Source organism: Chlorocebus sabaeus, chromosome 16, assembly GCF_047675955.1.
Source record: "Chlorocebus sabaeus isolate Y175 chromosome 16, mChlSab1.0.hap1, whole genome shotgun sequence".
Classification (NCBI taxonomy): domain Eukaryota; kingdom Metazoa; phylum Chordata; class Mammalia; order Primates; family Cercopithecidae; genus Chlorocebus; species Chlorocebus sabaeus.
In genome coordinates, this window is record NC_132919.1 from 23,975,685 (window position 1) to 24,047,773 (window position 72,089).

The following is a 72,089-nucleotide window of genomic DNA, read 5'->3' on the forward strand; positions in this document are numbered from 1 at the left end:
TGGTCAGCCCCAAACATGCACTCATGAAGTTCTGAGTAGTCGTAGTCTTCGCCCAGCCCAACCTGGCCAAGGTAATACAGGAAAGTCCTCAGCCTGGGCCAGTCTGGCAGACCCTGACCCAGCCAGACCAGGCCAGGACCTTAGCTGGTGGGGTGGCAAGTCTCCAGAAGGGAACCACGTGCTCAAAGTGGGCCCCAGCAAAGGGTGCTGTGGAGACTCCTGGGACACATCTGCAACGTGAAGTGTGAGACTGGCTGGACCCCCGCCTGCCCTGCAGCCACCAGGCACTGAGCGAGGAACTGCAGGTGTGCCCATAGATGGGAGCTGCACAGTCCAAGCTGCAGCCCCACTTTCTCCCTGATGACTCATGGCAGCTGCCTCAGGTCACAGTGAGCCAGGTCACTGCTGTTGTGTTCATCCTGACTGGGTTGGACTTTGGTTTCTGTCACTCCTCCTGGTGTTTGCCACCCGCAAACACTGCTGGAGGCTCTGTGAGCCACCAACTACCCCACCCACCCTCTCAACTACCCCACCCACCCTCCCAATGTCAGCCACCTACTGCATGGGAAACGCTATGAGCCAGAGCCTCAGGAGAACACCCCTGAGTCATGGCTCCCCAGATGCCTCAGGGGCAACCCAGAAGTTTGCAGGCAGCAGCCAGGTACTCTGTGCCCCCAGAAGTGGGCAGCAGGTTCATCTCCGGCCTTCCGGGTGAGCAGCTGTTCCTGGAGCCAGAGCTTGTCACCTCTCCACCACCAGCACTGACTCTTCACGGCCCCCACGTTCACCAGCAGTTTCCTGTCACTGTGGCTGCCAGAGGTCACGTCTACAGCCTGGAGGACCAGGACTGTAAGCACTCTCTGATGTTTGTGCCAGAGGCCCACATCCTGTTGAGTGGTCACCAGTGACCATCCTCAGGAACCCTGGAGTCATGGGGCTGAACAGCCCACCGCCCCCCCCCCCCCCCAAAAGAGTGCTCTGTTTTGGTGGGAAAGGCCAAGGTTGGGCTTAGAGTTCAGGCTATGTCTCCTTTCCCGCTTTCAGTAAAGTCTGATTTTTCCTGATAACAAAGGCAGTGGTGTTTGGAAAATTTAACATTCAGAAGATCATCCTTTAGTCTTTAAAAGTCCCCTGGCAGAAGCCGCTCCTCCTGGCACTCAGCGGTCTGGCTGCACATTTGTCTTGGGGCACCCAGCCGGCCTGCCTGGGTGGCAGCACAGGCCAGTCTGTCAGTGACCTGCCTGCACCTCCCTCACAGGCCCTGCGCCTTGCTCAGTATATCATGCAGGCCAAGCACATGGTCAAGTCCATCTTGGACCAGTGTGGAGCGCACCCTACAGCTGCTCCTTCCTGTCGTGACTGGGCTTTGGCCCCATAAACCCCAACGGCTCTTATCCAGCCAACGACCTAGACGAGATAGGCCAGGATGGTGTCCAGCAGACAGACATGAGTACCTGCAGGCAGCCCTGGAGTACCTGCAACAGGTATTTCCAGTACAAACTATGGGGACTGCTCCACCCATAGCCATCAGTGTCCCCTTCCTCAAAGGATTCGCTCCCCCTCAGCCTGTTGTCAGCCAAGTGCCAGTCCCAGGCCCCACTCAGAGGGAGCCAGTGCCACACCCCCATCACCTTGTTGGCACTGTTACAGGCCTGTGGGGTGAACACCGCTCCCCTCCCTTCACCTTGATGCTCAGGGCAGAGCCGCTTCTCTCTGGCAACTCAGTGAAGTGCAGCCCACACACTTCACTTGCCTCGGGCACCACCCAGGATGAGAATGAAAAGCAGTAGCTCCTCGACTGCATCACAAGTGGGGATGAACTCATTCTCCCAGACCTGTGTCAGTAGCAGCTGAGAGGTCCCTGTCCCAGAGGTGTATGGGCTGGGCCCTGACCTGTCCCCAGCTCCCTCCTCCTCCGTAGCAGAGACAGCTCCGCTCCTCTCAGTTGTGTGTGAGCTGTTTTCTCTGACCTGTCCCTGTAGCCTGGGTTTCTAGATCGTCAATGTGCTGCCAAGGTTTGAAATTTTAGTACCAGGGGAACCCAGAGCTGCAGTCCATCTTAGGCTACCAGACTGCCAGCTTGGTCTGTGTGCTCTTCTGGTGGTTATCTGCCGTCAACTGCAATGACTGGGCAGAACGAGCCTGGCTTCTTCAGAGGATTCTGGATGCTCCTGCCCAGGGTGCAGTCCCAGGGTGGCCTGTTGGGGTGGGGTGCTGTTGTCCTGAGGCCTGAGGTGCATCAGTTTGCAGACCAGATGTTGGGTGACTGCATTCCTAGGACGACTTCCTCAGCAAGTTTGTCTACCATCTCACGAGCCTGCGCTGGCCAGCAGGCACCTGGTAAGCCCCATGGTTACAGATTGGCTGCCAGCCACTCCCATGACTCCAGATTCAGCCTGCACCTCCTGGGTAGCTACTGGATGATGCTCTGGCTGCTGCTGGCCTTCTTTGAGGCCTGTTTTGAATTGGGCCCTCCTTGGCACTGCTCCTTGCCCTGGGCTATGTTCTCTATGTCTCAGACATGAGGCTGCTAAGTGAGGAAGCTGCAGCAGCCCTGATGGTATTGGCCACTGTGTTCAGAGCAGGCTGGGGGTACTTGCCACACAGCCCGACCCTTGGGCTTGGGAGGTGACAGGAGCACACCCTCCAGCGACGCTGCACCCGCACCTATGAAAGGCCACCACACTTCAGCAGTGTGAAGTTCTCATCTGCCAGCTGTGGAATGTCAACATCCAGCAGGCCCAAGAGGTGAGGCCCTGGGTGGTGGGGGTGGCTGTGCCGGCTGGCGCTGCTGCGGGCCCCATCATGCTGATGTCCCCGTCTTTCAGCTGCAGTACCTCAAGTCTGAGTAATATTAGTACCAGGGGACCCAAAGCTGCAGCCCAAGGGAAAAGGGCCAGAGGCCCCGGGCGGCCCCAAAAGAGGCTGGATCTAGCTCTTCCAGGTGAGGGCCCAGTCACCCCTTCTCCATCCCTGGGGCCTGTTTTGGGCTCATTGCTGACTCTTCCTTCATCCAGGGACCAAAAAGCCATTCAGTTCCCCAAGGTCTCCACCAAGAGCCTCTCCAAGAAATGGTAAGTCCCACGGGTGTGGGAAGAGCAGGGCAACCCTGCTACCTGGGTCGCAGACAGGGAGTGGTGGAGAGGTGGCAGCACAGAAGCAGAGGCGTCCATGGCCTCACTGGGTCCCAGTGAGAGTCATGCAGGCCCTACTCCCAGCACGCTCCACTCCTGTGGACACTCAAGGTGACAGTCTCTCTACCCACCCCCAGCCTGCTTCTGAGCCCCATGCCTGTGGCAGCACGTGCCATCCTGCCCGCGCTGAAGCAGACCCTGAAGAACAACTTTGCCAAGCGGCAGAAGAGGCTGCAGGCTCTGCAGAACTGGCACCTGTACCGCTTGGTGCTTTGAGACGCCTGCATCTGTGCCCGCAGCTGGTCAGTGCCAGGCACACCTACCTGCAGCTGGAGACTGGCTCTCTCTAGAATTTCCTGATAATTCCACTACTTTTAAACCCAGCTAAATTCCAAGACAGATGACACTCAAGACGAAAAAAGTACTTGATCTCCAAACTGTCAAAACTGTTTACGTTCTTGTATTTTGCTATTTGCTATTCACACAAAAGAATATGATGAAGTTAAGTATCACTCTAACTGTTGAAAACTGAAAATAAAGCTTGTTTCTTTCCAAGTCACATGTGTGCGCATTGTTCCTCACCAGCTATCAGGCATTTCTTCCCAGTCCCTCGCCCCTAGCCCAGCCCCTGCTGCTTCAGGGACCTTCCTGGGCAGTCAAGGACTCTTGCTCATCCTGGGACCTGGTAACTGTCCTGGAAGAGAGGCATTGGCAGAGCCGCACACACCTCCCTGGAGGCGGGAGAGCCTCCTGGTCCCCTAGCTGCGCTGCAGTTGCCTTCCACACACACGATCACTCTGGGTCTCCTGCCCAGACTGCCTGCTCCTGGGGGCAAGACACTGTCCTCTTGCCCTGACATAGCAACCTTGACAGGGGGTCCGGCCAGGCTCACCTTTCTCCTCAGAGGGCAATCTTTAGAGAGCCATGGCTACACCCACACCAACCCTCCCACCACAACACAGCTGTATTCATGGTCTCGGAGTAGCCAGCTCAGTGCCACCCTCACCCGGCAGCACAGTCCTCCCAGGCCCACGGCCCCATTTCCTTGGCATTAATCTCAGCCTCTTCCTGCTTCAGGGAGCAGGAACTTTGCCAGGAAGCTGGAGAATGAACCAGGACAGTATGTGAGACAAGGATTACTGAGGTCTGGGCTGACCAGGGCCAGACTGGACAGTGCCAGCTCCAAGGCTGACAGCATTCAGACGACAGCAGGCCCAAGTTCAAGGAGAAGTGTACAACAGTGACAGCTACTGATGAACACACAAACAATTTTAACAATCGATGGCATAGTGCACAGAAAGGGGGGACCTCTCATCACCAGAGGGCTGCAGTACCTCAAGTACCTCTGGTTCCCAGAGTGGCAGGCAGCACAGGGAGGCACTCACTGCCTGGCCCTGCCAGCCACCAGGCCCACTCTCATGGGTGGTGCAGTGCAAGGTATTTTGAGGACACAGGTCCTGAGGACCTTGCTCTTCATCCTTTACAGCGGGGACATGGTTCCCATGTGAGTAGCACAGGTGTGCCTGCAGCAGGATCCCTGATGCCACTGCCCCCTGGGTGCCCTGTAGTGCTCAACAGGAATGCCACGAGGGCTGAGGCCCAGCTGGTGGTGGGAAGCCAGCAGCACCCACAAGCCAGCCCTTCCTCTGAGGGGCAGCCTTTGTGTTATGGACTTGGGCTTCCCTGGAGGGGATGCCCCACTTGCCCAAAGCAGCTCTGCCTGGACTCAGAACTGTGACGAGAAAATCACATGCATGTTTCAAGAGTTTCCTATGCCCTGTGTTCTCCTACAAAAATGAGGAGTGTGTTGAGCACACACAAGATGCTCTAACACCACCGAGTGCACCCTCACACAGCTGAGATGAACCTGGACTGTGGATAGCCCAAGTGGCCCAAGGATCTGGCTCCCTGGAGGAAGTTACACGGAGAGCCTTTTCTAAGAACATGGCCAATGCCCCCCAGACAGCCTGCTCCACTGCCTCTGTTCCAGTTCTGTCCAAGTGTGGGATTTCGTTAAGCAGGAACTGGGCAGCCCCAGCAGTGTCCTCTACCCAAGAAAATCATGCTGTCCTGACCTGGCCATCAGACAGACAGACCTGTCATCCATCACCTTCACTGGTTCCATTAAAATATGTATTAGTAAGTTGGCTGATACACAATTCACCAACTTAAAGCATGCCATTCATTGGTTTTTGGTACTACATTCAGAATTGTGCAGCACTATCAAAATTTTAAAACTTTTTTTTTTTCCCTTTTTCTTTTTTTTTTTTTTTTTTTGAGATGGAGTCTCGCTCTGTAGCCCAGGCTGGAGTGCAGTGGCATGATCTCAGCTCACTGCAACTTCAACCTCCCAGGTTCAAGTGATTCTCCTGCCTCAGCCTCCTGAGTAGCTGGGACTACAGATGTGCACCACGACTCCTAAGTTTTGAATTTTTAGTACAAGCAGGGTTTCACTATATTGGCCAGGCTGGTCTCAAACTCCTGACCTCAAGGGATCCACCCGCCCAGGCCTCCTAAAATGCAGGGATTACAGACGTGAGCCACTATGTACAGTCTCATTTTAGAACATTTTCATCACTCCAAATGAAAACTCCATTTCCCCCACAGCATCTTTGGCCCTTGACAATCACTCGTCAACTTTCTACCTGAAGTAGGCTAAATAACAGTACTGAGAGAGATCAGGTCCTATTCCTTGAAACCTGTAAATGTTACCTCATTTGGGAAAAGGGTCTTTGCAGGTGTGGTGAAGTTAAAGATCTTGAGACAGAGTGTTACACAGGTGGACCCTAAGTGCAACTACCACATAAGAGGGAGGCAGAAATTCACACACACACAGGAGAAGGCGATGTGAAGATGGAATATAGAAAGAATCTACTCTGTGATACTGGCCTTGAAAGACTGGAGTGACACAGCCACAAGGCAAGGAGTACCAGCAGTGACCAGAAGCTGAGAGATGTGAGAAATAGGTTCCTTTACTATAGCCTCCCTGCTGCCACTGTGATTTTTGCCCATGGTACTGACTTTGAGAACTTCTGGTCTTCAGAATTGTGAGAGATTACATTTCTGTTCTTTTAAGCCATCAAGTCTGTAGGAACTTGTTAGAGCAGTCACAGGAAACACATGCATTTTTTTCCTACCAGGAGTGGGGTACTTAAAAATGTGGCAGTGGCTTTGAAATTGGGTAATAAAGCGGCGATGATAGAATTGTGAGAAACCATGATAGAAAAGGCCTAGGTTGCCTTGAAGAGGCTGTTGGTAGACATGTGGATGTTAAAGACTCTGTCACCCATACTCTGCCTTAAAGGAAATGAGGAACTTGATAGAAAGTCTGTGTTATTTTCAAGAATACATGTACTGTCATAAACAGAATGTTGGTAAACACATGAACATTAAAGGTGATTCTAAGGGCACAGAGGAAACAAGGAATATGTTACAGGAAACTAGAGCAAAGATGTTCTTTGCTATAGAATAGCAAAAATTTAGTTGGATTGTGTCCTACAGCTGTGTGGAAGGCAGAATCACAAGCAATGAGCTTGCACATTTAGCTGAGCAGACTTGCAATCAAAGCACTCAAGACTCAGCTTTGTTTCTTTTTCCCACTTATAGTAAATGCAAGAGGCAAGAGATAAATTGAGGTACTGTAAAGAACTTAAAGGTACAACAAAATAGATAAACTGAGGGAAGAACTGTTATGCCAAAAAGAACCTAGACTTGATGATTTGGGAAATTCTCAGGTTATTCATATTGGAAAAAACCAAAATGCTAAAACTAGGATATCCAGTCAGGAAAGCGTGTTCTGTAGAGAATGCCAACGTGACATGCCTTGCAAATTTTCCTAGTGCCAAACATATTAAACATGGGACTCATGAATCCCCTCAATCATCTCACAGAAGTGAGGCAAAGAGACTAAATTATCTAGGAAAGATCTGTGGAGAAACCTCATCTAACGCCATGAATTCCATCATATACGCAGAAATTCTGCAAGGATTTTAGAATGTTCTATGAGAAGAAACACTGCTATATTGGACTAGAAAGTTTACAGACTAGACAAAATCATAGAATGTTGAGAGACTAGACAAAACCAAAGAACTCCCAAAATTTAGAGGCAGAAAATAGGCTGATAAAACTACTCAGCCTCAAACATGTGCTACTCTTTAAGGAAAGATGACCATGAGAGTAGAGTCATGGGGCTCAGAGGCCAAAGCCATGGACCCAGAGATAGGAGCCTCCAACTTTATGGTATCTTGTTATGGCAGCCATGGGAAACTGAAACACTCTATTATGGAGAGTATCCACCTTTGGCTTTTTTTTTTTTTTTGATGGAGTCTTGCTCTATTGCCCAGGCTGGAGTACAGTGGTGCAATCTCAGCTCACTGCAACCTTCGCCTTCTGAGTTCCAGTGGTTCTTTTGCCTCAACCTCCTGAGTAGCTGGGACGACAACTGTGCGCCACTATGCCCGGCTAATTTTTGTATTTTTAGTAGAGATGGGGTTTCACCATAATGGCCAATCTGGTCTCAAACTCCTGACCTCGTCATCTGCCTGCCTTGGCCTCCCAAAGTGCTGGGATTAAGGTGTGAACCACTGTGCCTGGCCTCTTTGGAAATTTTATAAAAACGCAATGTGGTCTTTTGTGACTGCTTCATTTATGTAACACTTTAAAGCTTCATCCATGTTGCAGAGCATGTATCAGTTATACATCCCTTTGTGTGGCCATATGATATTCCATTGTGTGGAAATTCCACACACTGTTCATCCATTCAACAGCTAGTAGACATTTGGATTTTTTCCACTTTGTGCTATTAGGAATGATGTTACGATGCTACAACAGTCTGTGTATGTTTTTGTGAGGACATGGTTTCTTTCCTCTTGAGTATATACCTAAGAGTAGAAAACGTCTGGGTCATACGGTAACTCTACATTTAATTTCTTGAAGAATTGTCACATTGTCTTCCACGGTAGCTGTTCCATTTCACATTCTCTCCAGCAATGTATGAGAATTCCAGTTTCTCTGCTAGGTGTGGTGGTTCACACCTGTACCCCCAACACTTTGGGAGGCCGAGAGGGGTGGATCACCGAGGTCAAGAGTTCGAGACCAGCCTGGCAAACACGATGATCCCCCATCCCGGTCTCTAGGAAAAATACAAAATTAGCTAGGTGGTGTGTGCCTGTAGTTTTAGCTACTCGGGAGGCTGAGGCAGGAGAATCACTTGAAGCTGGGAGGTGGAGGCTGCAGTAAGCCAAGATTATGCCACTGCACTCCAGCCTGGGTGACAGAGAGGGGCTCCATCACAAAAAAAGAGAATTCCAATTTCCCTACATCTTTGTCAATACTTATTGTCTATCTTTTTTTAAATCACAGCCATTACAATAGGTACGAAGTGGCATCTCATTGTGGTTATTTGCAATCCCCTAAAGATGCTGAGCATCTTTTCATGTACTTCTTGGCCATTTTTATCTCATCTCTTTTTTGGAGATACTTATTCAAATACGTTGCCCATTTTTCAGCTGTTTTTTTTTTTTTTTTTTTTTTTGGGAGTTGAGTTGGAGGAGTTTTTTAATGTATTCTGGATATTAAACCCTTACCTGATATGTGAGTTGCCAATATATTCTTGTTTTCCTTATTTTGACAATGTCTTATGATGTACAATTTTTTTTTTTTTTTTTTGAGACGGGAGTCTTGCTCTGTCACCCAGGCTGGAGTGCAGTGGCCAGATCTCAGCTCACTGCAAGCTCCGTCTCCCGGGTTTATGCCATGCTCCTGCCTCAGCCTCCCGAGTAGCTGGGACTACAGGCGCCCGCCACCTCACCCGGCTAGTTTTTTGTATTTTTTAGTAGAGATGGGGTTTCACCGTGTTAGCCAGGATGGTCTTGATCTTCTGACCTCATGATCCGCCCGCCTCAGCCTCCCAAAGTGCTGGGATTACAGGCTTGAGACACCGCACCCAGCCAATGTACAAATTTTTAACTTTGATGAAGTCAAATTTATCTACATTTTTTGTTGCATGTGCTTTTTTGGCATCACATCTAAGAAACTGCTGTTGCCTAATCCAAGGTCATGAGGATGTATGACTTTGCTGTCCTCTAACATACAGTTTTGGCTTGTAAATTTACATTTTTGACCTATTTTGAGTTAATTTTATGAAAAAAAAGTTGAAAATAAGTAGCCAGGCATTGTGGTGCACACCTATAGTCCCAGCTACTCAGGAGGCTGGGGTGGAAAGATCACTTGCATCCAGTAATTTGAGGGTGCAGTGAACTATGATCACACTATTGTACTCCAGCCTGGGCAACAGAGCAACACCCTGACAAAATAAATAAATAAATAAATAAATAAATAAATAAATAAATAAATAAATAAATACTGAAGGTAGGAAAATATCTCCTTTCATCAGAGGCATGTGAGCATCTTTGTCCTCTCTCGCTCTCCTGAGGAACAGTCGGGTCTTTTTGTGCCTTGATTCTAGCTGGTTGGTGGCTCAGCCCAGGCCTTCCTCGCCAATAAATTCCAAAGTGGCTGCCGCGTTCTGATGCCGTCTCAGCCTCCCTAGTCCCTGAGTTTCACCTTTGCTCTCTAATCAGGGTTCAATTCTGTACAAATAGTTTCCAAACTGCAAACCAGAAACACATACTACTTTTCCATAACACTATGTTAAGTGCAAAATAGATGATAGGTGTTTAATTTTAAATGGCCAAGTAAGCAAATATCCAGAAAAACATCCAGTTCCAGTAAATGTATCTCCACACTCTCCCTCTAGGTGCTGACACAGAGGTGCCAGGACCCCTGTCTTCTCATTCGATGGGTGGCAAATCTTCTTGAACCTTCCTTCAGGAAGTTGGCTGGAATGTTTGGAGATGCCATTATCACTATCGCCTATCACCCCCAGGCATAGCTATTTTTGTATCCCTGAGTCTCCCTTATACAGAGAGTAGTCCCACCCATAGAAATTAAGGTGTTAAGGAATTAGAGTGAGTGTTGGGTATCTTTTGCTTTCAAAGATTCGGGCGTCAGTAAGATGTGACTAAGAGCATGGGCTCTGACATCAGCAAAGTGACATCCTGAGTAAAACAGAATCTTCATGCCTGAGTTTCCTTGCCTGTAAACTGGAACGAATGGTATTGCAGCTGAGTAGGAATGAAATGAGTTCACACGCATGAGGCATGCAGAACAGGGCGTTGCAGGCAGACATCACTGTAGAGTGCACAAATGGGGTCAGGCTGTGAGAACTGGAGCCAGGCAATGAGAGGATAAGGAGGGCTTTAACTTGGGGTGCTAACACCCACGCTGAAGGCATGAGCTCACTCCAGACAATTTCGTTAATTCCTTTAGGCAAGTACACACAAGGCTTTCCTTGCTTTGGGGTATACACTAGACAGCCTGGGGTGCCCATTAGCAGCCTGGTTTCTTTTGCAATGGGCACCTCTGTACTCCAAAGCCTGCCAGGATTGCAATGGAAGGTCATCCTCCTCCTCCTCCATGACCCACAACCTCCCAGAGTTTCTTGGGATCTGGAAACACAGAAAAATTACTCCTTCCTATCCTCTTCTCTGCTCATGGGTTTCACGTTTTACATTCACTCACAGTTGTTACAACAGGGTCTCAGGGAGCAGGGGCACGTAACAAGTGTGCCCGGGCTGCATCTGACCCAGAGCATGTCTTACCACAGTCTACCTGCTGAGCTGACCCTCACAGCACTAGCTGGCATTCCCTCCACGTGGAGCTTGAGCAGTAAGTATAAAGATGGCCACCAGACAACAGTATATCAGTAAGATGTCTGTCTCTGTAAAAATGATGTAGAACATTTCCAACACAGCTCTTACACATATTTGTCTTCCAATTAGACAGAGCTTCTTCCTGGAGTTAGGAATTTAGAACCAGCTTGATTAAAGAAAATGGACTAAAATCATTAAGGCACAGTGTGTGGGCTGTAGTAATTTGGGGGCCAAGGCAGAGCAAGCTGTCATGGGGAGGGGCAGGAGTTCTGCTGGACACCTCTTTTGGGAGAGAAAGCTTAATCCTCATGTGGTAGCCAGTCTCCATGATGCTCCCAAAATGATCAACGGTCTGCCTGTACCTATAGGCTGCTGCTCTTATCAAAAGGTGGAGGCGAGTTACCCTCCCCTGAATCTGCACTGGCCTTCGAACTTACTGTTTCCAAGTGTTGTTCTAGGAGCTGTGAGGACTGGCCGCTGCCATTTCTTCCTCCTCTTGGAAGCCAGCTGCCATGTTGTAGGGAAGTCCGGCTATGCTGCTGAAGATACCACGTGGAGGCCGTGTCAGGAAAGTTGACGTGCAGCCACCTGAGTGAAGGCTATATGACCCTCCCGCCTGGCTGGAGGGGAAACAGCCACATGGGAAGTCACAAGTGAGACCAGGAGAATGGTCCAGCCATGTAATTCCAGCTGCCCCAACTCCTGACCCACAGATGCAGGAAAAATAGTAACTCACTGCTTTAAGCCCCTAAGTTGTGCGGTAGTTTGTTATGAAGTAATTAACGATGCTGAATGAGTAAGTCTGCCTTTCAAAAATCTGAGATAGTTTAACAAGCCCTTATAAAAGTTCATTTAATTGTAAGAAAATACCAACTAACAAAAACAATTTAAAATTAAAAAAAAAAAAAAAAAAACAGACAAAAAACCAGAGTCAGTGTTGGCCAGGCACAGTGGTTCAAGCCTGTAATCCTAGTACTTTGGGAGGTCAAGGCAGGTGGATCAATTGAGGTCAGGAGTTCTCTACTAAAAATACAAAAATTAGACTGGCATGGTGGCAGGCACCTGTAATCTCAGATACTTAGGAGGCTGAGGTAGGACAATCACTTGAACCCAGGAGGCGGAGGGTGCAGTGAGCTGAGGTCTCACCACTGCCCTCCAGCCTGGGCAACAGAGCGAGACTCTGTCTCAAAAAAAAAAAAAAAGTCAAGAGTGAAGGTCTCACCGTGTTGCCCAGGTTGGTCTTGAACTCACAGGCTCAAGCAATCCACCAGCCTTGGTCTCCTAAAGTTCCGGGATTACAGGAGTCAACCACTGCGCCTGGCCAAAAATTGTTAAATTTTTAAATTAAAAATCCCCCAAAATAGGCCAGGCACAGTGGCTCACACCTGTAATCCCAGCACTAGGGGAGGTTGAAGAGGGTGGGTTCTTTGAGGCCAGGTCAACACCAGCCTGGCCAACATGGAAAAAAACCCATCTCTACTAAAAATACAAAAATTAGCCAGGTGTGGTGCTACAGGCCTGCAATCCCACCCATTCGGGAGGCTGAGGCAGGAGAATCGCTTGAACCTGGGAGACAGAGGTTGTAGTAAACTGAGATCACACCACTGAACTCCAGCCTGAGAAACAAAGCAACTCTGTCTCAATTTAAAGAAAAATTCCCCCAGATAATTGCAAATTACATATCTAATAAGAGACTTACATCCAAATGCATAAAGAACTATTACAACCCAACAATGAAAAGAGTAACAACCCAATTTAAAAATGGACAAAGGATCTGAACATACTTTCAAGAAAATATACAAATGGCCAAAAAGCACATGAAAAGATGCTCAACATCATTAGTCACTAGTCAAATACAAATCAAAGCAATGAGATACCGATTCAATGGCTACAGATAAACGGTAACAAATACTGGAGAGGATGAGGGGAAACTGGAACCTAATTTAAGCTGCTGGTGAGAATTTAGAATAGTGCAGTTGCTTTGGGAAACACGTAGCAAATCCTCAAAAGGTTAAACACAGAGGTACCATATGACCCGGCAACACTACCCCAGGTATATATCCAAAAGAAGTGAAAACACAGCCCCCACAAACACATGTCAACTATTATTCTGCTTATTCATAATAAGCAAAAAATAGAGACAATTCATATATCCACCAACTAATGAATGGCTATAATGTGACATACACATCCATACATGGAATCTTTGACAATAAAAAGGAATAAAATACATAACCAAACATGCTTCACGGACCTTGAACCTTGAAAATATTATGTTAAGTGAAATAAGCCAGCTATAAAATAAAAAACATGTACTGTACAATTGTATTTACGTGGAAAATTCAGAATAGGAAAATCCATGGCAGTGAAAAGTGTAAGTGGTGGCTGAGAGTTGAAGGAAAGGGGCATCCCTGTCTTGTGCCAGTTTTCAAAGGGAATTTTTCCAGTTTTTGCCCATTCAGTATGATATTGGTTGTGGGTTTGTCATAAATAGCTCTTATGATTTTGAGGTACGTTCCATCAATACCGAATTTATTGAGCGTTTTTAGCATGAAGGGCTGTTGAATTTTGTCAAAAGCCTTTTCTGCATCTATTGAGATAATGATGTGGTTCTTGTCTTTGGTTCTGTTTACATGCTGGATTATGTTTATTGCAGCACTATTCACAATAGCAAAGACTTGGAATCAACCCAAATGTCCATCAGTGACAGATTGGATTAAGAAAATGTGGCACATATACACCATGGAATACTATGCAGCCATAAAAAAGGATGAGTTTGTGTCCTTTGTAGGGACATGGATGCAGCTGGAAACCATCATTCTTAGCAAACTATCACAAGAACAGAAAACCAAACACCGCATGTTCTCACTCGTAGGTGGCAACTGAACAATGAGATCACTTGGACTGGGGAAGGGGAACATCACACACCGGGGCCTATCATGGGGAGGGGGAAGGGGGGAGGGATTGCATTGGGAGTTATACCTGATGTAAATGACGAGTTGATGGGTGCAGCACACCAACATGGCACAAGTATACATATGTAGCAAACCTGCACGTTGTGCACATGTACCCTACAACTTGAAGTTTAATAATAATAAATAAATTTAAAAAAAAAAAAAAAAAAAAAAAAAAGAAGGAAAGGGGAGTGTGTGACTGCTAACAGTTACAAAATTCCTTTAAAAAGTGCAGACTGGGCCAGACGCAGTGGCTCTCACCTGTAACCCCAGCACTTTGGGAGGCCGAGGTAGTCAGATCACCTGAGGTCAGGAGTTTGAAACCAGTCTGCCCAACATGGTGAAACGCCATCTCTACTAAAAACACAAAAATTAGCCGGGCATGGTGGCATGTGCCTGTAATCTCAGCTAACCAGGAGGCTGAGGCAGAAGAAATGCTTGAACTTTGGAGGCAGAGGCTGCAGTGAGCCAGGATGGTGCCACTGCACTCCAGCCTGGGTGACAGAGCAATACTTAGTCTCAAAAAAAAAAAAAAAATGCTGACTGGTCATGGTGGCTCACACTTGTAATCTCAGTACTTTGCAAGGCAGGAGGATAGATGAAACCTGGCAACATACTGGGACTCTGTATCTCCAAAAAAAAAAAAAAATTAGCCCGGTGTGGGGGTACATGCTGGTAGACCCAGGCCTGGGATATCATGCCACTGCACTCCAGCCTGGGTTACAGTGACACTGTCACCAAAAAAAAAAAAAAAAGTTGTAAACTTAGGCTGTGTGGCTCACACCTGTGACCCCAGCACTTTGGGATGCCTAGGCAAAAGGTCTGCCATGAGGCCAGCAGTTTGAGAACAGCCTGGGCAACACAGTGAAGCTGCACCTCTATTTATTTATTTATTTATTAATATTCCAAAATTAGATTTTGATGACAGCTGCAGAACCATGTGAATATCCTAAAGACCACAGACACGTGAACCTTGAAGTGTGAATTACATAATGCTCTTTAAGAAAAAGCTTATCACATGCATGCATAGACAGAGCCCACTCCACCCACCTCAGCCCCTGTGCTCTTGCAGCTCTATCTTGCACACACACGGGCACACAACTGCTTGTATGTTTCGTTCATTTCTGGTAAAACGGTTCTGTTCCAGGGAGCACACACAGATGAAGGGAGGTGGTCACATCAGGCCCTCAGTGTGGTGCTGGCCCAGGGAGAGAGCCTATGTGGTAGAAATCCTTATCCTCTACTCCACCTGGGATGAATTCTTCTACATAACTTAGCAAAAGGGGACAAGGATGCTTCTGGCTCATGCCTCAGGGCACTGTGGGGCTTCGGTAAGGACCCCTCGGAGGGGCTGAGAACAAATGAGATTTTTGCTCAAGACACTGATCTCTTCCACAGGAGCAACTGGGGGTCTAAGTGAGCTCTCTGTAGAATTCACAGGGGCTCACCACAGATGGAAGGTGCTGGCTGTGAGGTCTGGGGCCAGAGGCTGGGCCTGCATCCCGAGTGTCCTCCCTGTACCATGGACAGACAGGAGGACCCAGACTGCTGCAGGCAAAGCCAGTTGTGCCTGTGATCAATGAGCAACCACCCCACTCCGACTCCTGGTGATCAATCAATGTGCAATGCCCCCACCCCAACTTACTGTGATCAATCAATGAGCAACGACCCCGCCCACAATCCCTAGGACCCCCCGAGAGAGCTTCCAGAGTCTGTGACACTCTCCCTTCCAAGCCTCTCTGGCAGAGGGGCTCCACCCGCTAAGGTCTTACCTGGGGCTTGGCCTTCAGGAACATGACTCTCCGTGTCGTTGCTGGATTTACTGTGCGCCACGCCAGCTTTCCTCATGGCATTCTCACTGAAACACAAAAGGAGGAAAGAGGTTTGGTTACACCAGCGAATCTAATGCTGTGGGGCCCTGGCCAACAGGTCCTGCAGAGCAACTGCCCCTGGTAACAAGGTGCTGTCCTCAGCACACAGTCTGGCTGAGGTCCAAAAGAGGCATGAAGAAAGGGGCACTCAACAAAGAACAATGACAGGCTGCTGAGCCAGGGGGAAAGTGAGCAGGATGATGAGACAGAAGGGACTGGAAACGTGGTCACCACGGAGCAAAGAGGGAACCATGGCACGAAGGGGTGGGGGGTTAGCCCCTAAGAATGACTCACAACCCGTTCATGATGAAGGAGATATGCATTAGACTAGGGCGGCAGCTGGCCTCTAGCTCCTAGTTCCTACTCTCTTGAGTGGCCTGGGTCCCCACAAACTCTGCCAGCATGGTAGGACCCAGATTTCTCCTCTGTAAAATAAAGGGGCCACATGAAGTCATCACTCAGTCCCTCCCATAGCAAGGGTTTGACCCTGTGTGGGACAATGCAGGTCCCCTATGTGGGATCAAAGAGAAGCCCCAACTTCAACACCTTCTAGCTGGGGAGAAGAGGAGAAAGACCACAGAAATGTGAAACGTTATCTTTAATAGCACTTATCAACAATTCTGTACTAACAGATGGAATCCTATGAAAAGCTTTTCATCACACTTCTGCTCCGCAGAGACGAACAGCCATGTGCGTCAGTTAAGCTGGAGCCAGCTTGAATGCAGCCCACATTGCCCCTCACATTCACACAGGGCAAGACAGGAACAGGCATGCATCTATTAGGAACGCCTGGCCTGTGGCTCCCAGGGACTGGCTGCCCTGGTCTGCTCATGGCCTGCCTTCTTCCCAAGAGGAGAGGTCTCTTCCCTGCCTGGTCTCCGTGCAACAGCTTTGAGGTGGTGGCATGATCAGGTTGAAGAAACGTACTTGGTGAGCTGAAGGCAAGGCGGCACCAGACACCAGTGGATTTACTGGTGGACAAGCCCTGTCCTCTCTTGGGTAACATCACAGATGACATGCACACTGTGAGCACCAACTGTCAGCAACACTGGGCTTACTGATAAAGAAACAAGCAAGGGTGTCAGGGCTCGGGGGCCTTGTCTCGAAGTGAACTGAATAGTCCAACTGGTGCTAGAAATAATTCTGATCACTCCAAACAGCAACCAGCCAACCCCAGGAAACAGAAGCACTGTGCACACTGGGCTGCAGCAACACGACTGTGATTCCTAAAGACATCACAGAAAGGAGACTCAATGCTGAGACGCGCACACGTCTTCATGTAAAAAGAAAAACAAAGCGACACTGTCCTACCCCTGCTCAATTCAAAAAGCACACTTGCAGCTCCCACCTCCCTGGGTGCTTTCTGAAGCCTCAACTGAGGCGATGAGGCAGCAAGAGGTTCCTGCTCACCAGGCATCCATGGGTGAAACAGAAAAATAAGGGGAAAGGTCACTAGGGCCACAAAAGATGAGAGTTATCAGTTCAGGAGGAGGAGAACCAGCTCACACACGGTGTAGGGTCAGAGTCCTGGCAAAGCCAGGCAGGGTGGGCGGGGAGGACCCTGTGCGCACGGTCTGGGGCTGGCAAGGGGCAGGCTCTCCATACCCAGAGGCTGAGAAGGGAGCTGCTAGGCCCCAAGAGTCACTGAGCATTTCTGATAGAAGTGGCTGCACAGGCCTCTTTTCTGAAGGATGCCTCACCTGTGCCCCTCCCCCTCAAAAGCATACCTGTCTTTCTTCCCACCTTCCTTTTCTCTTCTGTTTTTTGAGACAAGGTCTCCCTCTGTCACAGCTACAGCACAATGGCACAAACAGCTCACTGCAGCTTTCAACTCCTGGGCTCAAGTATCCTCCCACCTCAGCCTCCCAAATAGTTGGGACTACAGGCATGCATCACCATGCCTGGCTAAGTTTTTTAGTTTATACTTTTTATTATTATTATTATTTTGGTAGAGACAGGATCTTGTTTTGTTTTCCAGGCTGGTCTTGAACTCCTGGCCTTCAGTGATCCTCCCAACTTGGCCTCCCAAACCACTGGGACCAATAGCAAGACCGAGGAGAGAGCAGCAGAAACAGCAGCAAAGCGGGACAATATAAAGGCTGGCTGTGTGAGGAGTGGGGAGGCCGTGGGGCACATATGGCCAGGAGTCAGAGAGGGAGAGGGGTGTAGAGGAGGCTGAGGGTGACATCCAGTTACACAGATTGGCTCTATGACCTACAGCAGCAATCACGGGAGGCAAAACCAGGCCTGATACAAAAGCAGTCTTTTCAAACTTCTACTGGCTATTTTTGAGAGTGTCCGTACACTAGCAGTCCCCAGACAGACAGTCTTGGTGCAGCAGAGACACCTGGCACAGTCACAGAGACAAGATCCAGAAACATGACTTAATGCAATAGCTTCAGGGTGGTGTAATGACCAGGTTGAAGAAATGTGTTTGGTGAGCTGAAGACAAGCTGGCACCAGACACCAGGGGATGTGCTGGTGGACGAGCCCTGTCCTGTCCTGGGTAACGTCATAGATGACGTGGACACTGGGCACTGTCAGCAACTCAGAGCTTGAGAAGCATGGAACAAACTGGAGGCCAGAAACAGGCATGTCTTGACAGGCCAACACCAGGAAAACCCAGCTTATGTCAACGTCCAGTCCCAGCTGAGCTTCAGCGGGTCGGAGTGGGGCTGAGAAGCAATAGGTGATCATCCTGCAAGGCTGGGGCTCTGAACAGCAGCACCGTGCCATGTCACTCCCATGTCTTCTATGCAGCATCCACCCAAGGAGGCTCTGCCGGTTTGGTGACTGGTAAACAGACAACCTGCGCCATTTTCAATTCTGTCAATCGTATTTTTGAAAATGTTTTTGCTCTTGCTTCTACTTTGAAGATCGTGTGCCACAAAACACACACAGTGAAAAAAAAGGACTCAGATGCCCTGCAGCAAAACCCCCACACTTCCCCGTGGATGCTGCCCTCTCCTCTCCAGCCAGCCCAGCGCTTTTCAGAGGCATCCCTTTGCCTGGATACTGACTACACCAGGGCCCTCATTTCACATTCCTCCCGAGGTCCACTCGCCCCTCCTTCCTTCCTCAGACCTAACATGCCTGCTCCAGGGGCCCACTTTCAGAACAGCACCAACTGCTCCCAAAGCCCCCTTCTGATCTCCCTGAGCTGGGCTCTGCTGCCAACCCCAGAATGCCTTCCTGAACAGCCAGACCCGACTGGCCACTCCTCAGCCTTGGTCTTTTGAAGACAAAATTCATTCGATTCACTGTCATGAAATGAAGGAAAACGATTGTACGAGGAGACAGCTCCAAACATGGAGCAAGGAGTATAGCTTCAGACAAAGAACAGAGAACCATCCTGTCATGGTGAGCTTTGCCTCCACCCAAGCAAGCCTGGAAAACGAGGGCCTGCCCAGCCAGGGGCGGGGAGCCAGCAGACTGGTGTCAGCGCAATGGCTGTCCTGCCATAGTCCCGTCCAACATAAGCAACAGGCTCACAAACAGTAGGGGCCTATGAGGCAGCCACCAAGGAACTCAAGGATGCCTGGGTACTGCTCACACTAGTTGAGGAAGGGGGCTGCGGGGTCACTCCCTGCTTGCGACCAACCAGAGCTCTGAACACAAGGACTGTCATCTGCTCAGAGCACACAATCCCTTGCCATGACCTGAGGCTCCAGTGCTCTGCCTAGGGCCATGCTCTAGCTGGCTGCCATAGGTATGTCTGTGCACCCAATCAGGGTTCAACTGATTATCTGGTTTAAAGCGAAGCGTCTCCAGGGACCTTACTGTCCAGAACTGTCCCCAGAACATGGTATGTCTCAAAGGCATTGCCTGACCCTTTCTGAGCAGCCGGCAGGGAAACACTAAGAAAAGCTGTTGGTATTTTCATCGCTCAGCACCAAGTGCCTATGCCAGAAATCTGCGAACCCCCTTTACTTTCTAACTGCCACCTCCAATTCCCCAAGTTCACATCTCTGCCACAACTCCCACTGCATCTGTGGCAATTCCTCCCACTGGGCCTCTGTCTCCAGTTCCCACTCCTACCCCCACCCCCTTACCAGCACCCCAAGTCACAGGACTGCCAGTGAGCGTGGGAAGCAACCTGGGCCATATCCCTGCCTGCCTCGAGGTCCTTGATCCTCACCTCTCACCAGGAGGGCAGGCAGCCTGTCCTGGACCCCACCGAGGCTGCTCCTATGCCTGCCCGCACACTGTCCCCAGGACCCTGGGGATGGTGACCTGCTGCCTCGCACATAGCCTGACCATCCCATCAGGACTGCGAGGCCCTCCCACCCTGCTCCCACCCAGGCACCCCTGCTGTCTGCTGCATAGAAACCCTGGAGCCACCTCACCCATGTCTGTGGCACCTCCTGGAGAGATCACTGGTTCTTGTGTACCAGTCGCACTATACTCTGAACACCCTGTGAGTAGAGACAATGGCTGTTCACCTTTGCGGGCAGTAGGCAAGCATCACTGCCAGACAAAACTACTGGCTCTCTTTAGCACAAGGAGTGGAACCGCCATGCATTTTGATGAGACATGACGTGCAGAATGGAGAATCAGCGTGGCAGCCATAAGAGCAAACTAGGCCTAAAACAGGCACATCCCAGCAGCGAAGACCGGGGTGCCCAGGGAAGGTGTGTGCTGGGGCAGGCAGCTGGGCCTGGAAGGAAGCAGAGAGGGTAAGAAGGGCCTGGGCTCAAATTCCAAAGTGGCCACTCACCAACTCTGGGTCCTGGGAGAGGCACTCTCTCCCCCAAAGCATGACCCCTTCATAAAGGAGGACTCTGAGGGACTGTGGCCAGGATGAAGGTTCACAGAGGGGACCAGGCAGTGAGGACAGAGCCAGCGGTGGCTGGGTCTACAGGGCTACTGTCCAGCAGGGGCTTGTGGTTCCTCACCTCCTTCCTGTGCCCAAATTGGGAAACTCTATCAACAGAAGTCCAGTCTTAGTCTTTATAATCTGAATGAAACTAGGATAAACCATAAACCTGGCAAACTGAGTATCCTAGGGAAGGAACACAGGCCATCAAACGCAAAGCCCGCTAAGGTCAGCGAGGCCCGAGGCAAGCTTCCCAGTCTGCCCTCACCCAACTGGCAGTGCCTCCCCGTCCTCCCTTTGCACACAGGGTGGGGACAGTGCTGACCTCCTGCGGGGCTCTGAGGTTATCAGTTAATATTATAAGGCACTGGACACACAGGAAGTGTGAGGGATGCATTAAATAAATAAGTCAGGTAACAGCCTGCTGAACTGTGCAGCAGGACAGCATCCCAAAACACCTCTGCCACGCACTGAGGTTACTGTCACCCCCTCCGCAGCAGATGATGGAGTGGTGAGCATGAGCAGCTTCCTCAGGCAGAGCCACCCTTCCACTGGAGCTCTGAGTCCCCTGCGGTGTACCCTGAGGCCGGCCCCACAGCCCGCAGGAAGGGCGTTCACACAAACGTGGAGGAGGCCTGAGCTGGCCTCCCCGCTCCCACTCCTGCTCCATGCCCTGACTCTTTCTTCCACAAACACCCTGGTTCCCACTGAGGATCCTCTCTCCTCTCAGTGAGGCCTCTCCCCGGCCCCACCCTCTTCACCACTGTACCCCCGTCACACTGCCAGGCCCCTTCCCTGGTCTAACTGCTTTCCCTTTGCTGAATGAAGGCATGAATTCCCAGGACAGCTAACTCCTCCGTCCTCCTGCTGGTGTCCTAAAGAAGGGGAGCTGCTTTCCTCCCTGGTTCACAGACTCACCCTCCTGACCTCAGGGAATAGGATGATACCTCCCAGCTATTTATGGGACAGATTTATGTCCTGCTCAAAGGAAACTTCTGTGGGTTTCTTCTAATTTTGAGAGGCACAACACCCACTCATCAAGTCAACTTTCATGGGGCAGAAGGAATTTTTGGCAGCTCCACTTTGCCCTACCCAAGAAGCCTCCTGGTAAATTGCTGCCTGTGTGTGCAGTCTGTTTGCCCACCTGGGACAGGAGTCCACACCTTGTACGTGGGGGCCCTTTACCCTGTGTGTTTACAAACCTAAATCATAGAAGACCAAAAGACAACAGAAGGAGAGTTACACAGTATCAGGATGAAGAATTTTTCCTAAGCATGTCACCAGAAACAGACACCATAAAGGAAGAAAGATTTTCCCATATTGAAGATTTGGGCAGGGAACAGTGGCTCACACCTGTAATCCCAGCCCTCTGGGAGGCCAAGGCAGGTGGATCTCTTGAAGTCAGGAGTTCGAGACCAGCCTGGGAAACATAGTGAAACCCCGTCTCTACTAAAAATACAAAAATTAGACGTGCATGGAGTCTTGCTCTGTTGCCCAGGCTGGAGTGCAGTGGTGCGATCTTGACTCACTGCAACCTCCACCACCTGGGTTCAAGCGATTCTCCTTCCTCAGCCTCTTGAGTATCTGGGATTACAGGCGTGTGCCACTACTCCAGGCTAATTTTTTTTTATTTTTAATAGAGACAGTTTTACCATGTTTGCCATGCTGGTCCCGAACACTTGACCTCAGTTGATTCACCCGCCTCGACCTCCCAAAGTACTAGGATTACAGGCATGAGCCACCACGCCCAGCCTGGATTCTTTATGGAAATTATGAGCTGTTTCTAAAATTCATACGGAATTTCAAAGAACCAAGTATAGCCAAAACAATCTTGAAAAAGAAGAACAAGTTTGAGAACTCACATTTTCTGATTTCAAAGCTTGCTACAAAGCTATACTAATCAAGACAGCATTTACTGGCAAGAGGATAAACATATAGATCCATAAAATAGAACTCAGTCCATACATTTACGGCCCATTGATGTTAGATAAGGGTCAAAACATTTTAATGGGAAAGAGTAGCCTTTTCAACAAATGGTGTGGGTACATTTGTGTACTCACATACACACACACAAATGAAGTTGTATACTTAAACCACAACATATACAAGAGATAAAATTGATTTTAAAAACCCAAATGTAAGAGTTAAAACTAAAATTCTCAAACACAGGAATAAATCTTTGTAACCTTGAGTTAGGTAGTGATTTCTTAAGCTCTAACAAAAGCATAAGCAGTAGGAAAAAAAAAAAAGGTGAATTTTCATTTCCTCAAAATTAAAAACCTTTGTAAATCAAAAGACACTAACAAAAAGTTGACAATCCATAAAACTGGAAAAAACTTTGCAAATTACTTATTTGATAAAGGATTTGTATCTAGAATATAAAAACTATTACAACTGAATAATAAAATCACAAACTCATTTAAAAATATGCAAAGGGCCAGGCGTGGTGGCTTTCACCTGTAATCCCAGCACTCTGGGAGGCCAACCCAGATAAGACTGTTTGAGCCCAGGGGATTTCCAGACCAGCCTGGGCAACATGGCGAAACCCTTTCTATAAAAAAATGAGCCAGGAGTGGTGGCGTGTGCTTTTAGTCCCAGCTATTCAGGAGGCTTAGGTGGGAGAATCAATTGAGCTCTGGAGTTCGTGGCTGCAGTAAGCTGTGATTGCGCTACTGCCCTCCAGCCTGAGCTACAGAACAATCATCTCAAAAAAATATATATATATAGACATATATATATCGACATACATATAGTGTATTTAGTGTAGATACACACTAAAGAAATTTATAAAAACTTAAAAATGAGCAGAGAGTCTGAATAGGCATTTCTCATATATAAATGATCAATAAGTACATGAAAAGATGCTAAAAATCAACAGCTACCATGGAAATGCAAATCAATACCACAATGAAATACCACTTCACATCTCCAGGATGGCCAGGACCAAAAAAAAAAAAAAAAAAAGATCAGGTAACAAGTGTTAGGAAAGAGGTGGAGAGAATGGAACCATCACATCCTACTGATGGGAATGTGAAATGGTGCTGTTACTCTGGAAAAGTCTGAAAGTTCTTCCAGTGGCTAAACAGAGTTACCATATGATCTAGCATTCCCACTCTTAAGTACATACACCCAAGAGAAATGAAAACATATGTCCACACAAAACCTTTTACAAGAATACTTGCTCATAATCACCAGAAAGTGAAAATAACCAAAATTTCTATCAACTGATAAATGAATAAAACGTCGTACCTATACAAAGGAATAGTATTTAGGAGTAAAAGTACTGATACATGCTATAAGACACCTGAACACTGAAAACATGGTAAGTCAAAGAAGCCAGGCTGGGCACTGTGGCTCATGCCTGTAATCCCAGCAGTATGGGAGGCCAAGGTGGGTGGATTATCTGAGGTCAGGAGTTACAGATCAGCCTGGCCAACATGGTGAAATCCTCTCTCTACTAAAAAGCAAAAAATTAGCCCAGACAGACACAGTAGCTCATGCCTGTAATCCCAACACTTTGGGAGGCCAAGGCAGGTGGATCACTTAATGTCAGGAGTTTGAGACCAGCCTGGCCAACATGGTTAAAACCTCTCTCTATTAAAAATGCAAAAACTAGCTGGGTGTAGTGGCAGGTGCCTGTAATCCCAGCTAGTCAGGAGGCTGAGGCAAGAGAATCACCTGAACCCAGGAGGCGGAGGTTGCAGTGAGCTGAGATTGCACCACTGTACTCCAGCCCAGGCGACAGAGAGAGATTCCCTCTCAAAATAAATACATACACAAAAATTTAAAAAACAATAAAAAAGAAAAGAAAAAGAGGGCTGAGAGTGAAGTCCTGAAAGGATACACACACAAAACACACACCCTCCTCCACCTGCCTGCATATTGGCATCATTCCATTAAATCAGTCTTTGACTAAGGTTGTAACTCTAATTGTACTATTATCTAACCTAAATTTTATATCTTTTCTAGAAGGATTTTCTGAGAGCTTCCACATCTGTGAAGTTTTTCCTTACACGGCACTACCTCTACCCAGGTAGGACTGAACTGATCACTCCTCCATCTTTCTCCCAACTGAAGCTTTTCGCATTTTGCCACATTGTATTATAGTGATTTGTTTACAAGTCTGTCTCTGCTACAAGCCCAAGCTCTCTCAGAGGAAACTTACTTAAATTAACTGGAATCCCAGAACCTAGCAAAATGCCCAAAATTTAGTTGTTACTTAAAAAAAAAACTACTACTAAACACATGTCTTACAGTTCAGACACATTAAATGTATGGCAGTTCCTATTTCTGCCATCACAGTATTACTATACAAAACCTAAACATTCTTTAAAATACCCTTATCTGTAGCAAAACGGAAACAGCATAACTCAAGAAGGAAGGATGAATGACTACATTTCAACTTTTTATATTCAGCCACTCCAGTTTTTTTCTAGGATTTTAGGGTCAACATGTATCTTTCCCAAAGGGTTTGGATATCCACAGACAACCAACCATGGATGTCAAATAGTGATTAAATTCTTGGTAAGTCTTGCTGTTGAAATCAAAACCTGATTTTGTCTAATGGGAAAGAAATAAAAAAATTGTCACTATCACCTCTTTTCCCTTTCCTCCTCCTTCCCATCAGGTCACGTATATCTAGACTTAATTTTTGAGTAACAGTGATTTAACACAGAGCTTTCTCATTCATACCTTTTGTACCAAACATTTTTCTCTGCAGCAGTCAGATTTTTACGATACCTAACACAAAAAAACAAACAGAATGAAACATTTAACATACCTTTGAATAAAATGCCTTTGACATAGTAAAATACAAAAGTACACTATAAATGTAAATATATGCAAATATGCACATACACAAATATCCAGGTGTCTAGTTAAGGATTTTATCCTTTTCTGGTACATTCTCAAGTGAAAATAAATAGAGGCTCAGTAAGTTGTACACTTAAGATGCTTACTTCACTAAATAAAAAATAAACAATAAAAAATGCTTTCGATGTTTCACTATTAAAAAATTAATAAAGTTCTGGCTGGGTGCCATGGCTCACGCTTGTAATCCCACCACTTTGGGAGGCCAAGCTGGGTGAATCACCAGGTCAGGAGTTTGAGACCAGCCTGAGAAACATGGTGAAATCCCGTCTCTACTAAAAATATAAAAATTAGCTGGATGTGGTGGCGCGGGTGCCTGTAATCCCAGATACTCGAGAGGCTGAGGAAGGAGAATCGCTTGAACCTGGGAGGCAGAGGTTGCAGTGAGCCAAGATCGCAACACTGCACTCTAGCCTGGGCAACAAGACCTAGATTCCATCTCAAAAAAATAAAAATTAATAGAGTTCTCACTCATAAGTAGGGGTTGAATGATGAGAACACATGGACACAGAGAGGAGAACATCACACACTGGGGCCTGTCGGGGGTGAGGGGAAAGGGGAGGGAGGGCATTAGGACAAATACCTAATGCATATGGGGCTTAAAACCTAGATGACAGGTTGATAGGTGCAGCAAACCACCCCATGCCACATGCATAACCATGTAACAAACGTGCACCTTCTGCGTATTTATCCCAAAACTTAAGAGTAAAATGAAAAAAAATTAATAGAGGCTCAAAAACAGTCAGTCACTGATATAAAACGTACTTTCTTAATGGAAAGAAAATGATGCAGCAGAAAGCACAAAAGGGAAACCTACAAATATGTTTCTCTTGTCTGAGAACTATTAACAACTAATTAGTTTTTAAGCATTTTAAACTTGACATAGTCCTCCAAGTTATGCCAACAAGGTCTGCACTTAGCCAGGCATGGTGACTCAAGCCTGTAATCCCAGCAATTTGGGAGGCCGAGGTGGGCGGATCACCTGAGGTCAGGAGTACGAGACCAGCCTGGCCAAAATGATGAAACCCCGTCTCTATGAAAAAAAAAAAAATTAGCCGGGCGTGGTGGCAGGCACCTTTAATCCCAGTTACTCCGGAGACTGAAGCAGGAGAATCACTTTAACCTGGGAGGCAGAAGGTGCAGTGAGCCGAGAAGGTGCTGTTGCACTCCAGGTTGACAAGAGCAAAACTCTTGTCTCCAAAAAAAAAAAAAGTTTACATTTATGGACTGAGAAAAGTAATTTCAGTCCACAAGTTACAGAATTAGAGGAGACCAAAAATAATACTTACAGTTCCACATAATTGGCAACAGCTCCCCTTATCTCCCACAAAATATTTTTATCAGAGAAGGTACAAATACTTAAAGCAATTGTCAGCAAATGACTAATTTTTCCTGAAGACACAGCAATTAGAATGAACAATGCTGAGTGCAATAGTACCACTGCACAACAGGTCCTTAACTGATTTTTTTTTAATTCCGTAGCCACACCAGTGGAGGATTTAAAAACACAGCTGTCATGGCCCCATATTGGAATCTCATGTCCAATAGCAATCCCGATTTCCAGAGGCCCTGGCCAAAGACAAGTAGGAATATTTTTTGTATTACAGCTGAAAGATGAAGAGAAAATTATAATATACCATTGCATAAAATAGTAAAAAGGCTTTGTACCTGCTCCTAATAAAACACTTCTGGTTCAGGATGTTGGCATCCAGGCTGAAGAGTGCAGAATATAAGATCCCAGGAAAAGACACCACCACTAATGGAAGGTTATAATGTATATATATGTCACACACCTTTGAAAACGAAAGATAACATCAGTATATAGACCATTCCCCAGAACTTCTCAACCAATTTCACCCAAAGAATCATCAGTATAAGATGATAATGTAACATTAGCTTTGGACATGCCTGACTCCTAAACAGATAACTATAAGCTTGCTTAACACAGACTTCACCAAGTATCAGTCATACTACAGAGGGTAATTTCTAAAAGAGCATTACTTAAATCTTTCATTTCTTCTAGGGAAAGGTCTTACAGTTAGGGGGACAGGGTAAAGGAAGGAAGGATTTCTTTCTCCTTAAGTCCCATAATACTTATTTATCATATGAGTTAGCTGTCAACCTAGAAAGCAAAGGAGCATGTTTCTAAGCAAATGCGTAACACAAGACAACTAGGTATTAGTAGAGGAAGCTGGGAAAATTGAGACTATCATGGATACTCCATGGATATTAAGTTGCTGCAAAAGTAATTGCAGTTTTTGCCATTGAAAACAATAACAAAAACCACAATTACTTTTGCATCACCCTATAGTTCTGTCCAGGTTATACACTGTAACATAATAAAAGGGTACTAGGTACCGAGGGAAGGCAGGCAGTTGAAAGGTAGACATGGAGATCCCAAGAAACAACAAGAAATTTTTGGTTTCCGCCAGGAGTTAGGAATGGAAGGAACAAAAAATAATGCTAACAACAGACTTCTGTCTAGGACCAGTGTTAACACAGGGTAATGCTGTGGTGCCTGGACCTTAGAGGAAAAAAAAAAAGCATTTGCTTTTCCACGTGGTTTATGAAAGTCAATTGTTCTGGAGAAAAAATAATCAAGAACTTCAAAATGTAAGGTTACTTTAATGATGCTAATGAGATCACAGCCTACCTTAATATCTGTGCATAAAATTTAAATAATATGCCAATAAAGTGAATAGCCTTCACAAAAATCCCAATGGGGAAACTGTAACATGTTTTACCTTCTCATAGAAATCCAAAATAAAGTGCAGCAAGAAAGTTCTGTTGCTCTCCACGTGCACTGCAGTAGTGGATAGCCACCCAACATAGTGGAGCAGTTTAGACACAGAGTTCATGGATCCGCCCAGTTCTCTCTCTGCAATAAGAAACCGTAACATTCAGATACAGAGTAGCAAAAGTGTTCACAATTTCCAAGCTAAAGGTGAATAATATAAAGGAAAAAGGTGGTGAAGGTTTTAAAACTATCAGTGCTCCAATGTATAATTTACTTTTTAAAAAATCAGTGATTAATCATAAAACTACACTCAGCCTTCCAGGGAATCATTAAGACGAATTCATAGAACATTCTAACCAACCAGACTCTACTAGTAAATAACAGATAAAGTATTAAGCTCCAAGCAGTTATGAAAATTCTCAAGTGAGAGATATAAAAACCACTAGAAATATAGGTATTTCATTAACAGTTAAGGGGAGAAAAAGGTTCACATAAAAGTGACGTGAAAAATTCATGGCCAAGCACAGTGGCTCACATCTGTAATTCTAGCACTTAAGGAGGCCAAGGTAGGCAGAGCTCTTGAATCCAGGAATTTGAGACCAGCCTGGGCAACAGGGCAAAAGCTCTTTACAAAAAATACAAAAATTAGCTGGGGTGGTGGCACATGCTTCTAGTTCCAGCTACTCAAGAGGCTGAGGTGGGAGGATTGCTTGAGGCTCAGAGGCAAAAGTTGCAGTGAGTGAGACTCCACCACCGCACTCTAGCCTAAGTGACAGAGCAAGACTGTTCAAAAAAAAAAAAAAAAAATCAGGCCATGTGCAGTGGCTTATGCCTGTAATCCCAGCACTCTGGGAGGCTGAGGAGGGCAGATCACTTGAGGTCGAGTTTGAGACCACCTTAGCCAACATGGTGAAACCCCGTCTCTAGTAAAAATAAAAAAATTAGCCAGGCATGATGGTGGGTCCCTGTAATCCCAGCTACTTGGGAGGCTGAGGCAGGAGAATACCTTGAACCCAGGAGGTGGAGTTTGCAGTGAGCCAAGATCATGACACTGCACTCCAGCCTGGGCAATATAACAAGACCCTGTTTCAAAAAAAAAAAAAAAAAAAAAAAAAATCAGGATGAAATGTGAAAATAGACAAAAGTGGTTTAAAGGAATAAACATTCAAATGACTTTAGGAATCGTTTCCCATACTGTCAGTAACATTGCAACACAGACGCATGGAAGCCTACACTACACAGATCAAAACTCAGTTTCGCCCGAATTCCTGAGCTTTATAAAATGCTGTTAAACGTATTTTCACTTGAATTTGGCGGGGCACAGTGGCTCATGCCTGTAATCCCAGCACTTTGGGACGCTAAGGCAGGCGGATCACCTGAGGTTGGGAGTTTAAGACCAGCCTGGCCAACATGGTGAAACCCCACTTCTACTAAAAATACAAAAATTAGCCAGGTATGGTGGTGTAAGCCTGTAATCCCAGCTACTAGGGAGGCTGAGGCAGAAGAATCCCTTGAACCCAGGAGGCGGAGTTTGCAGTGACCCAAGATCATGCCATTGCACTCCATCCTGGCCTGGGTGATGAAATGAGACTCCGTCTCCAAAAAAAAAAAAAAAAAGAAATAAATAAAAAAATACATATACACATAAAGGAAAAAATAAAGGAAAAATACATATATAAAGAAAAATATACATACATAAATATATATAAAGGAAAATATATACATACAGGAATAAAATATATATATATAGAAAAATACATATACAGGGAAAAATATATATATTTCACTTGAATTCAATTCAACCCTAAGACGGAATTAGCAAAATTTTTGGCTTCTTTCATTCTTCTACTAAAACATATGGCTATCTGGCCATTTGATATTCTCCCCAGATCAATGGATGGAGTCTCTTACAGCACATGTGGGTATTAGTTCAGTCCATCCATTTACTCACCCCGTCCTTCAATCCAATGTTAAATGGATTAGGAAAAGACTTACAAATGTGAATTCACAGCTTTACCCTCCTATCTAGGCAGTCAACAATGGTTATGCAAAAGGAAAAGAACTTGTATAATCTTAGAATTTCAGAGATGATGACGACTCTACTACTGCCCACCACCATGAAAGTTGTGTCAGGACAATCAAGGATGAATCAGGAGACCAGTCAAATATGCAAGCATCTACACATAGCCAGTTGGCCATTTGCAAAACTGTAAGTTGTTCCCCCCCCCCCCCCCCCAAGATGGAGTCTTGCTCTGTTGCCCAGGCTGGAGTACACAGGTGCAATCTCGAATCACTGCAACCTCCTCCTCCGGGGTCAACCAATTTTCGTGCCTCAGGTTCCTGAGTAGCTGGGATTACAGGCATGTGCCACCACATCCAATTGTTATATTTTTATTAGAGACAAGATTTCATCATGTTGGCCAGGCTCATATGAAACTCCAGACCTCAAGTGATCTGCTGGTCTCAGTCTCCCAATATGCTGGAATTACAGGCGTAACTGTATCTTAACTGTGGTTTTCGGTAGCACTTGGCAACTATGTCAAACAATTTGAAACAATGACGATTGCTCCAAACAGCCTCTTTTGAAGTGTTTTTCCACGTGACACTACTGGCATTTTGGAGCAAACAATTCACTGTTTGGGACTGGCTCTTACTACCCATGTAGCCACTGAAGCACACTGAGCATCCCCACCTCCCACATACTAAATGACAGTCGCAACCTCTTTCCGGTCACCATGACACCAGAAATGCCCCCTCCCTTCAAGAACCACTGCTGAGAAGTTTTCTACTCTTCTTATGATATGTAACTACAATTTACTCCCTTTTTGACAGTGATACGGCATATGGTCACATGATAGAAATATGGCATTACACCTATATTTACTAATTATTGAAAACTTGAGCTATACTATATAAAGCCAAATATTGTTATGACAAGCAAAATTATCCACATGTATATCCATTTATTTAAGATTTTTAGAAAGCAGAATTCCTTTTTAAATGGTCTCCCTTATGACACTAATAAAAGAGGAAAGATAATACAGAAACTGTAAGGCAGCTATTTCAAGGGTACTGGAGACTTACAAGTTGGCCAAATATTGTAGATGCAAACATACTGTTTTGTTCAATCTTTTGCTCATCTGGGGAATAGAGAATGAATAAACATGGGTCCGGGCACAGCAGCTCAGAGAGGGGAATGTAGGTTAGGGAGAACCACAAGTAAAAGGAGAAGACTTTCAGGCTGGATATGGTGGCTCATTCCTGTGATCCCAATACTTTGGGAGGCCAATGCAGGAGGATAGTTTGAGCCTAGGAGTTCAAGACCAACCCAGACAACACAGTGAGATCTTGTTTCTACAACAAATAAAAATTAGCCTGGCGTGTTGGTGCACGTTTTTGGTCACAGCTACTCTGGGGCTGAGGTGGATCGCTTAAGCCTGGGTGGTCGAGGCTGCAGGGAGCTAAGACTGCATCACTACACTACTGGGAGACAGAGAAAGACCCTGTCTCACACAAAAGCAGGGAGAGGTAATTTCAAAGGTGCAACTCTTCATGTAATTTAGATAGAAGAGATTGAGCATTTAAGTGAGTGGTTCTCAAACTTCAGCATGCACCAGAATTATGGTAGTGTTTAATTATAGAGCCCCAACTCCAGAGTTTAATTCAGTAGGTCTAGGCCAAGACCTGAGATCTGCATCTCTAACAAGTTTTCAGGTTATGCTGATGATCCAAGGACTGTACTTCGAGAAGCATAGCTTTACAAGATGTTTACTACTTACTAATGCTCCATTTCCTTCTAAAAGTGATCAGGTGTATATGGAAACAACTTAATAATAAATATGAAGAATTAAAAACAATTTTCCAGGCCTAAGTAGCTTCTATTCTCTGTTCTACTGAAGTAGGAAACCACTACAGGGATAAGAACATACAGAAAAATGAGTCTGGGCTCATCTGTTAACCAAGTTAACCACCAGCTGTTTACAACTGAAGCTAAGGGGAATTTGAACATTGTTTAGATATTTAAAGATACTAAGAACTATTGGCTGGGCACGGTGGCTCATGCCTGTAATCCCAACACTTTGGGAGGCCAAGGCAGGTGGATAATTTGAGGTCACGAGTTCAAGACTAGCCCTGGCCAACATTGTGAAACCCTGTCTCTACTAAGAACACAAAAATTGGCTGGGTGTGGTGGCACATGCCTGTAGTCCCAGCTGCTCGAAGGCTGAGATAGGAGAATTATGTGAACCCAGGAGATGGAAGTTGCAGTGAACTTTCATCAACCCACTGCACTCCAGCCTGGGCAAGGGTGAGACTGTCTTAAAATAAGAAAAACTACTAATTTTTTAGGTGTCATAATGGTACCATTTTTTTACAGTTGAAATGGGAGCTGAGTTTAGCTTTAAAATAATGGAAATGAAAGATGAAAGGTATTACAGATGAAAAAAGGTTAACCAAGAGTTGCTAACCGCTGAAGATGGGTAATGGGCACAGAAGGGGAACACTGCAGTATTTTCTCTACTTTTGATTGTATTCGCAATTTTCTATGATACAGTTTTTCAAATGCCAAAAAATTATGTGACTGATAATAGAATTTAGGAGAAGCAGCCAGGCACAGTGGCTCACACTGGTAATTCCAGCACTTTGGGAGGCTGAGGTGAGCAGATCATCTGAGGTCAGGGGCTTGAGACCAGCCTGGAAAAAATGGCAAGGCTCCATCTTTTTGTAAAAATACAAAAAACAAAAACAAAAAAAACGTAGCTGGATGTGGTGGCACATGCCTGTAATCCCAGCTACTTGGGAGGCTGAGGCACGAGAATCATTTGAAGCTGGGAGGTGAAGGCTGTGGTGAGCCAACATTGCACCACTGCACTCCAGCCTGGGCAACACAGCGAGAGTCAGTCTTACCAAAAAAAAAAAAAAAGTGTAAGAGAAAGCAAAAAATTTTAGGTAAAAAGAGTCAAAACAATCTGATTATGCAGTTTCTTGAAATTTAGTCTTTTACTTTGAAGGTAAAGCACACATTTAACAAAAATTTAGGGTTCTTATTTTAAACTCCAAAGTTAAGATACATTAATGCATACAACCAAAATACAGCATAGGAACATACTATCCAGCTACCCTACCCTCTGTTTTTTTTTTATCTTCTCATATCTCTGCTATCACTTGGAAGCTCATCCAGATTCACTGGGGAGCTTAGAACTCTGTGTCACGTCCTGCCATCAACATCTCAGTTACACCAGTGTCTAAGCAAATGATCCCAACATTTCAGTTTCACAGTTTCTTGACTTAGAATCAAATAATCTTCACCTTCACTCCACCTTAGTTATCCAGTCCCACAGATACACACTAGATTCTGTCATAACCCGAACTGAACCACACCAAAATATATTATTTTGTTGTTGTAACTTCCTATTCCAGCTTTGTCGCAGACTCAACTCCAACTACAGTTACTCGTTTCTCAATGTCAGAAATACTCAATCTCGTAATTCCTTTTTTGCAGTGATGTGATCTCGGGTCACTGCAACCTCCACCTCCCGGGTTCAAGTGACTCTCCTCCCTCAGCCTCCTAAGAAGCTGGGATTACAGGCATACATCACCACGTCCAGCTAGTTTTTGTATTTTTAGGAGATGAGGTTTCACTATGTTGGCCAGGCTGGTCTCAAACTCCTGACCTCAAGTGATCTGCCCATCTCGGCCTCCCAAAGTGCTGCGATTACAGGCATGAGCCACCACACCCAGTCAATACCTTAATTTTTAACGTCCTTTTTCAGGTTTACCAGCCTTCTCCTGGCCTTGTTTTCCTGTCTGGACTAGACCACACAGCTGATCACAACTCTCTTGTACTCCATTCAACCAGCAAAACCCAAACTGATTCAGTCTCATAAATTGCTTTCTCTTCTCCAACATGTAAGTGGAAGAAAAACACAACTGCAAAGATTTGCACCATTCCAAACTGATAATCGCCAACTTCTACCGGGCCCTTAATGACGCTCAATAATCCTTTTACTTGTCTTTAACCAGCTTGTTCTCGTTGGCTGCCCTAAGCAGTTAATGCCCTCCTGGAGTGTCCTCCTTAATTCTATTCTGTAAAACATGCTTCTCATTTTGAGTAATTTAACATTCTTAGGCACAAAGTACTTCAATGTCTTACCCTTTCTTCTAACTTTCCAAATATATATCCACCTATCCATGCAGCCTCTCCCCAGTCATAGATGACAAATGGTGCCTCTGAATTCCTAACCACCCATTCAAGTAAATCTCATTACCTAGTTTTAACCCAATACCTTCATATTTCTTCTGGAGCTCTGTACCATCACTTATCCCCAATCTTTTCTCCATTTTCAACTTCTCCCTCTTCTCCCTCTTCTCCACTGGCTCCTGCGACTCTATGTATAAACACAATCACATTTCTCTCATTTTAGAGGCAAAAAACAAAAAACCAACTTCCCCTGGTTCACAGTCCCCCTATATTTCTTTCTCTACACTTTTTTTAGTCAAACATTTTGAAACATATTCTATACTTACTGTCTTCACTTGACTTTTCACTTACTCCCCCACCCACACAATCTGACTTCTACCCTCCACACTCCACTGGAACTACTCACAAAGGAAGCCAAAGCCTTTGTACTGCCAATTCTTAAAGAAAATTTTTGTCCTTATCTTTCTGGACCTTCCTGGGATTCTTGGCAACATTATTCCTTCATTCAATTTTGATATCCTATATTCCATTTATTGCCTTGGAACTATTATTCTGGTTCTTTTTATATACACCTGGCAATTTCTTTTTAAGGTTTCTTCCGATTGTCCTCCTCCTTGGCCTGAGAATTAAATACCGTGTATTTCCCTGAGTTCTATACTTAGCCTACTGTCTGCTCCTTTCCTTCTTTCCTTCCTCTCCCCATCCTTTTCACTCTCAAATACACACGTGTATGAAAGTGTATATGCATATTAGGTTGAACCTCAAATTGCCAATCATTAACCATCTTTGACCTACCAAAAAACGGCAATTTTCTATGGTCCAGCCTAATGTTTAAACAGCTCTTTAGCATGGAAGAATAAGAGAAAAAACAAATAACCCAATTAGAAAACAGAGAGAATTGCAAAAAAAATTCAAACTGAAGTCTATGAAAGGTAAAAAAATAATAATAATAAATAATTTTAAAAAACTTACCAAAAAAGTACTTATTTGTCCTCTTTTAGAATAGGAATAACCAATCTGTAAGAAAGTGGCTCTCAAATTCATTCAAGTAGAACTTCTGGAAGTCATACTGATGTTCTTGGTGACCACCCCAAAATACTAGCATATATAAGGTTGGAACAATTTTATTAGCAGAAAATGACGATTATTATAAATATAGAACATGAATGCCATGGGGAGTTTTGTTTGCTTTGGTCACTACTGTATTCCCAGTGTCAAAAAGGGTATATGGTAGGTGCTCAAAAAATATTTCTGAAATGAACAAATGTATCTACAAAAATATAAACCACAACAATCAAACTATTTCTCGGTTTGTTTCTATCAATATGCATTTGCCACTTGTTCATTCACTATGTCATTTGCTACAAGCGGAAACAGGTCAGGAAAACTATGCAACACAGCCTTAAAAAAGGAACATTCTATGCATTAACTTTGAGTTGAGTGACACAGTGACCCAAAGCCCAGGTGCAAGAAAATCCTGTTATAAAACCACTGCTCTAATGTCAGTTTGGAATTGTGCACCACTAGCAATAGAACAACACATCCTGTTAAATCTAAGCAAGGCAAGTTTTTGTTACCTGGAAATAAATGGTTGATGTAAAGAGCTGTGCTAGATGGTCAAAAAGAAGCGGTTTCACCTCCAGGAATTAAAAAAAAAAGATTTATCAAAATCCATTCAATTATAGTACACTGAATTAAATGACTCCAAATTTTCATGATGCATACCACAGAAGCTACAACAAATAATCCAGCTCACAAGCGGAAGGAACTGTGACTGATAACAGAGGACATCCCAGAGAGAAAGGCTCTTCTATAGGAATGCTTCACAGCAATAAAACCCCTCTTGTAACACAAGTAAATAGTAAATCCTTATATGGAAAGCTTCAGTCACAAAATTATGCTCTAAATACTGAGTTTATTTTGGGCTATAGTTGCTTTGCTCTTAGACTAATTTTTTTGTCATCAATATAATGAAAGCCTTAGGTTAGATGCCAGACTTCCTCAGAAAAAGGTAAGATGATTAGTATTTACATGCATTACCATTTTTATCAATACAGCTCTCAAATACCATGAAGCTTCATCAGTTGGAAAGGTAGCTCTCAAATACCATAAAGCTTCCTCAATTGGAAAGGTTAAAAGTTATCCATTTTTTAAAATTTATTACCTTGGATACAGTACATGCAGTAATTTGAACGGTCAGTAAAATGTATACAATATTATGTAATAGGGCTAGAATGTCATTAGAGGCCACAGACCAAATCCCAACTCTGAGCAGCTCCTTCTTTAGAGGCTCAAATGTCTAGGTTGCTTGTATTTCCACCAGAGTGAGAATCTGGGACTTCCCATTTTCCTTTTGTCACCTAAGCCTCACATAGCGACATGCACCAGGACTCTATTCTAAGACCTTCCTTTCATGACATGAATTCTCTGGACAATCTCATCCATATCATAGCTAAAACCACCACTTTTAACATGAGGGGTCCTAAACCTGTATCTCCAGCCCAAATCTCATTCCTGAGCTTTAGACTCATTATTTTTCTGGGTACTGGATATGACTGCTTTGATGTGCCATTGGCATCTCTTAAGTGAAACATCTTTCCTTCCCAGTCTGTTCCTCTTATATTCCTTTTCTCAGTGAAAGCCATCCATCTTCCCAAGTAGGAAACATAAACGTCACCCTAAATTGCTATCCTCACTACCATCGTCTGAACCCAGCTTCCAATTAAATGGTTTCACAAGAAATCCCTAAAACTTGGGCTGGGTGTTGTGGCTCACGCCTGTAATCTCGGCACTTTGGGAGACCAAAGCAGAAGGAATGCTTAAGCCCAGGAGTTCGAGACCAGCCTGGGCAAAATGGCAAACTCCCGTTTTTTTTTTTCTCTTTTTTTTTTTTTTTTTTTTTTTTTTGAGACGGTGTCTCGCTCTGTCACCCAGGCTGGAGTGCAGTGGCCGGATCTCCACTCACTGCAAGCTCCACCTCCCGAGTTTACGCCATTCTCCTGGCCTCAGCCTCCCGAGTAACTGGGACTACAGGCGCCCACCACCTCGCCGGCTAGTTTTTTTTGTATTTTTTAGTAGAGACGGGGTTTCACCGGGTTAGCCAGGATGGTCTTGATCTCCTGACCTCGTGATCCACCCGTCTCAGCCTCCCACAGTGCTGGGATTACAGGCTTGAGCCACTGCGCCCGGCCTAAACTCCCATTTTTACAAAAAAATACACACACACACACAAAAACCCACACACAAAAAAACAACACAACAGAAAAGACTAGCCAGGAGTGGTGGTGCACACCTGTAGTCCTAGCTACTAGACTGAGCGGGGAGGATTGATTGAGCCCATGACATCAAGGCTGTAGTAAGCCCTGATTGTGCACTCCAGCCTGAGCAAAAGAGTGAGACCTTGTCTCATTTTTAAAAAGCCAAAGAATTATCCCACATTTATCAATTAAGCTAAACATCTATACATGAAGAAGAGTTAGACATGGTTTCTGCCTGCTGGGAGCTCATAACGAGTGGAAAAATGGATGCTAAAAGTGTCACGATAGAGGTAACACAGGCAGCCATGGAAGCACATAGAACAAGGAGCTAACCCACACTGGGCAGTAACTGATGGCTCCTTGATGGTGCTGATACCTAAGCTGCAGCTTAAAATACAACTCAGGGTTACCCAGACCAAAGAGTCCATTGGCTGGAATTTATTTGATGCTCAAAAAAAGTTTGTTGATTATAAGAATATAAGTAGTGACTTTATGAAATTTACATTACTAATCAACTGAATACATTTAATTATATCTTCAGTTTGTTCTCCTAAACTACAGGTTTTTCCCTTTTATTTGCATAATATAACATATTCTTTCTTCAAATCCAACAGTGTAAAGGTAAAAGTCCAACTCAACTCTCTTTATAATGAGTTTCAAATTGAACAAATTATTTATAAATGATGTCAGGTACTTAAAAAATGTTTTTGTTGTTGTTGTTTTTGAGACAGGATCTCACTCTGTCACGCTGGCTGCAGTGCAGTGGCACAACTACAGGTCACTGCACCCTCGACGTCCTGAGCTCCAGTGATCCTCCTACCTCATCCTCCTGAGCAGCTGGAACAACAGATGTATGCCACCATGCCTGGCAAATTTTTGTATTCTTTGTAGACATACGGTTTTGCCATGTTGCCTAACCCGCCTCAGCCTCCAAACTGAAACTGTGAAGATTACAGGTGTGAGTTACCACACTCGGCCAAGTAAAAGACTGTCAATGGATATCTAAATAAATTTTAGTAAAGAGTGGTGGAGTGTGGAAAAAGCAAGTGAAATCTTACTTTTAAGAAGGACTCTGCCCTCATGAAGTATCCAGGAAGTTGGTAAATTCTTTTCCATGTTCATAATTATTCACCTTGTACCAAATACATTCTAGAGCAGGAACAGTAAATATAAGCATCTAGCTGTACCACAATAAAAAAGTGCACAAAACAAAATTATCACCAAAGTGACAAATAAGTGACAAAAGTAAAAAAGCCATTAGTCTCATACATCCCAACTCATAATATAGACAAGAACAGACAGATAGAGGTGACAGTGAGATGTTCCTTGACAACTTGGTAATATACGGAAAAGCTTATAGTTAAAAAATAAATGGAAAGAATTCACATATAATGAGTAAGATAAAACTATATCACATTGTCATCCAAGCAAGAATAAACATCTGAATTGAAAGTTTTAGAACACTCTAGACTTCAATTAGGGTAGGCTGGGTATAATGTAAGAAAGACTGAAATTCAATAAGTGGAAATCTAATAAACTGTATCATATTCCATTTAAAAGATTCAGAGCAGAAGGAAAAGAATTGGCCTGGAACCAACCAAAAGCAACTTTAACCACCAGAAGAATCAGGAGTTGCTTATCCAATAAAGAAACACTCAAGTTGGTCAAAAGAAATGCTATCTTCCCACCGTCCCCCACCACTGGAGGAATGAAATGCCCAGGCTTTACTATGGCCTGGATGAAAGACTTCTCACTGCCGTTTCCTTTAATTCTATAATTAAGAAACCTACTGACAAACCTTGTTCCCATACATGCAGATAGCAAACAGGGGGATATTCTAGTTGGCAGATATGAGCGAATTTTGCTTACCAGAAATAATTCATTTTATAATAAACTGATATTGTGGCTTATACATTAGTCTCCTCTGAGTTTCATTACCATTAACGGGATGACCGGATGACTCTGGGGGCCTAACAGCAAGTTTCTGGACATACAAAGATGAAAAATCCTTGGATTGTGACAGTCATCCAAGTAGAGTCACCCAAGTGAGTTTTGGTGGCCATCCAGTAGTGTTTCCTTAATATAATCCCTCTCCCTTCTTACTACCTTAAAATTACAACACAAACATTCATGCTCTAAATATATGATTACCACAGACATAATTACAGCCTACGAAGGCTCCTCTTGTCTAGAATTTGGCACACCCTTATAAAAGAAATCCATTTGTAAACTATCTTGTCCCATCCTCCCTCAATTCTTACCTTCTTGTAATGTTTGACTCAACCGTAAGACCTCAGCAAGACTGACTCATCTATGACACAGTCAATATACTGAAGCAGCAGGGAGTTGTTTAGCACTGAGCCCATCTGAGAAGGTAGCTGTAGTAACAGAACCACCGATCAACATCTGAAAATAAAAAAAATATGTAACAAAAATAGGCTAGGCATGGTGGCTCATGCCTATCATTGCAACACTGTGGGAGGCTGAAGCAGGAGGATCACTTGAGTGCAGGAGTTTGAGACCAGCCTGGGCAACATATTTTTAAAATTTTTGTGTTTTTTTTTTGAGACAGAGTCTCACTCTGTCAACCAGGCTGGAGAACAGTGGCGAGATCTCGGCTCACTCCAACTTCTGCCTCCCAGGTTCAAGCAATTCTCATGCCTCAGCCTCCTGAGTAGCTGGAAGTACAGGTGTGTACCACCATGCTCAGCTAATTTTTGTATTTTATGGTAGAGATAGGATTTCACCATGTTGGCTAGGCTGGTGGTCTCAAACTCCTGACACCTCAAGTGATCTGCCCGCCTTGGCTTCCCAAAGTTTTGGGATTACCAGCGTAAGCCACTGAGGCTGGCCTGATATAATGTTTTTGAAAAATTAGCCAGGCATGGTGATGCACATCCAGTCCCAGGTACTTGGAAGGCTGAGGTGGAAGGATTACATAAGCCCAGGAGTTCAAGGCAGCAGTGAACCATGACTGTGTTACTGCCTGGGTGACAGAGTAAGCCCCTGTCTCAAAAAAACAAAAACAAAGGCCATAGAGTTCAAACAGAAAATGCAAAGAAGCACATGGTCCAGTCACACACCTCTAAGCAATGGATATTCTATAAAAGTTGGGGAAAGCTTTGAAGCTGTTCTAGTGGAAAAGATCCACTTCTACTCAATCAGAAAGACTCATCTCTTTTTTTCCATATTCTTTAGCGTAGCTACTGGAATTGAGCACTGGCATAACTGAGAAAGAATTCAATTTCTAAAGAAAGATAATAAAACTATCAATGGACAAAACAGACTACAAAGCATAAATAAAAGCAGCTGTTAATGTGTTTCAATTAAATGGGAATATGGTTTACACAGAATCCTGGGTAACTGACATATATTTAAATATCTATAATCTCCTCTAAGATCTGAATGGTTATTATTTGGATTTAACAAAAGAAAGCCATGCAACTTGTTTGGGCTTTAGATACTTACTATTTTTAGAGGACGAACACAAGCTGGACCCAATATCAACTTCAGAGGTTCTGGAAAAGGTTCCTGGTTTCTTCGCTTCATGGCAAGCAGAGCCATCTTCCATAGATTCTTTGAATTCTTAAAATAGATCTGTAAATTTGGATATAAAGTACAAGAGAGTAGGTACCTATAAATTGGAGCGATGTAAAGTCTAAAACTGCTCATTAATTGAAAATATATTATGAATTCCTTTACACCCATACATATGCATTTATTTTTCTGATCAGCAATCTATTAAATGACCAAAAGGGATCAACATAAGTGCCAATCCCCTAAAAAAAACTTTCCCAAAGTAGTACCACAATACTAGATAGTAAAACAGTAGGCTGTAAGCATTTTAGTTGAAATCTGTAAGTTAACTTTAACAAAAATAACATATTTCAATCTCAATATGATTTCTCTCTCCTTAATCCCTTACCTTTTTCCTAACAGGCAAAGATACGGAAAGCAGAGCAGAAGCAAAGAACCTATACAGCGACGACAAAGCCTGGAGATGAAGCTGCATTCCCTGAAATAAAATAAGTTTTCCATTTTCAATTCTGTGGCTACTAAGAAACTGAGGAAACAAATACCAAAAAGAAGAAAAAAAGTATATTCAGACCATAATTTCACTATGAGATATAGCTATAGGAAGATGCTATCAAAAATCAAGGAAGGAGTAACCAGACATTTACGTCAACCACCACAACACAATCCTCTCCAAACTGCCATCTTCTTTCTTACCACCATACAGACTTTACTTCTTTCTCGTATTTTCTCTCTTCTCTTCCTGTACCTTAGGCTTAACAGTCATACTCACTAGCATTGCATAGCTTATTCTCACTGGTAGCATACTCAGGACTCAAAATTTATTCATCCTTGATTTACACATCAAAGAGATACGACCAAAAGAGAAGCTAATACCCGATTACTACAGTTCATGGAAAAGTATCTAGGAAATTACAATCGGCATGCCGTAATCAAGCAGCTTTGACATAACAAAAACAAATCTTAACAAAGCACTAATTTGACAATGAAAGAAGTCATTACTGCTAGATACCCGCATCTGACTATGCAGACAAAGCACACCACTAAAACGAATTCCAAGGAAGTAACCAAATTGTTTTATAATACTAAAATTTTACTATATCGAATACTGTACAAAGTAAGGCAGTAAATGAGGCTTAGAAATAATTTTTTTTTGAGATGGAGCTTTGCACTTTTTGCCCAGGCTGGACTCAATGGCATGATCTCTGCTCACTACAACCTCCCCTTCCCGGGTTCAAGCAATTCTCCCGCCTCAGCCTCTCCCAAGTAGCTGGGATTAAAAGCACACACCACCACACCCAGATAATTTTGTATTTTTAGTAGAGACGTGGTTTCACCATGTTGGCTGGGCTGGTCTTGAACTCCTGACCTCCAGTAATATACCCGCCTTGGCTCAGAGAAGATGCCTATGACCTACAATCAGCTACATGCTGGAAAGAAGCTCAGAGCATGTGCCTATTACCTGGAATCAAGGGCACACGCTGGAAAAAAGCTGAGATGCAAAGACAGGTGCCGCCTCTGGGGAGAACGGACAGAGTAGGAACCACTGTAGTTTCTTGCCTTTACAGTTGCGTACATATACTACTTTGATAAAATTTAAATTAAAAAATTAAAAATTAAACGAGGCCAAATGTGATGGCTCATGCTTAAGCCCAGGAATGCAAAACCAACCTGGGCAATATATTGAAACTCCATCTTTACAAAAAATACAAAAAATTAGCCACTCATAGTGGCATATGCCTGTAGTCCCAGCAACTTGTGAAGAGCATCTGCTATCAAATCTAATACACAGGCAGTGAGCTCCTGGGATATGAACCATTTTCTTCCATTTTCTTTAAATTTGCAGTTGTCTCTGAGCAGGTGGACTGTTTCCAGACTTCCCAGCAGTCCATGAAGCAGGAATCTTTAAACCCATGAGAAAGCCTGGCTCTTCCCTCCTCTTCTAACATTCCTCTTTTTTTTTTTTTTTTTTTTTTTTTTTTTTTTTTTTTTAAGACTAAGTCTCATTTTTGTTGCCAAATCTGGCTGCAATGGTGTGATCTCGGCTCACTGCAACCTCTGCCTCCCAGGCTCAAGCGATTCTCCTGCCTTAGCCTCCCAAGTAGCTGGGATTACAGGCACCCACCACCACGCTCAGTTAATCTTTGTATTTTTAGTGGAGACAGGATTTTACCATGACGGCAAGGCTGGTCTCGAACTCCTGACTTCAGGTAATCCCCACCACCTCGGCCTCCCCAAAGTGCTGGCATTACTGGCGTAAGCCACCGCACCTGGCCTCTTCTAACATTCTAAAGAGAAAAAGAGAAAGCCATTTAGCTTAACAGCCAAGGAAAGAAAAAACAACGTATACATTAAATTGCCCTTTAATTTTCTACAGCTTGCTTGCGGTATGGTGACACTACTGGGGCTTTTAAACGCTTGGTATCAGTGGCGATCAGAAACTTTTTAAAGTTCCTATATTTAAGGGTTTTTTCCTCTTTGTTCTTAAATATATTCGCTTTTGTTTCTTTTTTGCCTCTTTCTTGGACACGAGGCAGAGATATATTTTCATTTTTCCCTATTTTTTCAAGGGAGAAGCCCAACTGATATTCAGGAAAAGGCCTGACCAATTCACATTTAAAGTTACGCAAAAGGCTGAGCACAGTGGCTTGTGCCTGTAATCCCAGCACTTTGGGAGGTCGAGGCAGGCAGATCACCCAAGGTCAGGAGTTCGAGACCGGCCTGGCCAACATGGTGAAACCCCATCTCTACTAAAAATACAAAAATTAGTTGGGCATGATGGCACATACCTGTAACCCCAACTACTTCGGAGACTGAGGCAGGAGAATCACTTGAACCCAGAAGGCGGAGGTTGCAGCAAGCTGAGAGCATGCCATTGCACTCCACCCTGGGCATCACAGAGAGACTCTCCCTCAAAAAAAAAAAAAAAAAAAAAAAAAAATGAAGGGTCTTTAAGACTGGCCACTTCCCAAATCACACAGGATAAGTATCCTGTAAAAATTTCCTTTTGTTGATATGTACGTGCCAACTGATGAAAACTCCAGGATTTGACACATCTACTTTTCACTGTAATTTTTACTACACAAAGGTGCCTTTAAAGGTTCTCTAACTTGCTATAATTGAACTCTCATGGAGCTTGAGACTGTGGAACACAAACTCTTTTAAGACTCAAATCTAGCTGCCGTGGAATTCTTTTATGCTTTCAGCCCCACTGTACAATACAGTAGCTACCAGTCACATGTGGCCATTTCAAATTGGATTTAAACGAAGTAAAATTTAAAATGCCTCGTCAATCACATTAGCTATATACACGGCAGGTGCTCAAAAACAACCTGTGGCTCTGGCACTAAGCAGCACAGAGAGTTTTCCTCATGCAAAAAGCTCAATTCCACAGCACACCGCTCCAGAGAAACCCAGGAAATCTTCCCTTTCTGACCAATTTTTTAAAAAGACAGCTTTAATGCAACATTATTGATATGATAAATTACACATATTTAAAGCATACAACTTGATAAATTTGGACATTTGCGTACACTCGTTAAGTTTCCTTTTTCTTCTTCTTTGTAATCTCTCAATTTCTTCCCCAGGTGATCATTTATTTGCTGCCTGCCACTAGAGATTAGTTTTATATAAACAAAATAACATAGTATATGACCTAAGGGGAAGCGGCTTCTTTCACTCATCACTAAGTATTTTGAGATTATATACACGCTGCTCTATATAACAAAAGTTCATTCCTTTTCATTGCTGATTAGAGTCTTTCCTATGACTGTATCACAATTTGTTTATCCATTCTCTTATTGATGAAGATTGTTTGTTTCCACTTTGGGGCTCTTCTAAGCCAAACTGCTATGAACATTAATATAAAAGCCTTTCTAAGAGCTATGCTTTCTTTTCTCTCATGCAAATACCTAAAACTGAAATAGTTGGATCATATAGTAGGTCTATGTTTAACTTTTTTAAAAACAACCAAACTGCCAATATCATAGTATTTCACATCCCAACTATCAGCGTATCAGAATTTCAGACCAATTTTGAACTGAGCTCTTGACCCATGGGGAAATTTACTCTAACCAGTTCCTATAAATCTACAAAGCAATTCTACAGTTATCTAAAATTTTGAATCCCAAGTCTTTCTCTTTTCACAGTTACATAATTCTCACCAAAAATCATTGTCATAAAAGAAATACTAGGAAAACAATGTGGCGATTCCTCAAGGATCTAGAACTAGAAATACCATTCGACCCAGCCATCCTATTACTGGGGATATACCCAAAGGATTGTAAGTCATGCTGCTGTAAAGACACATGCACACGTATGTTTATTGCAGCACTATTCACAACAGCAAAGACTTGGATCAACCCGAATGCCCAGCAGTGACAGACTGGATTAAGAAAATGTGGCACATATACACCATGTAATACTATGCAGCCATAAAAAAGGATGAGTTCATGTCCTTTGTAGGGACATGGATGCAGCTGGAAACCATCATTCTCAGCAAACTATTGCCAAGAACAGAAAACCAAATACCACATGTTCTCACTCATAGCTGAGAACTGAACAATGAGATCACTTGGACATAGGAAGGGGAACATCACACACCGGGTCCTATTGTGGGGATGGGGGAGGAGGAGGGATAGCATTAGGAGATATACCTAACATAAATGATGAGTTAATGGGTGCAGCACACCAACATGGCTCATGTATACATATGTAACAAACCTGCACGTTGTGCACATGTACCCTAGAACTTAAAGTATTAAAAAAAAAAAAAAGAAAAAAAAAAAAAAAAAAAAAGGAGTACTAGGCTCTCACCAGAAGAAAACAAGAAAAGGGTTCCTGAAAGAAAGCAGCACCCATTACCTCTCATCAGGGAATGGCCTGCACTTCCGGTCTGGTGCACCACATGGGGAATAGCCCACCTCAGCAGAAAACGGACACTGGATTTCAAGCCGCAAGCTGTCTGAAACACGAAACCATCATCATGCCTTCCAATGTTACCGTCAATTATCTGAATGGTATGAGAGCCAAACTTAAAATTCTCTCTGATATCATCTTTTTATAATCCTAGTCTGCCCTCCTTCACTAAGAAATGCTATGCTACTTAAGACACAACATTATTTTACTTCATGCTTGAATGGCATACACCATTTATATTAGTTACTATTACCTGGCAAGAACTGAGGAGACAAACTAAAATGGTAGGTTTTTAGTAGCATTATATATCAGCATTTTTACAGCTGATTGAAAATGAACACCTGCTAAACGACTGCAGTTAGTCTGCAAATCCAGTTTACTTCAGTGAAAGCAAATAGTTGCACTGTGAAGCGGGTTGGCAAAAAAACAGTTCACTTGGGCACACCAAGGATCGTACCTTGCTGGTATACAGTCCCAGCTGCATTAACTGAGGCATCAGGGTATCGACCATGATCTGAGTCTGCAACTTTCAACGCATCACGGAGGTCAGCAACACTGGAAGAGGGTGACCAAGCATAGTAGTCTTAGTAACTTGTTCCAAGCCTTTTAACCTACAGAAAGTTCAAGAAAAACACAGCCTAAGCAATGCCCAACCACCACATGAGAAGCAACTAATGTCATCTTTATCTGACAAATTCTCTTAAACTGCATCTCCTTAAACTAGTTAAGCACTTTCAGCAATAGTAATTCAGCCCACAAATTTCCCACCTTCTGCCACTGATGGAGAGGGGAAGAGCAGAAAGCTATTAATGGACAAGCTATTAATAGATACCATCTCACACCTATCAGAATGGCTATTAATAAGCAGAAAAAATAACAGATTCCAGAAAGGTCATGGAGAAGATGGAACGCTTACACAGTGCTGAAGATGTGACTTTGTTCAGTCATTGTGGAAAACATTGTGGGAATTTCTCAAAGATCTTACAACAGAAGTACCATTTGACCCAGAAATCCCATTTTTGGCTGTATACCCAAAGGAAAATAAATCTTTCTACATGATGAACACATGATTCAGATACATATATATGTGTGTTAATACTGCACCATTCACATTGACAAAGACTGGAATCAACCAAAATGCCCATCAACAGTAGATTGGATAAACAAAATGTGGTACACATACATCATGGAATACTATACAGCCATAAAAAAAGAACAAGATCCTGTCCTTTGCAGCAACATGGATAAAGCTGGAGGCCATTAACCTAAGTGAACAGTCATAGGAAGAGAAAATCAAATACCGTACATTCTCACTTATTAGTGAGAGTTAAACACTAAGAAAACACGGTCACAAAGAAGGCAGCAACAGACACTGGGGCCTACTTGAGGGTGGAGGATAGGAGGAAGGAGAGGATTAAAAAACTACCAATTGGGTACCATGCTTATTATCTGGGTGACAAAATAGTCTGTGTGCCAAACCCACATAACATGCAGTTTACCTATATGAATAAACCTGCACATGTGCCCCTGAACCTAAAAGCTAAAAAATAAAAACCCCCCTCCAAAAAAGGAGTGCCTTAAGTGCTTTAGAAATATTATCTTACTTGATCTACACAATAACCCTGCAAGGTAGACTATTTTCCTCTTCACTTATGATGACCACACAGATGTTAAGTAACTTGTCCAAGGCCACCCAAGTTACCAATGGAGGAACAGGGTTGGGGGTTGAGTTCAGACAATGCAGTTCCAGAGTCTGTGTGTCCTAATCATTAAACTATGCTGTGCTGTTTCTCAAAAACTGTAACAGGTCACATACACATGGCATTTACTCCATGCCAGGAATTGCTCTATGCACTGACACATACATAACTTAATGTAACCCCCAAGGTCACCCATGGGAGGCAGTACAGTGCTCAGGAAGGCTACCCTATTGAGGTTGGGAAAGGAAGGGGTGGGAGGAACAGACACTCAATCCCACACTGATGAACACCAGTTTCTTAGACACTCATTTCATTGAGTGTTTCTAAAACATTCAACTTCTTAATGGCACTATTTCTTGGTTTTTTTTTTTTTTTAAATTCCTATTTCATCAGTTATGGAAGATTTAATGGTATTATCACAATGATAAGTACCAATTACAATTAACAAACCGGTGTGGGAGCAAGGCTGATTCCTGGCGAGCCTGCAGCTCCCCCGGTGAGAGCAGCAGTGCACAGATGTATCAAGCAGAGCCGACCAGCCCCGTGGGTACAGTGGGCCATGGCACTGGCCTGGACATTTTATTGAGTGAATGGAGAGATCTAATCCATCTGGCAAGTCAGTTAAGAGAGCTTCTGCCATTTTTGTTGACATGTAATACTGTAATAAACTCACTTGTAATACTGTAAAGCTCTGTAAAAAAATTCTAAACTAGCCTATTTCTTTAAAGGAGATGTTAAGCAATTTGTGCTCCCTTGAACCTCTTCATTTTTGCTTTTAGGACAGTAGAGCTCAGTAACACAATCAGTTACTAAACACAATCAATTACTAAAATAAATATTATCAACAGTAACCAAAAAATTCAACTTAAGGCTATCATACCCAAACTCAAATATCCAGAAGCCAATTTAAGTAATCCATGCCTCCTTGGCAAGAGTGTACGGATTAATACCTTTTCTTTGGGATAGTAAAACCTAGCCATTTTCTCACCTTACCCAGTATCAGGTTTTATGCATCTACAGATAAAGCTATGAACATACTGCATAGAAATCTTGAGCTCTTAATTGAAAGGTACACACAGAGTTATATCTAAATCATTGGCTACAATGATCTAAAACACAGTTACATCTAAATCTTTTGTAACTATGATCTAAAACCACTTTAGTTACATCTTAGTAATAATCACAGGATGAAAACTCTTACATTACCTTTATTTTCAGCACTATAGCCAGTGTTGCTATCTTGTGCAGGCAACATGTCTTCATAACTCCACAATACTATATGTTTTCCCCCAGGTAAACAAGAGGGAGACCCAGACGCCCCTTCCAAAAGGAACAGCTTAGAGGAGAGAAGAAAAATCAAAGACACTTAGACCATTCAATTCAGCAAGAAGTGAACCTACCCCCCAAAAGGGCAGAAAACAAAATCTTAAAATTAATATTTTATATATTCATCACAAGTTATTGCAGTATTTTTAAACAAAAAATTACAAAACCGTGTTTCCAAAAATGTTACAATAAAACTATATCTGTGTGTAAAGTGTATAGATTTTATGTGTACATTTGTGTGTATGAGAGAGGTTGTTATGAATTAGGAAGCGTATGTACCAAAACATTAGAAATATTTGGGTAATGAGATTATGAATGATTTTGACTTTCTTCTTTACACCCTTAATATATCATCTCAAAATTTACGATCAGAATTCATTATAAGCTATTGTGTTTTTATTTATGTATTTATCTCTTTATTTAAATGATACGTTGTCTTACTCTGTAACCCAAGATAGAGTGTGCAGCTGCGCTCTCAGCTCACTGCAACCTCGGCCTCCCAGGCTCAAACAATCCTCCCACCTACTCAGTCTCCTGAGTAGCTGAGACCAAAGTTAAGTTTTCCTCGGTTTAAAGTAACTTGCTATACTTATGTTGTTTAGCCTCATGGCAACCAGAAAACAAAAATCAATAAACACCCTAAACATAAAAAGTAAGGAATTAAAACACACACTACCAGAAAAATATTACTTCACTACAAATAAAGACAGGAAGGAAAGTAAGGAGGAATGAAAACGAAGAAAAAAATCAGAAAGAAGAGAAACAGGGAAGGGAGAAATAACGAAAGAAAAGAGTAGCAAAACCACCATAAAACAAGTAAAAAATGGCAGTAGTCTGTTTTTACCTGTAAAAATCCTGAATATGAATGAATTAAATTAAGACACAGTGGCTGAATGGATTAAAAGACCCAGTTTTATACTGCCTACAAGAAACTCAGTTCACCTTTAAAGACGTACACAGACTGAAAGTGAAGGGATGATAAAAGATACCCCATACAAACGCAAACAAAAAAAGCAGGAGTAGCTATACTTAGATAAAATAAACTTTTTAAGTCAAAAAATAAAAAATAAAAATTATATAATGAGAAAGAAGTAAACAGCTACCTAACAATTATAAGTGCATATGCAACCAACACTCAAGCACCTACATACAGATGCAAATATTAACAGGCCTTAAAAGACAGATGGACTGCAATACAATAGAGTACCTCAACACTCCACTATCAACAACACCCCACTACCGTCAATGGACAGATCATCCAGACAACAAAACGTCATCAGCTAAACTGTACTCTATACAGAGTGGACCTAACAGGCATTTTCACAGTTTTCCACTCCACAACTGCACAAAGCACATTCTAATGAGTAGCACATCGATTATTCCACAGGACAGATTATGTGTCAAGTCAAAAAACAAGTCCCAACACATTTTAAAAAACTGATTTCATATCAAGTATCAATAGTATCAAATCAGTAACAGGAGGAACTTTAAAAACTGTACAAATACATGGAAATTGAAATACATGCTCATGAGCCAATAAATTAAAAAAAGGAAATTAAATATTTATTGAAACGTAACAATAGAAACACAACAAATCCTGTGGGATGCAGCAAAGGTAATTCTAAGAGGAAAAGTGCATAGCTATAAATGCCCACATCAGAAAAATAGAAGGATCTCAAATAGCCATCCTGACAGTACACCTCCTGTAATGAAAAAAACAACAGTCAAATGCTAGAATTAGTGGAAAAAATACCATAAAGATTAGAGAAAAAATTTTAAAAATAGAAACAAAAAATACAAAAAGTCAATGGAACAAAGAGCTGGGGGTGTTTTAGAAAAAATAAATTGAAAACCGACAAGCTTTAACTAGACTAAAGATATAAAGAAGAAAACAAAATCGTGGATAAAAAAGGAGACATTGCAATTGATAACGCAAAAATATGAAGGACTGTGAGATTTAGAAGTGAATAAATTTCTAGACACATTAACGAATTCCCAAGATAGAATGATAAAAAATTAAAAAAAAAAAAAACCTGAATAGACCAATAATGAGTAATGCAATTAAAGCGGTCATAAAAAGCCTCCCGGCGAAGAAAAACGCTAGAATCATGGTTTCCTTGCTAAATTACCAAACATTTTAAAAAGAGATAATACCAATTTGACTCAAAATATTCCCCCTAAAATGAAGAAGGAGGATGGCTTCGAAACTTGTTCTATGAGGACAGTGTGACCCTGGTACAAAAACCAGACCGGGACACAACACAAAAAGAAAACCACAGGCAAATATCCTTGATAAACATAGGTGCAAGAAATTCTCAACAAAATAGTTGGAAATTGCATCTGACAACACAATAAACAGATAATCTGCCATGAACAAGTGGTTTTCATCCCAGGAATATGAGGACGATTCACTAAACACAAATAAATGGGCGACGTCACATTCAGCAAATCAAGAACGAAAACCATATATTCATTTTAGTAGATGCTGAAAAAAATAAAAATCAACATTCCTTCATGATAAAAACTCAACATGAGTAACAGAAGGAACATATCTCAGCACAATAAAAGCCATATATGAGAAACCCACAGCTAACATAATCAATAGGGAAAAATTAAAAGCCCTTCCTCTAAGCTCTGGAACAAGCGTGGCTACTTTTACACCACTTTTATTCATCAAAGTACTGGAAGTCCTAGCTAGAGCAATTAGACAGGAGAATGCAATAAAAGGCATCCAAATTGGAAAAAAGGGAGTCAAATTGTCTCTGTTCCCAGGTGACATGAACATATATAAAGAGTACCCTAAAGATTCCACAAAAAGCCTACTAGAAATGAGAAATTTAGTCAGGTTCCCAGATACAATATCAATATATAAAAATGAGTAGCACGCCCATGCACCAGTAGTGAAATGTCTAAGAAAAAAATCGAGAAAGCTATTTTATTAGAAAAAAAGGTATCTAGGGATAAAGTTACCCAAAAAGGCAAGAGATCCCACAATGAAAACTATAAAACATAGATGGAAAGATATTAAAGCAGACAACACAAGTAAATGGAAAGATATCCATGTTCATGCACTGGAATAATGTTAAAATATCTGTATCACCCAATGTGATCTACAGAATCAATGCAACGTGTGTTCAATTACAAAACACTTTCTTCATTGAAATAGGAAAAAACAATCTTAAAATTCACATGGAAATTCAAAATACCTCAGATAGACAAAAGAATCTGCAATAAAAAGAAAAGCTGGAGGCATCACACTACCTGATTCAAAATATACTACAAATCTATAGTAAGCATGGTACTATCAATAAAAGGGGTTGGGGTGAGAGACAAACAAATGACAGATACAGACAAGTGAAACGGAATAGAGAAATCAGAAATAAACTCACACGTTTACGGTCAATTACTTTTAACAAACGCACCAAGAACACACATTGGGGAAGGACAACAGCTTCAATAAACTGTGCTAGGAAAGCCCAACACCCACATGTACAAAAATACATCTAGGCTGTTATCTTATCATATACAAAAATCTACTCAAAATGAAGATTTAAATGTAGGACCCGAAACTCTGAAACTACCAAAGAAGAAAACATAGGATAAATGCTTCATGAAATTGGTTAGGACGACGAATTTTCAAGTAAACATCAAAAGCACAAGCAACAAAAGCACAAATGTAATTACATTAAATTAAAAGTTTCTGCAAAGCAGAGGAAGCAATCAGTGGAATGAAGGAACCAGAGAATGGAAGTATTTGCAAACTATTCCTCAGGCAAGGGGTTAATACACAAAATACATAAAGAACTCAAACTACTCAAAAGCAAAAATACAAATAATCTTATTTTTATAAATCTACCCAAAACTTTCATCCCCCACCATTATTTCCCCACCTTCTTTTCCCGACCGCATTTGGCCCCCTCCCTCTCGCCACCCTTTTTCTTCCCCCAACTACCCGCAAACTTTTTCACCACCATTTTTCCCCTACCGTCGCAAAGCTTTCTCTACTCTCCTGCTCACCGTGCTATTCCCCACCCATCTACCCAACACTTTCACCACTGTTTTTTCCCACCGTATTTTCCCCTTCTCCCTGGCCACCCTCTTTTTCCCCCTCCCGCTCTCATCACCCCCTTTTGCTTCTTCATCTAAGCAAACACATTTTCCCCGTCTTTTCCCAAAAACTTCTCCCGACTCCTACTGCTCACTACCCTCTTTTCCTCCTTCATCTACCCAAAAACTGTTTTCCTCATCGTCTTCCCTCGGCTCCTCCTTGCCATTCTCTTTCACTTCTCCAACTACCCAAAAACATTTCCCCAGTCTTTTCTCAAAGCCTTCTTCCCATTCCTTCTCACCTGCCTCTTTTCCCCCTCCATCTACCCCCAAAATTTCCCCCACTGTCTTTTCACGAAGTCTTCCCCGCTTCTCACTCGTCCTCTTCTCTCCCCTTTCCTGCTTGCCACCCTTTTTGCCCTCTATCTACCACAATTTTCCCATCTTTTCCCCAACCTTCTTTCCCGCTCCTTCTCGCCACCCTCTTTTCTCCTCCTCCTCGTCACCCTCTTTCCCCCCTCCACCTACCCGAACACTTTTTACCCACCGTCTTTTCTTTCTTCACCATCTTTCTTTTCTGCCACTGTTTCTTCACTACACCTTCTCTTCCTCCGGCTGGCTACCCTCTTTTTCCTTCTCCCACTTGCTACCTTCTTTTGCTTCTTTATCAACCCAAAAACTTTTCTCCCCACCATCTTTTCTCAGAATCTTCTCTCACTACTGCTCGCCCCCGTTTTCCACCCGTCACCACCTCTCTTTTTCCTCTCCCATCTACCCATAAAATTTTTACCCAGTCTTTCTGCAAAACCTTCCCTCCCCGCTCCCGCTCCCCATCCTGTTTTTCCGCCTCCATCTACCCAAAAACTTTTTTCCCCACTGTCTTTTTGCAATGTCTTCTCCTCCTCGCTATCCCTTTTTCCCTTTGTCACTAACCGCCCTCTTTGCCTCACTCCATCTATCTATCCCAAAATTATTTTCCTCCTCCTACCGCTTCAGCCTCTCCGTCACCGCCACCACCAACCGCAGCGAGGCGAGCAGCCCCGTAGGGTCGCGACTCAAGCCTCCAGCACGCGGCGCGCAGCTCCCTTCTCCTCGTCTTCTAAGTCGGGAACTCACCAGCTTCACAGGAAGGCACGGAAACTAAAACAGCTTGCTTCTCCTTCAGCATCATTTATATACTGAGGTTATGGAGGTGGAGCTTCTTTGACTGCATGTTCTGATTGGATGAGAAAAAACCTCCAGGCTTACTCGGATTGGACTTTATTATCGTGTTCTGACTGGATGAGAGCAAGTCTGAAGACAACCAATCACAGCATGAAAATAAAGCCCAATCATAGTAGGCGTAGAGGTTTTCTCTCATCCAATCAGAACATGTATTCCAGCATCCGCCTGTGCGTGACCTCAGTATATAAAGCATGTTGAAGTAGTCTCAGGTCATTTCAGACTCCTGTTTGTCAGCCTGCTGAGCTGTTACGTCCCAGCTTGGAGAACTGGAGAACTGGAAGGGGCCGTCACTTGCTGCCCGCGGGAGCCTGGAGCCCAGAGCCGGGAGCCCAGAGCCTGAGGCCCTGCTTCGCTGCTGCTGTTGGTGGTGACAGAGCGGTAGGAGGGCAGCTAGCAGCGGGAGTTTCTCCTGCCGAGCTGGAAGACGAGAAGCAGCACCACTGCATGCTGGAGGCTGGAACCTGTGCCACCGCGGGTCGCCTCGCTGCAGTGGGTGGTGACATCGGAGACTGCAACTCGGCCAGAGTGGTAGAAATGTGGCGGGATAGGTGAGTTATCCGGGGCTGCACTTTCCTCCTGGGGAAAGGTTGGGTGTCCTATTGGGGCTCACTGCCCAAGGCTAACTATCTGTGGCATTGGTCTGGTTGGGGGCACTCTCTGAGGTTACATTGCTGGTGGTGGAGTTGGGGCTACGGTGGTGGGGGTGGTCACAGGAGGCAGGTCGTGTACACTAACGTGTACTGCTGGTGGCGGTGGATGGGTTAAGGGCACCATCTTCTGGTGCACTGGTCGTGGCAGGGGGCGGGTTCGGTGGAGTTATCTGAGGCTACAGTGCTGGCAGTGAGGGGTGGTTCAGGGGCATCATCAGGTGCTGCACTGCCCGTGAGTGGGGGTGCACTATTAGGAGCTGTGCTGCTCATGGTGGGGTGGGGGAGGGCAGGTTTGGGGCGCTGTCTAGTGCAGTAACACCCGTGGGTGGGTCAGGTTGTGGGCACTATCGGGTGCTAACACTGCCTCCGGGTTCGGGGCCTGGGGCGGGGGGATATTGGGGGTTACATTGCCTGCAGCTGTAGGGTGTGTTGGGTGTGCTATCCAGGGGCTACAGGGCTGGCAGCGGGGGGCAGGGTAGGGGTGCTATTGGGGGCTATACTGCCAGCGGGGTTGGCGGGCTGAGGAGGCAGTGACATTGGTGGCCTCCTTCTTTCTGGTGGACTCCAAAGAAGGGATCGTTCTGCTCTTCCTGGACTTAAAGCTCTAGAGGGTGATCTCCTCCTCCTGTTCGAGTACGCTTGAGCACTCTTGAGCTCAGCAGGGTCCCCACACCCACTGTGGTTCCCTGGCCTGGACACTCATGTTCTGTGTTGCAGAGACCACCTGGGACTAACACACAGGGAGTAGTGGGCACCACAGGGAGAGGGGGGAAAAAGGGCACTGTGTGTGGAGGCGTCAGGAATGGGAACCAGCACTTCGGTGGGGAGGGCTGGCTCCGTCTGAGTTTCTCCTACTTGGGCTCCCCAAGGAGTGCAGTGCAGATGGGCCCAGCAATTCCTGGCCAGCTGGACCTTTTGCTAGAAGCAAAAGCTGGGCTTTGGAGGGTAGGTTTGAGTGCCTTCACTGAAACTGGTCCCTGCCTCCCAGTGGCCAGTGTGACAAGGTGAAGCTTTAACACTTCCACTCAGTGCTTCGTGTTCTAGGCTTTTCTGGCTTGGGGAGCTTGGGCCTCCTTCAGGCTCTGTTGTGCATCAGCTGAGGCTTGGTACAACCTAGGATATGTAGAGAGTTTATCAAGCCCACTATAGCTAGCTTACATCCTAGAACTCCCTGGAAATTCCCTGGCGGTCACCTTGCTGTTTGTGTCAAACAGGATTTCAATCTCAGGCTAATACAACTGCTGGCCCTGCATGTTCATGTGTCACTGAGATCATCACTTTAACTGACAGTGCTTTAAGTGAGTCTCCAGTAGCAGTAGTAATTAGACTGCTAATTTTCAAGGTCTGCTCTTCCTGGTTGAACCCCTTTGCCAAAAAAAAAATGAGGTGTGGATAGGAACATCGCCAATAAAAATGCCACATGCTCTCACTGTTACTATTCAAAGTTTAGTCATTTTTGTGAATAAACACTCCTTGATTTGTTATGTACATCTTTTATAGTTCCCAAACATTTAAGTGACTGTTTTTGACAGTTTTGTACAGCTTTGTAGTCATTTTCTGTGGTGAGAATTTCTCAGCCTCCTCCTTTCATCATGAAAAAAGTGAATCAGGTTCCCTTTTGTTTTCCTTAAGGACCATTCCTATAAAATTCATCAACGGGCAGTCTCTCTAATAACTGACTTAGTATTTTTTCTTTCAGTTTTGCCATGTTAATTCTACACATACAGTATCTTCACTGTGGAGATAAAAACATTGACATTACACTTTTGTGTTTAAGAATTTTAGAGTGCAGTACAGCAAGATGGCACAAGTATACATATGTAACAAACCTGCACGTTATGCACATGTACCCTAGAACTTAAAGTATAATAATAAAAAAAAAAGAATTCAAAAAAAAAAAAAAGAATTTTTGATCATTAACTGTGGTTCCTTGTTTGGTTTTCAACAAGGAGTATTCACACATCTGCTGCTTTGAAATTGATCTTTCTCTTTTCTCAGCTCATTTGTAATTTATGTAAACTTTTCTCCTTCTTAGAAATATAATAATCCAAAACTTTTATATGTTTCTATCACAATTTTTAAAAAGAAATTAAAATATAGATACCATAGTATTTAATATAGAGTATAAAATATAGAGTATAACATAGTATAAAATATAGAGACCATAGTATTTAGGAAGCATTACAATTTATCACTCTGCCCTTTCCCTTTCTGAGGTTTAAATTTATAGAGGTTTTCTCTTTTTTTTCTTTTTTTTTTTCCTTTTTAAGGAGGGGAGTGAAGGATAGTCAGAGTATTTTTTGGTATACATTGAAGGTAATTTATCCAAGTCTTTACATCATTTCTTGAGACAGAAAATTGTATGGTGACAACTACCACTGCTGAAATTAGTGTACCATTCTGCTTACACCTACTAAAATCAATTTTATTGGAGTCAGAGACTCCAAATATAATTTCAATGATGTTGTAAAGCCATTCAGAGCTCTAATTTTTAATTTTTAATTTTGGGTTTATGCATATTTTTAAAGTGGTTAGATAATAGCTATAGTAATTTTAGAGAAATTGCATGAAAAAAGATCTGTTTATTAAATAAGTGTTTTTTATTACTATTGTCTTAATGTAAAACAAATACACATTTTCTAATGACATATTTCATGAATTTGTACTCAACCTGCTTCTTAGCAAAATTTCTAGTGACATAATTCGTGAATTTCTACTTAACCTGCTTCATAGCAAAAGATTCAGAAGAGAAATAAAAAATGAGAAAAATTGCTTAAAGTATATACAATAGTATCTATTGATTTAGACTAAAAAGAAGTTATTTTATTCAAAATAAGAACGTGAAAGGTCAAAGAATATTTTTGCAAACTTCAGTTTTAATATTTAAAAACACTTTATAATAGATTGTGGCAAATAGTACAAGTAGAATTCTGATTTACTTTAATTAAAATAGTTAAGTGTATTATGCATTGAAATTTATTATTGAAAATATATATTTTTCAGTAATTTCAATAATGTATTCAATAATACATTATTGAAAATATATGTATATTAACAAATATTAATGTAATATATAAATGTATACAATGTATATGATATACAAATATGTATATATACACATTAAATTGGTAGCTCACTACAGGGTTGACATGTGTCTTTCTTTCAACTGACATCAAATTATGATTTTTAAAATGAGGGAGATTTTATAACATAGCAAATAGTTTTGGCTGAGATGTCAATGATAATCTTTCTGATTCAATGTAAATCACCATTTACCCATTAGATTTTGATTTTTCCTCAGGATTTTTATGAACGTTTGCTCTAGAATAGGATTTTTACAGAAAATTATAATCCTGCTGGCTATCCAGCATGTTAGAAGCATCGACTCCACTAATCTTAAATTTACCCTTTTTCACCAAGTCACATTTACATGCCAAACTTGACAAATACCTCTGTAAAAGTTTTCTTTTAACTTGAAATAGTAGCACTACACTGAGTTGTTTAAAAGTAAATGACTCATGAATTTACTAACAAGGAAAGAGTGGACTTAATATTTTATAAGTGCCATTATTTCTCTTAAAGCCAGTTCGTGCTCCTTTTGCACTAAACTTGGCTCCCATAGTTCTTTGGACAATTGGAAGCATTAAATCTACCATCAGAGGGCAAAGAGCTAGAATCATTAAGGATCTTCAAAAGCATATGCCAAGACGCTAAAGGCAATTCAATACCAATTCAGAAACCTTCGACACTGGTATTGTTTTGATTCTGCAACACTCTTTCAGTTATGTACATATAATACATTTCAGGTATGTACATATAATACATTTTTAATGAACCCATTTCTACATTTTAATGTCCTGTATTTAAATTAAGGTATAAGAATTAATCAGCATGAAATACTTGGGAAGCAAATGGGGGCTGGAATATTTGATACTCGAGTCCATGACAATATGTGCCCAGGAAGAATTTTATAATATAGAACAAATGATGTACCATCTGTCTTTAAAAATGAAATTGTTCTTTTACATGTTAAAAGTAAATGGGATATTAGGAAGTGATTATTATGCTGTTTTTGTGTTACTGTTGTTTCTTTTCCAAAAGAGGAAAGGAGGTCTGGAAAAAAATGCTGATGCTAATACATATTTGACAATTAAAAGTACACACAATATAGTATCTGAAAATGAAAAGATGCTTGTTACAACCACTTTACCATTAACAAATTATTACTTTCATCACCCCAAAGCATCAACATAAAACTGAGCATCAACAAAAAGTGGAGTAAAAGTTATCCAAAGATTAGTCCAACACCCCAACTGTTAATTCGTTGCTGCCATTTATTCTTCAGTAATTTGCTCTGCTGTGGGTTTTTATCACTGGTATGAGTTTGAAATGAGTTTCAAAGTACAATTTAATAATCTATTAACTTAAAGTTGGAAATAAAACTCATAGGATGAAATAAACTAACATAAAAGATACTGCACCACAGCAAAAACTTTTAAGTGGCTTGATGTTAGGGCTGTGCCTATAAAAATTTATTAGCAAATATTCTATGCCACATGGTAACTTTGATTTATAAACTGCAGGTGTTTCATTCCATTTTTCCAATTATTGAATAGAAATATTTTTATGGCAAGAATTTTCCCTTGTTCTCTCCCAACACATTTTTATCTAACTCGCCATTACCTCATCTAGCCACTTCTGTTCAAATGAGTTTTGAAACACCCTCTGCAGAGATGATCATTCAGTCCTGTTCAGAATCTGGGGAGACAGGCCTGAATAGAGGGCTTTCTTCAATGTAGTGGTTCTATAAACTTCTCCATTTGTGTGAATCTATGTGAATACTCTTGAACAAAATGTCTAAGCAGAAGCCCTTCAGTACATTTCTTGGTCATTTTCTCATGGACTATTACAAGAGGAGCTTGTTGCCCAAGCACCCCTCTGCCCTCCCACCACCTTTCTCCCCTTGGTGCTGGCAAAGGCTGCCTTGTTTTCTGGAGAGTGTGTTATCCCATTTCTCTGATATAGGACGGAAGTGGCACATGGTTAGCTGAGCTCAATGAAAGAGACAGTAGAGTTTTGCCACTTGCTCTCTTACTCTACACCAAAAGCCATGAATTTTTTATTTCCATAACCATCACTTCAAGGAGGTGATTGGTCAGGAGCCAACTAGGGTCTAGGGACAGATGGAAGAGGTTTCTAAACTGCAACTTTGAAGCTGCTCATGGAATTATAGCTTGCCACAATCTGGAAGTGGCCCAAACCAGAAGGAATATCTGGACACCTATTGCCAGTACATACAACTTCACAGAGCCTTGAGGGGTAGAGGAGAGAATACCACTATATCTTTTAGACAATAAGTTGGCCAGGTCCTGTAAAGCTCTGTTAAGGGATACTGTTAGACGATGGATTCAAGACATGTGTTGGGAGTGAAAGCAAGCTCATATCTCTTCTGTCTACAGAGGATTGGATCAAATAGAGCCAATATTCTCAACCTACAAAAGCAATATCTGAGTCTGGGCCACAGATATACAGAGAAGTCAGTGTGAGTCATGAATTTTTACCTTAACATGATATTAAAATGGTGACAGGTAACATTTATTGAGCACTAAATATATGTCAGCCATTATGTTAACATTTTCATGTGTTACTTAAGAAAATGTCATATGGCCAGATGTTGGCACTTTCATCTGGTTCTGCAAAATTTATTATTTCATTTAATATTCACAATAATTTTATGAGTAAATACCATACCAATCTTACATATAGAGAAATGAGTATTTGTTAACTTATGTTGAACAGACATTGTTTTAAGCACTTGATAAGAATTAAGTCGTTTAATTATGTCAATGACGCAATAAGGTAGATGATCTCCAGTCAAATTCAGATGAGGAAGCAGAGGCACAGAGAACTAAAATACATTGTGTAAGTTTGCTTGGGTAATAAGGGGATAAAGCTAGAATTTGAACCTAGGCAATAGGATTCCAGAGTTAATACATTCAGATGCAGAAAGATTAATTGACTTTTATAGCATCATACATTTGGAAAGTTATATAGCCAGAGTTCAGCCCAGATCTTTCTGATTTCACAGATTATAGTCTTAACCACATGATTCTATGTTGTGGTTGAGAATTTAACAAAATTGGCTAATGCTTAGCAGGCATTTGATAATAGGGATGAAGAATTTGGATTCCATTTCACGAGAGAAACTAACATTTGTTGAATGTTTATTACATAAAAGACACTCGGATAGCAATTAACATAACTTATCTATTTCCATCTTCCTGAATGAAATTATTATCCCAGTTTTAAAGGTTAAAAAATATATTCAGAGAAGTTAAGTAAGTTGTTCATATTGGCAAAATAGGTGTTCAAACCCAAGTCTCACTGTAGTGTTTTGATGTGGTGGTAAGAACAGGAGCTTGAACAGCTGTTGAAATACTGAATTCAAAACTAGGCTAATAGAGCTTGCTTAGAGCGGCACTGGAAGCTGAGAAGATCATTAGGAGTCTGCACATGTCTGGGGAGTTAGACACGTCGGTATCTTGCAAGACGGACCAAGGAGTCATCCGAAGCTTACTCATCATGTCAAGCTGTGCAATGGTCAGAGTCATAACTTTGATAAAGCCTCCAGCACCTTCTCTTCTGCAGGAATCTTTGCCTTGCCATACCAGGATCAAAACTTGGTCTCCACAGGCTTTTTTACACAGATTTTTATCAAGAAAGCAAACAGTCTAAACTCACAAACACTGCTCTGGAGGAGGAAAGATAGATAAGAGACTTGACTCACCTTGCTTATTGCAAGCAAAACAGGTTGGGCTACAGCTGGTGCATAGGTCATTAAAAGAAACAATTAGAGCCAAAAGTGTCAGTTTATGAGTGATAGTAGTGGATTCTGAGAAACACACCACTTTCATACATCACAGAACACATGTGAAAAAATTAGAAGTTAGAAAACAGAATGAAGTTCATTGTGTCTTCAGACCTGCTACCTGTATTCAATGTTGTGACTCCTTCCTCACACATATGCCATGACTCCCTGCCCGGCCACCCATGCGCAAACCTGCACACTGTACCCATGCACAAGCCTGCACACTGTACCCATGCGCAACCCTGCACACTGTACCCATGCACAGCCCTGCACACTGTACCCATGCACAAGCCTGCACACCGACCCCATGCACAAGCCTGCACACTGTACCCATGCACAGCCCTGCACACTGTACCCATGCACAAGCCTGCACACCGACCCCATGCACAAGCCTGCACACTGTACCCATGCGCAGCCCTGCACACTGTACCCATGCACAAGCCTGCACACCGAACCCATGCACAAGCCTGCACACTGTACCCATGCACAACCCTGCACACTGTGTAAAATTATTTCTCAGAGCTGGGTTAAGAAAAGCAAGTGGAAAGACAGGAGTGGATGAGCTGTGGGAAATACTGTAGGATAGTTTTCAAAACTTAAAATGCATGGTATCAATTTAAATTTTTTAGAAATACAAAATAATGTCATGTTTTTCCTATCTCTGATAAGCCATAAATAGAACAATATTTTTCAAAATCCTGAAGGGTCTCAACACCCTTGTTAAAAGTAGAAGTACAAAAAAGTAATGGTGACAGTAAAACATATTGATAAGAACATGAATTTGAGTCCTGGGTTTTTATGCTGATTCCTCAAGTGACTGACTCCATGTCCTGGGAGAAGTCTCTTAAAAAATTTCTAAGTGATAATTACCCTCCTTACTTCCAAGATGCAGAAACTGAAACAGAAACTTTAAGTCCAAGTTAATGTGAGACATAACCAATAATTGAATTCAGGTGTATCTAAATACAAAATTCAGGCTCTTTTAAATGATTGTGCCATGACTATTCTCTCCAATATTTTACATAATATTTTTCCCGCATGTAAAACCCTCAGTTTAGAGCCTCATGCATGTCAGACACAAGGTAAATGCTGTCTGTTAAGGTTATGTTCAATGAAATTGGCTGGGCGAGGCAGTTTGGTTTGAGATGTGGAATAGCAGAAGATGGGGAGAAGGAAAGTTCGGCGTTGGTTAATGTGAACAGACCTTGTGCAAAATTCAAAAGATTAATTAGCCTGATGTAATAATTTTTGAAAATGCTTAGCCAAGCTGCCATTAATATGTCCAAGTATGTAACTTCTCTATATGTTTACATAATTTTACCCGAAAGATTAGCAATTATTATTCATGTACATAGACTGTATTTAGGTGCAAATGAGGTTTCCCTGATTTAGCAAGTGTCTAAGGGAATTATTGTTTTGGTGAATACAGGCCTGGGAGGCAGAGTCTTGGCAGCTGCAGCTGAAATAAAGGAGAGCATTTCAATCTCTCACAGCAGACTTATGACAATGAAAAGAAAAGCACAACATGCTTTATGGACGAGGATTCAAATCACATTATGTTAGATTAGAGACGTCATGTAAAAAAGCAGCTTTCTCTTGAGAAGGAGAAGAGCTTTATATGAAGCTGCAACCGATTTATTTCATCAGCACTCTTGCTGGTTACAAAGTATTCTGTTAACATCCCTAACTTCATCTGTGGTGTGTCTGCTATAAACTTATAAAAACTTACACTTTCAAATTTTCTTATCTTACTTTGTTTCTGTTTTGCAGTTCTTTAGAATACATCAATCACTTTAACATTGTTGCTAAGAGAATAACAAATCATGATGAGAATATCGCAGTATTTTTAGAAGCACAATTTATAACTTTTTTACAATGAATGATTATGTATGATACAACCTAGTTAAATGAACGAGAATAGAGTCATTCAAAAGACCAATTAGTAAATTACATAACTAAATCACTTAAAGATTATTTATGTTGTCTTGGTTTCCTCCAAGTAGAAGATTGCCCAATTCATATTTATTTCCGTTACCTCCACTATTAACATTATGAAAACTCATACATAATTTTTATAACCTGGAAAAGAATGGCAAACCTATAATATTTGTACCTTTTTTAAACTGTATTCTCAAATAAATGGTGTTTACTAACTTCTTAGCCTTTCTGGTTAAAAGGATTCTTACAAAGTTGAAAATGGTGTAAGATTAGTGTAAGACATAAAGCTTTCACTATCTTCACACAGAGGTCTCAAAATCATAAACTAATCATAAAAGTAATTATATATCAAGATGATTAATGTGATATATAGGTTTAAAGTTATGGGTGTTTTTAGATGAATAAGTCACCTAGGGGAGGAAAAAACAATGTACTGGATAGCACCACCTTTATTTATGATAGCTTGTGATAAGACTCTTTCTAGAAACCTATGTAAAATGTAGACAAATGTTGACATTTGGAAAATGCTTGTATTTTATTTCAATAGCAGTTTGTCATCTTTAGTTCAATAGGTGTAGGAAATGTCTCAAGACATTATTTTTGAATGCACTAGTACAAGAAATTAATTTGTAAGGGAAATACTCAACACAGTGAATAAGGTAGCATTTATGCAAAATTCAAAAAGCTAAATTGTGTCTACTATAGTTTTTTATAAATATAATACTAATGACAGAAATTTGTCCTAGTTTGCTAGAAAATGGGCTAACCAAATCTCCTTAGAAAAAGAGAGAATTCAGTAGGCAAAATCTTATGACACCTATAAACTAAGGACTCAGATAATATTCAAATTGCTTACTTTAAGCATTCTTAAATACATTATCCAAGAGTATTAACTGAAAAGAAACAAATGCATAAAAGCAGATATAAACACTCATTCTAAGTATTTTAGAATACTAAGCCAGTCATTTCAATGATTCTTGACCAAGGTACAGCCATTAAATACCATATTATCTACTTTGCCTCTAATTTATGATATGATACTAGAAGTGGAACCAGAATCGTTCTGCCTCCAGTTAACTAACCAGTTAACTGTTTAGATTCATGCAACTATTTGAAGACTTTGGTGATTTTAAAAATATGAAATATATCGCCTGTGCTTTGAAGAACATCAACAAGTAAAAAGACCACCCATAGAATGAGAGAATACATTTATAATCATATATTTGGTAAGGGATTTGTAACAAGATTACATAAAGAATGCTTATTACTAGATTACAAAAAGGCAAATCACACAATTTAAAAATGGAAAAGGATTGAATAGCTGTTTCTCCAAAGAAAGTTTTATTATTTACTCTCTAAATATTCTAAGAAAATAATGAGTTGTACACTTTAAACCAGTGAGTCCTATGGTACGTAAATTATGCCCCCAATATAGCCATGAGAAGTGTATTGTTTTCTTTTGGCATGTGTATGATCTTTAGATTCTTTGATTATTCTTTTTTGTTGTTGTTTAGTGCTTTCAATTTTTTAAATACGGTTTTATTTTTGGATGAAAATAAGTCATTCCAAACCTACTGTTGGATGAAAGTCATTTGCAGTTAGGACAACCTACCAGAATCGTATCTACAGAAAACACTATAAGGAATAACAGGTTTGTGATTCCATATTGCCCTAGGAAACAACAGTTTTCCAGATTCATGTTAGACTTGTGATCAATCTTTTGTATATGCCACATCTAAAGATCTTTAAATGTGTGTGATTTAGGAAAACTAAATGTTAAACTAAAATTCTAGACTTGAGATATTCAGAAAGAATTGCTATTATAAGCTTGAAATCTTGCTCAGCTTATGGTTTAAAAAGCTGGTGAAAATAAGAAGGGGACCCTTGGATATCTGAACAACCTTTTGATAAAATTCATCTATTGAAGTCACAGGAAGAGAAAATAAATGGAAACTAATAAACGGGTACAAGTCAAAACACAGAACTATATTTTAGGTACTTTTCTTAGGAGACAAAGAATGGAGTTAAAAAAGGGAAGAAATAGAATTAAAGAAGAAAAGCCATTAGATGATGGATTTTCCAACCGGCCAAATGGTAAAAGTAATTTGAGATGATTTTTCCATACTAAATGAGAAACTACTAGAAAAAAACACACTATGTGACCAGCAGTTGTGATATGTGTATTCTAGTCTGGGATATGTAGGAGAGCAAAAAAGAGCCTCGGAAATTAGGCCGTCTGTGTTGAATCCTACCTCCCTTATTAATGTAACTTGGGGAAGTTATTTAGCCTCTCTTTTCCTTGGTTTCCACAAGTAACTATCATGGAGCAGTGTCCTTACGTGTTATTGAGATATGATTAGGCCATTCAATGTGACGCTATAACAGTGAGAAAATAAGCACAGTAATGTGTACAGTTTCTTGCAGTTCTCAAATTTTATTCCATCATCAATTTCTGAGGGATTTTTTGTTTGTTTTTTGTTTTGTTTTTAATTTAGCCTCTAAGTATAATAGTTCCATCATAAACTTGTCTGCAAAAGATCATGATTCAGACCTCTGAATTCTGTTCTCACAAGTGTAATGATCAGAGCAAGCCCTGATAGATGCCCACTGAGAAAAATATCTGGGAAAAACATTCAGACCTGTCTATGATGACTTTTGTAATGTGTCAAATTGGCAACATAAAATATGAGGGCAGAAGGAACTATAGCAGCCATTTTGTAGCATTACGTACATCTTCCAGTCTTTCAATCAAATGCTAACTTAGGTGCTGGCTGTGAAGGTATTTTTCTGAGGTAGTTAAAATTGTAGTCAACTGGCATGAATTACAAGGTCTATCTTCATAAGCCTGACTTAATCAGTGGAAGCCTTTTTAAAAAGAGTTAGGCATTGCCCTTAGCCATATTCTGACATTTTTTGGTCCACAGTTTGTTTTCCCTTTATAGAATCTTCCCTTCCTCATTATCTGTGACAACAGCTTCATCATGAAGCTTCAGAGTTTCTGTCTTGCTTGTGAACTTCACTTCCTGACGTCTTGCCCTGTGGATTCAACTTACTTCCCCACAATCATGTAAGCCAATTCGTTATATTTGGAAAGATGAGACCTTATATTTTCCATATAATTTTGAGTATGCTATTAGCACTTAAAGAAGGATCTACTGCCTAGACTACCCGTGTTCTATCAGGAATAGAGAAGGACTAGAAAAAAATCCAAATAGCATCTCCTTGGAATCACCACAATTTCTAAAATTTTCAATATTATTTCAACTTCTCTTCAGCATTTGTTTGCATTTGAAGTTTTCTAGTCTACTAGTATGGATAAATAGTGTAAAAGGAAAGTGTTAAAACCAAAACTAATGGTTACAATCGCTGTGCTAAAGGGAGGCCCTATTAGCTTCCATGTGTGTAGTTATTATCTTTTCTTGGCCATAGATTACCTGGGAGCCATAGCTAGGCACTGGAGATGACTGGTCACCAGGGGCAACTAAAAAGAAAATGGGATTGATGTGTTTAGATCCACAATAACACAACATCATTTCTAAAATAATGACCCATTCAGGATCAGTTAATGTTTCTCCACTATATGTATTATACCAAATGTCTATGGATTTGTAAATTCCAGTTGATTATAGCAGTTAAACTCAGTGGAGCCAGGCTCTATTTTGGGTTGCTGGAGTTAACACATAATGATCCTTTTAAAGTACTCTTATGTATAATTAAGTGGCTAAATTGACATACTTAAATTGTAATAAAAGTAGTCATAGGCTATTCCCTCTTGCACTTTTAATTCATTATATTAACCATATTTGGGGCACATAGAAGAGTTTTCAGTAGGGAATGTTCTGAAAAATATGTGACTCTAAAACTCTACTAAATTGCCTATTGAAAAAAATGTTCTTTTGTGTAATCGGTCAACACAAAATGTACTGAATCTTCACCTAGAAAAGCATTATGCAGTCCACAACTTACAGGAGTAGGATAGTGTTCAGAGAAGAGCTACAAAGGTGATTAACATGTTGGACTAAAAGGGCAATTTTAGAGGCTAAAGGGACAGAGATTGTTTAGCCTGGAGGAAGATGGCTTATTGATGGTCTTCACATATATGAGTGGTTTCTCTGCAGAGGATGGTGACCTGCTGTTTTCCATCTTTTCTGAAGACAAAACAAAAGGAAACGACTTACATTTAGTAACTTAGATTAGAAACAAATAAAACTGTCTTGGCAGTGAACGCTGTTAATCACTGAAATGGTTCAGGCAATAGGCTCTTCTCTACAGACTCATAAAAAGGTAAATGGTTTGGGTCAAACTAGAGACAAGGTAATGAAAAGTGATCTCTTATGGCTCCTATTAAGGTTCATTAATAGAAAACAGCAACTTAAACAAATTTTGAAGATATCTATCTATTTCTTCAAAATAACTTTTGCAAACTGAACCTCATGACAACAATTGACTGACAAGTATTTCAAGGCTACAAAGAGATATTTTTTGGTCAACTAATTTAATGAATGAAGCTCAAATTTATGAACTCATGGTTTGCTACAGATAAAATTTTGGGAAGCTCTTTAAAAGTTCTCCAAATTAAAATAAATAAATATATACACACACACACACACACACACACACACACACACAAAACATATACATATAAGTATGTTTTGTGTGTATATATATATAGGAAATAGTATCTAATGTCACTTTACACTTAAGTACCAATGTAAGAAGTCTGGACACTTACATTGTGGAAAGCATTCACAATTTCTATATTTTAAAAATCATTTTCAAAATTTGAATTTGTCAGATTGTAGCAAATAGAATAAATACCATTTGAAAATCAATCCAGTAATAGCAAGGTTTAAAAGAAAGATATAACTCTTGTACTTCAGAATTCAAAATCCAAGAGCATATTAGATTAGCAAATACTTAACTGTATCCTAAAGCGAGAAAATATTTAATGCCAGAAAGATACAACTAGTTGTAGGTGCATAGAAAATAGAGTTACAGACTCTGCTTGAAAAAATATTATTTGAACTGGGTAAAATTCAGCATCCCTTCATGATAAAAACTCACAACAAATTGGGTACAGAAGGAACATATCTCAACATGATAAAGGCCATATGTGACAGATCCACAGCTAGTATCATCCTGAATGGTGGAGAAACTGAAAACTTTTTCTCTATGATCTGAAGCATGAGAAAGACACCCCTTTCACCATTGTTATCCAACATAGTACTGAAATTCTTAGCTAGAGCAATCAGACAAGAGAAAGAAAGAAAGGAAATCTAAATTGGAAAGGAAGAAGTCAAGCTATCTTTTTTTGCAGATTATATAATTTTTTAAAATAAGTTCTAGGGTACATGTGCATAATGTGCAGGTTTGTTACATATGTATACTTGTGCCATGTTGGTGTGCTGCACCCATCAACTTGTCAGCACCCATCATCTCATCCTTTACATCAGGTATAACTCCCAATGCAATCCCTCCCTCCTCCCCCCTGCCCCCTCCCCATAATAGGCACCGGTGTGTGATGTTCCCCTTCCCGAGTCCAAGTGATCTCATTGTTTAGTTCCCACCTACGAGTGAAAACATGCCGGTGTTTAGTTTTCTGTTCTTGCAATAGTTTCTGAGAATGATGGTTTCCAGCTGCATCCATGTCCTTATAAAGGACACAGACTCATCCTTTTTTATGGCTGCATAGTATTCCATGGTGTATATGTGCCACATTTTCTTAATCCAATCTGTCATTGATGGACATGTGGGTTGATTCCAAGTCTTTGCTATTGTGAATAGTGCCGCAATGAACATACGTGTGCATGTGTCTTTATAGCAACGTGATTTATAATCCTTTGGGTATATACCCAGTAATGGGATGGCTGGATCATATGGTACTTCTAGTTCTAGATCCTTGAGGAATCTCCATACTGTTTTCCATAATGGTTGAACTAGTTTACAATCCCACCAACAGTGTAAAAGTGTTCCTATTTCTCCACATCCTCTCCAGCACCTGTTGTTTCCTGACTTTTTAATGATCGCCATTCTAACTGGTGTGAGATGGTATCTCATTGTGGTTTTGATTTGCATTTCTCTGATGGCCAGTGATGATGAGCATTTTTTCATGTGTCTGTTGGCTATATGCATGTCTTCTTTTGAGAAATGTCTGTTCATATCCCTTGCCCACTTTTTGATGGTTTTTTTTTTTTTCTTGTAAATTTGTTTGAGTTCTTTGTAGGTTCTGGATATTAGCCCTTTGTCAGATGAGTAGATTGCAAAAATTTTCTCCCATTCTGTAGGTTGCCTGTTCACTCTGATGGTAGTTTCTTTTGCTGTGCAGAAGCTCTTTAGTTTAATTCGATCCCATTTGTCAATTTTGGCTTTTGTTGCCATTGCTTTTGGTGTTTTAGACATGAAGTCCTTGGTCATGAAGTCCTTGCCCATGCCTATGTCCTGAATGATATTATCTAGGTTTTCTTCTAGGGTTTTTATGGTATTAGGTCTAACATTTAAGTCTCTAATCTATCTTGAATTGATTTTCATATAAGGAGTAAGGAAAGGATCCAGTTTCAGCTTTTTACTTATGGCTAGCCAATTTTCCCAGCACCATTTATTAAATAGGGAATCCTTTCCCCATTTCTTGTTTTTCTATAATCTTTTATTGAGAAAAACCTAAAAACTCCACACACAAAAATTGGAACTGATAAATAAATTCAGTAAATTTTAGGTTACAAAATCAACATTCAAAAATCAGTAGCATTTCTATGCCAACAGCAAACAATCTGAAAACGAAACCAAGAAAGCAATCCCATTTACAGTGGCTAAAATAAAATAAAATATCTAGACTTAAACAACCAATAAAGTGAAAGATTAAACATTGATGAAATAAATTAGAACACAAAATCAGAAAGATGTCTATATCTCTTGTTCATGGATTGAGTCATCTTTGTTAAAATGTTCGTACTACTCAATGTGATCTACAGATTCAATGCAATCTCTGTCAAAGTATCAGTGACATTATTCACAGAAATAAAAAAGCAATACTAAAATGTATGTGAAACCATAAAAGACCAAGAAAAGTCAAATAAATCCTGAGGAATAAAAACTAAAGCTGGAAGCATCACATTATCTGACTTCAAATTATACTACAAAGCTATAGTGACCAAAGCAACGTGTTAATGGCATTAAAACACACACACACACACATAACCTAGAAATGAATTCACACATTTACAGAAAACTGATACCTTACAAAAGTGCCAATAACATACACTGAGGAAAAGATAGTCTCTTCAACAAATAGTGCTGGGAAAACTTGTTATCCATATGCCAAAGAATGAAATTAGACTTCTGTCTCTCACTATACAGAAAAATTAAATCAAAATACATATATTTAAGACCTGAATCTATGAAACTACAGGAATACAACATTGAGAAAATACTTCAAGACATTGGTCTGGGCAAAAATTTCTTGAGTAAGACCTGAAAAGCACAGACAGCTAAAGGAAAAATGAACAAATGGCATCGTATAAAGTTTAAAAGCTTCTGCACCGCAAAGGAAACAATCAACAAAGGGAAGAAACTAACTACAGAATGGGAGAAAATATTTTCAAACAACTTAACTGACAAAAGATTAATAACCAGGACAAATAAATAACTCAAATAACTTAATAGCAAAATAATAATAATAATAATCTAATTTTAAAAGGGGCCAAAATCTGAATAGACATTTCTCAAAAAAGACATAGAGATGGCCAATAGTTATATGAAAAATGCTCAATATCACTAATCATTACAGAAATGCAAATAAAAACAAAAGTGAGATATCATACCACCCATTAAAATGGCTTCTACCAAAAGGACAAATAATAATGAATGCTGGCAAGAAAGTGGAGAAAGGGTTACACTTGGACACTGTTGGTGGAATTGTAAATTAGTATAAGTACTATGGAAAACAGTATGGAGACTTCTCAAGAAACTAAAAGTAGAACTGCTGTTCAGTCAAGCAATCTCATTGCTGAGTATATATCCAAAAGAGAGGAAATTGGTATATCAAAGAGATATCTGCACTCCCATGTTTATTGCTGCACTATTCACAATAGCTAAGATATGGAATCAGCCAGACTTCCATGAACCCAGACGAATAGACACATAAACTGTGGCACATATACACAATGGGACATTATTTGGCCATAACAAAAAGAATAGAACTCTATCTTCTACAGCAATATGGATGTAACTGGAGGACATTAGGTTAAGCAAAATAAGCCAGGCACATGAAGACAAATATTGCATATTCTTGCTCATAAGCAGGAGCTCAAAATATTGATCTGATGAAGATAGAGAATACG

At 41.8% G+C, this 72,089-nt stretch overlaps 1 pseudogene; it reads right to left on the reverse strand.

Moving 5' to 3' along the window:
• Positions 1 to 11,300: 11,300 nt before the first annotated feature.
• On the reverse strand, positions 11,301 to 41,854 carry LOC103247542 (centromere protein I-like; annotated as a pseudogene).
• Between the last annotated feature and the right edge of the window lie 30,235 nt (positions 41,855 to 72,089).